General features: G+C 39.8%; 1 pseudogene across 1 annotated transcript; it reads left to right on the forward strand.

Moving 5' to 3' along the window:
* The first annotated feature begins 19,053 nt into the window (after positions 1–19,053).
* LOC148021314 (cysteine-rich receptor-like protein kinase 25) lies at positions 19,054–22,136 on the forward strand (annotated as a pseudogene). The gene is made up of 6 exons (XR_015694708.1): positions 19,054–20,281; positions 20,413–20,546; positions 20,629–20,832; positions 20,909–21,161; positions 21,258–21,408; positions 21,507–22,136. The product of XR_015694708.1 is annotated as a cysteine-rich receptor-like protein kinase 25 (transcript).
* Positions 22,137–72,089: the final 49,953 nt, after the last annotated feature.

Consider the following 72,089-nt stretch of genomic DNA (forward strand, 5'->3'; position numbering starts at 1 on the left):
CATTAATGTGATGGTGTACTGTCGTCACACCTGTGATGTGTTCATATCAGAAATAAAAACTGCAAAGTGTTTTATCACCACTTCCATGTAGGCTGCCGTCTCCTCATCTGATATATCATTAGCCAACATTTTTTCTAACCCCTCCTTTTGGAACCTTTGGAAGTTGCTGTGAAAATTCACTACTAGAAGGCCCTTTCAATGTAATCCCCATCACTTCTAGAGAGCTTTCTTCCTCCTCATTAGAAGACTCGCCCTCCTCTTTCATCGATGACCAATTCTCGCTGCAACTCCATTCATCAGCAGCGGTCTCTAATGCAAGATCCTCCTATTAGCCCTCCTTCATGTTATAGATAGTACTCTTTCATTTTTTCTATAGTCCCTTTTGTGGCCTTAGTTCTAAATCCCTTGTCTCCCAATCTTGTCTAGCTTTCATTCCCATTAGCCATGGTTGCCAAAAAATAAGTGGATAGTCGTACTCCTTCATTGGCATCACATACATGTCAAGCTCCAATTGCACTCTATGCTCCTTTACCTTGACTTTCTTTATAACTCCCAAACAATTTACTACTACATTGTTAGCCATTTTGGCCCCAAATTCAATAGTTTCACTTAGCTCTTATCCCAAACTATGCATCAACTTTTCCGTCATGACACAAATCTTTGTACCTTCAACCACATATGTCTTTGATACTCTCTACCCATTGATTTTGGCTTCCACTGGAGGCACAATATGTTTCGTCTTTCTAGCCTTGATTGCATTCATGTGTCTATTCTTCATGGGTCTAATGCGTACCATCTTTGACCATTGTCGTCGCACTATTGGAGATAGATACAGTAATTTTTGGCCCTTCATTCCTCACATCAACAAGCAAATCATAAGCTCTAGTAAATTTATCCAGGGAAAAATCATCTAGGCCAATGCGTTGGAGTAAGCTAGCCCTCCTCTTTTTACTGCTGCATGCCTTGGCATGGTTGGTAAGACCTGCATTGGCTCAACTCCCCCTTCAATTGGGCTTGGCACTTCAATTTCCTATCTTTCTCCCAAGCGTAAGTGATTGATTCTTCATAGGATGTGAAAAACTTGCCTTTGACCTTCTCCCTTAGTAGAGGATAGAGTCCGACTAGAAAATAATCTTTCTTAAGGAAATCGGGTACTCTCTCTCCCTCGGCTAAGGAGGTTGTCCATTTATCCCATAATTTTATAAACATGCCTTCATATGCTTCGTACTCCCCCGGTGAGGTTTGGCAAAGATCTAGGAGTTGTCTCCAAAGGTCTGTAGTAGGCGCTGTATCTTGGTACTTGTATAAGAATGCGATCTTGAGATGCTCCCATTTACCCCTTGTAGCCTCTAGGAGAGCTTGATACCACACTTGAGCATCACCCTTTAGAACTAAAGAGAAGGCCCGTACATTGGTTGCTTCACGATCCCACCCTCTAACTAGGAAGGCCATTTCTAAGTCATCTAGAAAGTCTAGAGCTTTCTCCCCTTTGTGTCCAGAAAAGCTTGGAAAATCCATGATAGGAAGATGTTGATCTAACTCAATACAAAACAAAGATGAGCACGTCTAGGCCCAAGTCATATCTTATTAAGGATAGAATAAATGGATTTCGTGATGCATTAATCTCAGCAAGACAAAGAGGGCCCAATAATTCCCTTACAATATTTTGGAACCTGAGCTTTGTGCTATCTATTATGTGCATGGTTTGTCTAGCAAGAGGATAGATAGGTCCGTATAAATCCTTATGGTTCATGGGATATACTTAGAGTAGAATGAATATATGCACATTAAATGCGATGTTATAATCCAAAATAGGGAATATTATGGGGTTAGGGGACAATAAGATCTCTCTCAACCTCTCAGCTCCAAAATAGAAGACCAACCTTTGCTAAAAATGTATATTTCTACTAATGAAAATATCCACCCTAATCTTTTGAACTGATTGAAAGTTGTGGAAAATAGGATTATTCATTTCTGCATTAACTACAAATTTCTACTACAAACTTTCATGAAGCGTGTTGCTGAAGCTTTGGCCTCTTACATCCCACCACTTGAGAGATGTAAAGGATTTTCTCACCAGTGATTAGCCTAGCTTTGGTGTGACAATCATCAGCCTTGTAAAGTTCATAGGCTTCGATATCCACCTTCTCAATTACTTTGAGTCTTCTTGCCAGTAGTAGTAGTTAAAGGGCATCACCATATGTAGCCTCTCACAAATACCTCATACCATTGATGTGTAACTCCCCCTCTAAAAAGTTTTTAATCTTGGAATTCGAAAGGACCTTCACTACTTGAAGACGAGGATTATTCTTCTCTTGAGCTTCCTTGAAGACCATAGTGATACTCTTCAGCAATGAATCCCTTGAATAGGGTTTGATGAAGATTCCTCCTTCGTGATCCCTTGACAAACACTCGTTAAGAAAATATGACAACTCCTTAGATATTTCTTCCTTCATAGAAATTGTAGAGTGTAGCTTGAGAAGTTCCTCAACGAGAGCACTAAAATGAGAGCTGAAAAGATGAGTGGGTTGCCTCTTACCCACTCAGCCGCCAATCCTCACTAAGAGAGCTAAAGAAAGGGCACCACCTAGCCAAAGGGATGATGGGCTAGGATATGCCTTTCCTAAGTAAATGGAAAGAATCAAAACACAACTTCACAAGAGAGAATTCGTAGCCCATCTTAAGGAAAATGAAAATGATGGAAGGTTAAGAGAGGTGATGGCTCCTAATCTCTCCCATGAACATATATATATCACATCAAGAAATAAAGATTCCCTACCAATAGAGCATATAGCAAGTATTACTTAATAATTTTAAGTATAAATGTAGATGGAGAATTAGAAGAGACATATGATCTGGACACCATATGATCTAGACATCATATTAGAATATGAGAGAGAGGGAGAGAGATGAGAAGAGAGGAGGACAAGAGGAGAAGAGGTAGAGGAAGCTTGCCATTATATATTCATGGAATGCTATATAGAAAAAAGAGACTCACTCATAGCTTACCTCAATGAGATGACCTAGTATGAGGGTGTTACATAATGTGCTCTTAGTGTCTCCCCTTTGGCTTGGTAATCTAGAGTGCTCTCAAGTGCTTGTGATTGTGTCTTTCTTTATATCTCCATGGGCACCTTATATAGCCTCCATGAAAGATTAGATTAACCTAATCCTCTTGATTAACATAATCCTAGATTATATATGGCATCTTTGATAATATGGAGAATAGTGGATGGGACAAGTCCCCACCTTGGTCATCATGCAAAAAGCCAAGGCTGGTGGTAGACAAGCTAGAGAAAGGAAGCTAGATTACAAGAGATAGGTGCCCAAAGCAAATTATTATAATATATTTACAAAAAGGATAAAATTGGAAGTTGATGTGATAAGGGTGAAAGAGAGAAGAAAATTGCCTAAAGTCCTAGCAGTTTACGCCTTCGTAACTTCAAATCGGTGAAGAATCTGAAAAGTGGTTCTTCTGCAACTTTATAGACCAAGTCGAAACCTGTTGAGCAATGTGAAAATTTTCTTGAAATTGAATTTATCTGGTATTTATTAAAATTATTTAAAAAGACTTCCAAAAGCTACTTTGACTTTACCTCATATATATATAAGCATGTGACAGAGGAGGTCCATGCTTGTAAGCTTTTGTGTAAGATCCAAATGACACCATGATGTGGACATTGACTTATGTACAAGGGTGAGGTATCCTCTAGTGATGGTCATAGATCCCAAATCTTGGTGATGCAGGTGAGATCCAAGTGTAGTTGGAGGCTAATCCTTTGAAAAAATCTATGCACTCACTCAACCCCTAAGGTGTAATCCATTTCCATCTTCACTAAGATAACCCATCCCTTTTACCCTTTACATTGACATCCCTGGACCTCAGAACGTGTTTCCCCACTTGCTAGAATTATCATAACCCAAAAGCAATGTAGCATACCTAGTGCTTGAAAGGAAACCCAAAGTGATAAGATGTAGGGTTTAAGCTATGCATAAGGCTCTTGATAAGGTTTTTGGCCAAATTTTGTGGTAGAAATCCGGTTTGTAAAAAACTCGGATCAATAGCTCTCCCCTTAGGCTAGAGGCATTCATGCCTCTAGCTTACTAATGATACACCAATAGAGGAAGGAGGACTACACCCCCTCATTGGTGGCTCTTTCTTGAATGACTGCTCTAAACTATCTCTAATTCTTTGAAAAAAAATGCTTGAGTCGCTATCCATTTAACCTTGTCTTGTGAACCCTCCCATCCATGTCACCTAGCTTCTTATAGCTGCCATTTGGATATCTCCTTATGACCATGAATGGACCTTCCTAGTTGGACACAATTTTAGCATCCTTTCTGTTATCAAAGTGGTTATCATAGCGTAGCACAAGTGATCCTTCCCTTATGTGCTTGCTAGCTAGCTTTTTATTAAATGTCTTTCTCCTCTCTTTAGCCTGCATAGAATAGTGTTGGACTATTGCTTCTCTGTCTAACTCCAGCCTATCTAGATCTAAGATCCTTTCCTCTAACTTCTTACCTTGATTCTTTGCTTGACTGGCTACTAAAACATGTAAGTTGGCCAGTTCTACTTTGATAGGAAGCAAAGCCTCGTGGCCATAAATGAGGTGAAATGGAGTATAGACAAAGGAGGTTCTGAATGAAGTCGTGTAGGCCCGAAGAGCTGCACTCAATTTTTTAACCCAGTGGTTGGGATGCATGTGTACTTGCTTGGTAATTATCTTACAAATCAACACATTCATCTTTTCGACCAAACCATTACACTATGGATAGTAGGGAGTAGCATGCTTGCACTTGATTTTTAGCTTTTCCATTAGCTCCCCCACTAGATTAGCCCTACAATCAGGACCCCGGTCACAGAGATAGTTACTAAAGTTGTGCCAAACTTGCAACGAATTTTTTTAAACACAAAATTTCCCACTTCTTGGGTTGTGATCCTACTAGTTATTGAAGCCTCAACCCACCTCGTCATGTAGTCCACACCCATTATGATGTATTCCTTGACAAATTGAGTTCATGGGAGTTGCCCTATCGCATCAATCCACCATTTCTCAAATGGTCCATATGTAGTTATAGGATTTTTTAACTCATACACTTGCTTCCTTGGTTCGGCCTTTTGGAAAGCATAACAAGTGTGACACCAATGTTGCACATCTCAATGCAGAGTAGGCCACACAAAATTGGCTTGGAGAATCTTTCTACTGGTTATTTCTTGAGCAAAATGTTTGCCACAAACCCCCTCATGGCAGCTCTTAATCACGTCCATAATATCCTTTTCTATTGTCACCCTTCTGAGCACGGCATCCTTTCCTTTGCCATAAAACACCTCATTTATCAAGCGGTATGTAGTCACCTTAATAGCCAACCACCTTTTCAAACACTTATTCATATGTGTAGGTGGCTCACCATGCTCAAGAAAATAAAGCACATATTGTAGTTGAAAGTTACCATGAAACAAAGGGAGCTTTACTACAATGATTCCCACCATTATCTCTTTCAATTTTTCAACTGCTGCTAGAGCATCTGCATAACCGTTTGTGTGCCTTGGCACAAAATAGATTTGGGCTTTCTGTAGCTTCCTCATGAGAGTTTTATCTTCTCTCACTTTCACAGCTAAGTTATTATTTTTACAAGCCCTAATTCCTTTCATTTTCTTAACAATTACCATAGAATCCTTGAAAATTTTAATTCGAGTGGCACCATGTAAGAGACACCACCTCAAACCTAAAAGCAAGGCTTGATATTTTGCCTCATTGTTAGAATGTACATCCTCCAAGTTGATACCTTCTCCATAAAGTTTGTTACCTTCAAGACTGAACACTGCTATTCTTACTACCGTTCTATCTTTAATATGCTTATAGGCCCCATCATAGTAGAGGGCATGGGCATTCTCCAGTCGTGGGTCCTCAAGAGGATTTGTCTCATCTTTTACCTTTCCCTTCTCTTTTTGATTCTTTTGATGGCATCCACGGGTCAACAAATCAACTAGGAAAGCCCAAGTAGAGTCCTCCACCTTGAAGGTGTAGTCAAACTCTTGGAGTTGTACAACCCACTTAGCAATTTTGGTTGAAACATCCATGTGCTATAAGTAATACGGAAAATACTCTTCTATCGTGATCACTATGAACGGCCTAGGGAGAAGATAAGGATAAAACTGTCTTACAACAAACATTAGAGACCAAACCATCACCTCTACCATATTGTACCCTCGATTTGATGACCTCATTACTATGCTAGAAAAGTAAATTGGCCTTATCAGGCCAGTTCTAGCATCCTTTTGTATTAGTGCTACCCCTAGAGCATCTTCCCCAAAACTCAGGTTGACAAAAAACTTTTGATCCCAACAAGGCTGTAAAATTATGGGAAGGGTGCTGAGAGCCTTCTTCACCGTGTGAAAGCACCTTTCACTTTCGTCACTCCACAAGAGCTCCTCAGAGTGGGTCAACTGTTGCAATGGAAACACTAATTGGGAGAGGAGATGAATGAACCACCCCATATATCACACATTCTAAATGAAAGAGTTTAGTTACTTGTCCTAACAAAGTTACACTACTTTTGCTAATACGACACTTCTCATGGTTTAGCTACCCCCCATTTGTGCAAGGCGGTTGAAACCTTCATCCACCATTCCTAGATGTAGAGCCTTAAAACTATATATACAAAAATCATCAATAAATACTCTGATGGACTTACAAAATATGGCTGAAGACATAATTCATCAACCGTTGGAAGGTAGCTAGGGAATTTGTTAATCCAAATGGCATTACTTTGTAAGTAAAACACCCCCAAGGCGTGATGAAGGTGGTCTTCTGTTGATCCTTCTCAGCTATTCGGATATGGAAATAATCTGAATACCCATCACAAATAGTGTATCTCTCATGCCCATCCACCTCGTTGAGTATTTTATCCTGAAAGGGAAGAGGGAAGTGATCTCTCTTTATTGCAACATTTAGCGGCTTGTAGTCCACACAAATCCATCATTTTCCATTCTTCTTGGGTTTCACCACTATAAGTGAAACCCACTATGAGTCCCCTACTAGATAGATGAAGCCTGCCTTGAAAAGTCATTGCACCTTAGTGAGTACAGTGTTTTGTTGAACTACTCCCAATCGTTGTAGCCGCAGCACCACTGACCTTGCTCCATCGTTTAGATTAATCCGATGTTGTATTGTTGTCACACCTGTGATGTGTTCATAATCAGAAATAAAAACTACACAGTGTTTTATCACCACTTCCATATACGTTGCCTTCTCTTCAACTGATAGATCAATAGCCCACATTTTTTCTAAACTCTCCTTCTCGACCTTTGGAAGCTGCTGTGGAATTTCACTATTAGAAGGCCCTTTCAATGGAATCCCCATCACTTCTAGAAAGATTTCTTCATCCTCATTAGAAGACTCGCCCTCCTCTTTCATGGATGACCAATCCTCGTTGGAACTCCATTCTTCAACGGTAGTCTCTAACGCAAGATCCTCCTATTAGCCCTCCTTCATGTTGTAGATAGTGCTCTTTCATTTTTTCTGTAGCCCCTTCTGTGGCCTTAGCTCTAAATCCCCTGTCTCCCGATCTTTTCTGGCTTTCATTCCCATTAGCCATGGTCACCCAAGAATAAGTGGATAGCTCTCCCCCTTCAATGGGATCACATACATGTAAAGCTCCAATTGCACTCCACGCACCTTTACCTTGACTTTCTTTATAACTCCCAAACAATTTACTACTACATTGTTTGCTATTTTGGCCCCAAATTTAGTAGTTTCACTTACCTCTAATCCCAAACAATGCATCAACTTTTTCGTCATGACAGAAATCTCTACACATCTAACCACATATGTCTTTGATACTCTCTATCCATTGATTTTGGCTTCCACTAGAGGCACAATATCTTTCATCTTTCTCGCCTTGATTGCATTCATTTGTCTATTCTTCATGGGTTTAATGCTTACCATCTTTGACCATTGTCGTCACACTATTGGAGATAGATGCAGTAATTGTGGCCGTGAAATTTTGGCCCTTCATCCCTCACATCAGTAAGCAAATCATAAGCTCTAGTACCTTTATCCAAGGAAAAATAATCTAGGTCAATGCGCCAGGGTGAGCGAGCCCTCCTCTTTTTATTGCCGCGGTCTTTGAAGCCTTATAAGACGCTGTCTCTTCTTCCATATTTTCAACCTCCTCTGGTGGTGTAGGCTTCATCTCTCAATTCTATAGGCTTTCTTCATTGGCATTGCTTCAACCTCCATTACTTTCGCCTTCCCTTTGACATCACTCTCATCCAAACTAATTATCCTAATGTCATGATTCTCTAGTGGCTAGACAAGCAAGGGCAGCACCTCTGCAAGTGGTCGAGGATGCTGGAGAACTTGAACCGGTGGTGGAGGCCCTGGATTTGGTGGAACAAGACTCTCCCTAGGTGGTGTCACTTGTTGTCCCCTCCTTCTTGGTTGGAACCCATTTCCTGGCAAACACCTGGGATGAGAGCAAAAGCACATACCATGGCTAGTCTCCCCACAATTATAGAAAACATACTCTTTTTCTTGTCTCCTTGGTTCCCGATTTCCTTCATTTGCAAGGAGAGGGGACCATACTCCTTGCACTAAATTCAGTGAAAGGCTTTCAAGTTGCTTAGTAATGCATTGTAGGAGCTCTTGTTGTGGCATTTCTGGTTCAAGTTGGACCTTTGCTATTTCTCTTGGCCCTTGCATGGTTGGTAAAACCTGCATTGGCTCAACTCCCCCCTTCAACTGGGTTTGATACTTCAATTTTCTATCTTTCTCCCTAGCATCAGTGTGACTGATTCTTCATAGGATTTGGGAAACTTGCCTTTGACATTCTTCCTTAGTAGAGGATAGAGTCCGGCTAGAAAAAAAACCTTTCTTAAGGCAATCAAATACACTTTCTACCTCAACTAAGGAGGTTGTCCATTTATCCCACAATTTTATAAACATTCTTTCATATGCTTGATACTCCCCTCGTAAGGTTTGGTGAAAATCTAGGAGTTGTCTCGAAAAGTCTTCAGGAGGCTCTGTATCTTGGTACTCGTGCAAGAACGCGGTCTTGAGATCTTTTCAGTTACCCCTTGTAGCTTCCACAAGAGCTTGATACCACACTCAAGCATCATCCTTTAGAACTAAAGAGAAGGCATGTACTTTGGTTGCTTCATGATCCTGGCCTGTGACTAGGAAGGCCATTTTCAAGTCATCTAGAAAGTCTAGAGCTTTCTCCCCTTTCTGCCCAAAAAATCTTGTAAAAGCCATGATAGGAAGATGTTGATCTAGCTCAATACAAAACAAAGATGAACACGTCTAGGCCCAAGTCATATCTTATTAAGGGTAGAATAAATGGATTCCAGATGCATTGATCTGAGTGCAAGACCGCAAGGGCCCAATAACTCCCTTATGATATTTTGGAACCTGAGCTTTGTGCTATCTATTATGTGTATGGTTTATCCAGCAAGAGGACGAATAGGTCTATACAAATCCCTATGGTTCATGGGATGTACTTAGAGTAGAATGAATATGTGCACATTAATTGAGATATTACAATCCAAAATAGGGAATATTATGGGGTCACGGGACAACAATATCTCTCTCAGCCTCTCAACTCCAAAATATAAGACCAACCTTTGCTGAAAATGTATATTTATACTAATGCAAACATCCACCCTAATCTTTTGAACCGATTGAAAGTTGTAGAAAATAAGATTATTCATTTATGCATTAACTACAAATTTCCACTACAAACTTTCATGAAGGGTGTTGTTGAAGCTCTGGCCTCTTACATCCCACCACTCGAGAGATGTGAAGGATTTGCTCACCAGTGAGATTAGCCTAGCTTTAGTGTGACCATCATCAGCCTTGTAAAGTTCATAGACTTTGATAGCTACCTTCTCAATTAATTTGAGTCTTCTTGCTAGTAGTAGTTGAAGGATATCACCATATTTAGCCTCTCGCCAATACTTCACACCATTGATGTGTAACTCCCCCTCCAAAAAGTTGTTAATCTCCGAATTTGAAAGGGCCTTCACCACTTGAAGACGAGGTTCCTTAGGGGGTGTCTTTACACTAGTGTCTTTACATTAAACACAAACCACTTGTCCGTGCCTACCTGACAGTTCCCTAATGGCACGTTTTAGTGGTCCATCGAGGAACTATCCTAGATGGCTTCGCCTGACACTCGCGAGAATGCACAGGGTCTGTCATCTAGGTTTCCCAGAGTCCACCCCATAACAGAAGGTACCGGCCATCCCCACGAGGATCAACCTGCAAGCTCGGGGTCCTAATTTGATAACTGAGGTCTTGATACATCAACTAGGTCCATTGTAGGTGTCCCACAAGGGCTTCTTGTCCAATTGGAGCGATCATAGTTACCCTTGGTTCATGGAGTGCAACGCTTTTTTCAAGGAACTAGTTAGGATTCAGGGAACCTTAACGAAGTTCTGGCATAATCGTTGTACCTTTTCCCTAAGATAATTATTGATCAAGGTTTTAAGACCCGACCCTAGGTAAGTCAATCCTTGGCTCTACCTAATTTCTCCTAATTAACGTTTCATTCAATCTCTTGAAAGAAGCTCCTTGCTTACCGGGACCACCCATCCGTAGGATGGATCCGCGGTCAGGGCCCACCCGCTTCCCACAAATGGTTTTATTTAGTTTTCTAATTCCCTATCACATTAAGTTATGACATATAAAAGCAGCTTCGTTAATTAACCCATTATCATAAGTTCCTTTGCATAATTTTACGACACAACACAAAGATAGAGAAAAACAATCTTTTGTCAAAAAATATTTATTTATTATTTTACAAAATTTATTTACAACGCTTTTTCCCTTTTACCTATGTAGAAGATAAAACCTCTGTTCATCAGAAAATCCCTTCTGTCTATGCAAAAGAAAGCAAACCCTCCAAGATTTCTGTCCCTTCACTAGTATCGGGGACTCCAAGATCCCATCCTAATTAGCATGAGGGTCAAGCAATTCCTAAGAGCGATAGAGAGATTTATGGCCAGAGCCCCCTAGCACTCCTGCCTCCTTCTGCCTAATGGATTCCTCACCGAGCGACCTCTCACCATCGGGGCCGGTCCAAAGCTCCTCATGGCGGTACAAAACAATCCCCCTTGGAGTAAGGTTCTGCGTCTAGCCGTGGGGGAGGCATAGCGCGATCTTTCCTCTTATTATCCTGATTATATATTTACAATCAGATCTAATTGCTACAAGCATAATTAATCATTCTTGTGCAACCATCAATACATGCACAAATTAAAAAAAGAAATGGCAGCAAAAGTGTTTTTAGCATAGGAAGCAGCCCCACCCAATTCTAGGGTTTCTCTTTTAAGATCCAACCTTATTCTTAGGGTTTTCCTTCCTACTTGCAACTCTTTTTTCCGAATCCGCAAGTTATTTCGTGAATCTGAAGTCTATTTTATCCTTATGAAAACTTGGTATTTTCGCCCTAAAAGATAATATAGGCATTTATACCTATGGCAAGAAATTCATGCGCTGCCCTGCCCTAATCCACACTTAGCAAAATTTCAAATGCCTTTCCAAGTCTGTTTAGACGTTAGAAATTGTATCGATAAATTCTTATCAATGTCCAATAAGTCTTATTATAGACTTTCGATATTTATTTAATTTTTTGATACTGATAGTTTTAGGATTGTCGAGTATTTCATATTTATTTTTACTTCAACATCCTCGATATTTTAGGTAAGGTTTTCTCGTTGATTCATATGTGGGTCGACTCATGATATTGACGCTCTCACTAATATAACCATTAATATTAACATCGTGTGTGTTTTCAACAAGAAATTAATTTTTATTTTATTATGCTCGTATTCTATGGTTTAATCGACGATGTCCAACCATTTGTCGAACTTTCAACATTATCTAGGAAGATCAATTTTCATTTAGCTATGTTATAAATTCAATACTAATTGTTTTTCTGAAAACTTTATTCTAAGCAATGCAAAAATCATAAGTGTAATTTTTTTCATCTTTCAGACAACGAATTATATTACTACGCACCTAATTTATGTGCATCTAGTATATATTTTCCTATACAAATTTTTGTTGTTTTAATGCATTGATTATTTCATGATATTATCTAAATGATTTTCTATAAATTATTATAAGACTCATATGCATCTATTTATCATTAGCAAAATGAAATAGAGATAGTCAATTTCAAGAAAAATTTATAACATATTTCCTTGCCTAACAATATCTATATTTTTTAAGTTATTATAATCACACGCATCATTAATAAAATAACAATAAATATCATGAAATAAACCATAATTATGATATTTTCTTCATGATAGACATATAATCATTTTTCAAGTAAAAGAAAATTTTCAGTGAATAGTTTATTATTATATTTCTTAGGTCATTTTTCTAAGCGGCAGTTCATATGCATTTTCTTTAAAATGCGTTTTAATAATTTAAAGCCAAATATAGGGATAAGCTTATAAAATATATATATATATATTTTAACTGACAAGATGTTACCTCTATCAGGTTTGTAGTAACGGGGGTTTCGCCAATTCCTACCGCGTCATTTTCTCCATCGATCGTGTTTATTGCTTCTTTTGCTTCAAATGGGCTTCTTGAATTTTTGCGGCCTTGTGGAGCCATGAATGTCAGGTGAAATTAATGTGGTAGCTCAAGGAGAGTTGGTGGTTGTCTAGAAAAATTTCTTCAGCGTTTTGCTTAGTGATATGGCTGTATGGAAGAAAGATGTAGCAGGGGATAGAGAAAATGGAAATGAGGTAGAAGAGGGGTATTTTCCTTCTTCAAGACTCAAGCTAGAATGGAAAAGAGATGTAGAAATTTTTTTCCATCGTCAGGAGGTCTTCCTTCTTGCTTTCCTTGTGAAGGAGAGGGGTTGTATTTATAGCCATGAGGGGGAAGCATGCAGTCACTCATTCTTTTGGCTACTTGTCAAGAGCTAAGTAAGCTTGATAAAAAATACTTTTTGATTGTCTACCTGTTGGATGGTGGCATGGGGATGATTTTAAAATGCTTTATCTCCCTCCAGGCGTAAATAACATCATGATTTTTTGTTTATTTTTTCAAAAACGTCTTTTTTTCTTCAAAACGACTTCATCTGGTAGTTTTTGGCCAAGTTACCTCATGACTTATCTAGTTTATAAAGTCATGTCATACTCGTTGATACTTAACTTACTCAATATCATGCTCCTTCTTGCGCGTTCTTTGTCTACCAATTAAGGCTTTTGCGATTTGTCTTGCCGTTGCAAAATCAATGCGATCTTTGATGCATTAAATGAAATTGGAAATGCTAAATCAAATATAATGTTTGTTGGCTGGGTTCATTGAGGCGTCTTCTTGTGTTGGATTGCATAATTGATTTTGTTGATAGAGAGAGAGAGTACGAGAGAGATACACAAGACATGCTCCCAAAGAATGATTCATATTGATGTAGAGCTAGTATATATAGGTGAGACCCAAGTCAAGTAAGAGATGATATATATAGTTGTAACATCCCCACTCAAACAAAGGTCTCTGGCTGCGAGTGGAAAAACCCTTGGGAAGAACAAGGGAAAAACTTGAGCCCCTACATATACCTACGATACAAAAATGATTTACTATAAAGTTTTCTTGAATACAATAATACATGCCTCAATCAATGAGACAAGAACTTGGAATAATACCAAGTGCATGTCTTAATGAACTAAAGCGAGCTTCACTAAGAGCTTTTGTGAAGATGTTTGCAACCATTTGATCACTGGGACAATGCTCCACCATAATGGAACCTTTCTTGACTTCATGTCGAATATAATGATAATGAATAGCAATATGCTTTGATTTACTATGTTGTATATAGTCTTTGGTAAGACTAATAGCACTTTGGTTGTCGCATCGAAGAGGTGTACTAGATGATGAACGATGTCCCAAATCTGCAAGTAGTTGTCGAAGCCAAACTAGCTCCGAGCTGCTAATGATGCAACGACATATTCGGCCTCAGTTGTAGAAACTGCAACACATCGTTGTTTCTTGCTGGACCAAGAAACCAAACATCCATTTACAAAGAAAGAATTCCCACTTGTAGATCACATGGATAAGTGTGAACTTGCCCAATCAGCATTTGTATATCCAATAAGGTCAAGAGAAGTTGAAGAAGATAAAGAAGAATCCTCTCGACGACAATAAATAAGACCAAACTCCTTAGTACCCTTGAGGTACTTAAGAATACATTTTGCAGCACTCCAATGAATAGTGGAAGGGGAAGAAAGATATTGTCCCAAAATGTTAGCTGCAAATAAAATATCTGGTCTTGTGTTTAAACCAATAAATTGAAGACAACCAACAAGATTAGCAAAAGGTTGATGAATGGCTGATTCTTCATTGTGTGTTGTAGATGTACCCTTGGTAAAGCTCGAAAGAATGGGAGTGTTGGCAGAGTGCGCATTTGTCAACCCAAACTTCTTAACAATATCATTAATAAACTTTGTCTGGCGAAGAAGAAGAATGCCTTGTTGCCGGTGTCGTTGAACTTGAATACCCAAACAAGAATGTATCTCACCAAGATCCACCATTTCAAATGCAGTCGATAAAAGCTTCTTCATAGCATCCAAGAAAGCAATATTATTTGACATAAGAATAGTATCATCAACATATAGAGCAAGAATAATAAAACATTTGTCCTCCCTTTTGATGTAAAGGTTTGGGTCAGCAAAACATGCAATAAAACCTTTAGATGTGAGGAACTGATCAATCTTAATATACCAAGCACGAGAGGCTTTCTTCAATCCATATAATGCACAATGAAGCTGGCATACAAGATGCTCCTTTCCTGTAACATAAAACCTTCAGGTTGCTCCATACAGATTTCTTCTTCAAGATCTCCATTGAGAAAAGCTATTTTAACATCCATTTGGTGAATTTCCAGATCAAATAGTGTTGCAAAAGTCAAAAGCATACGAACAGTTGTGGAGCGCACAACGGGAGAAAATGTTTCTTGATAATCTACTCCTGCAATCTACGAGTAACCTTTTGCAATAAGTCGTGCTTTGAACTTATCAAACGAGCCATTAGCTTTGGTCTTGGTTTTATAAACCCACTTACATTTGATAGGAACACGATTTGGGGGGAGTTCAGTAAGAATCCATGTACCTTTGGATATTAAAGAAGGATCCTCTTGGACATACATAGCATCATCAAAGACATCATATTCAATAGAATAGAATCCGTGCTCTATCTCAATAGGAAGATCGGCATATATCTCCAAATTTTCATCAATCTTCTTTGGAGGTGAAGGAGATTTATGATCATCAGAATTAGTAGACTCACAAAGCAAGTAAGGAAATGCACTAAGCAAAGACTGTGTATCATCTGAAACATCTGACGACCATGTGCTACCCATAGTCTTCTCATCAAATATAGCATCACGACTAATGATAACCTTTTGAGTAGAAGGATCATAAAATTTGTAACCTTTGGAATGATCTGAATAACCAAGAAAAATAACCTTCAAACCTGGAGGATCCAACTTATGTCGAGTGTCCTTGGGCACATGAATATAAGCAATGCAGCCAAATGTGTGAAAGTGAGAGACTGAAGGTGTCTTCCCTGTCCATATTGTTATAAACGACTTTTAGAAGTGCTTCAGTCCAAAACTTTCGAGACAAACTAGAGTGTATAAGCATGCAACGTATAGCATTAAGAATTGTGCGATTTTTGAGCTCAGCAACACCATTTTGCTGAGAAGAATAAGGAACTGTAAACTCATGATGAATACCTTGATTCTTACAGAAGTCATCAAATAGATTGGATACATATTCACCACCATTGTCACTGCGAAGAGTCTTTATAGAGAATCCAGTTTGAAGCTCCACACTTATCTTGTATTGTTTAAATAAAGATAAAGCCTCAGAGTTGGGGAAGGAGAGAGTGAAGTGCTCAATTTGCACTTCATTGAACATGCCAACTACCATTCAAAAGCAAGCATTGGCTATCCATAATGCCTCCGAGTTGCATAAGTTAGCAATTCAGTGCAAAAGCTTTATGTCTGGTTAAAATGTAAAGCATATTGAAAAGCATGTGGAACTTATGGTAGACAATGAGAAGTGTAGAATTATTAGTGTTATACAAATCATGTATAGGGTTGCCATAAAGGACATGTCTTTAGAAGCATTTGAAGATGAATGTAAATTTCTTATGTATATGAAAACTCCTAGCATGTCTCTTTCTTGAGAGTATTCAGCTTATATGAAAAGATTTTCTCTTAGCCATGTATATAGTATATTAAGGAAAACTTAAGGAGGAGATTGGGCACAATCTGTTTTTTTCTATCATTGTAGATGAAAGCACAGATAGAAGGTTTGAGAAGCATCTCATCCTTCAATATCACATACTTAAAGGATAGTGTTGTAGGCTCTCCTAAAACCTCATTTTTGAAACAAATTGGTATTGATGATGGAAAGGCTCAATCCATGTATGAAGGCATTATGAAAGTGCTACATCAATTAGATCTTCCACTTTCTAAGATGGTTGCTATGGGCTCGAATGGTGTTGCATCTATGGTTGGAAGAAGATCTAGATTATTTGCAAAGCTTTCAAGGATGTACCACATTTGCTTGGGGTACACTGTATTGCCCATAAGGAAGCACTTGTAGTTAAAGATACATGTGAATGCTTTGCAGAGATTAGCTACGTGGATAGCTTTGCCAACAAAGTTTGAGAATGGATAGGAAATTCGTCTCTTCGAAGAGCCGAAGTGAGCAAGCTCATGCTTGCTTTTTTACCAAGAAATTACGAGATAATGAGAATTCATGGTGTGAGATGGTTGTCGCGTGCAAATGTCATGGAAAGGTATACATTTGTTTAGTTATTAGCTTTAGATTAGGTTAATTCTAATTTTATTCTTGTTTTTTTAAGACCTAGTTGTTTTGTTATTGTAGTGCTGCCTATATTGTTGGAATGTTGGAAGACAAAGTATCGAGCAATGTATAAAAAAGCAACAAATTTTCAGTTGCTATTTATTATTCATTTCATGGCAGATGTACTTAAAGAAACTAATATATTGAGCCAAAAATTTCAGAAAAATGATTGTGACATTACAATGATTGGAAGAGAGATAGATGTGCTTATCAATCTCTTGAAGGGTTGGTATTTGACTGATACATTTGAAAATGGATCCAAGTACTTAACTAGCTTCATTAAAGTAGCAAACAATGGAGTGTTCTCAGTGAAGGAAAAAGAAGGTGTTATACATCTACATGTGTTGCAGTTCACTTCATTAGTGGGCAAAGCACAAGAGATGACTTTTGATGAATGTACATGGTTAGCAAAGGCTTTTATTCAGAGGTTGATTAATCAACTTTGATGAAAGGTTTCAAGATCATTACTTGTTCAATGCAGCAAAGCTATTTTTTCCTAAAAACTATCCCAAAGATCCACAAATTTGAGGCCAATCAGTTCGACAATATCTCTCTCAGCTTTGCGAGAAATTTGGTAAAGGAAAGAGGTTTTTGATTTAGCTCGAGCAATGTGAAGGTGAGTTGCAAAGATTTGTTCTATATCTCTTTGAAGCCTATCCCTCAAAGGGGCTTCTTGAAGCTTTGAGACAATGTGGTGGGGAAGTAGAATGGATGCAAATGTTTCATGCTGTGTACAAGTTATGGCAGATTGTGGTAGTCCTACCTGCAAGTTCAGCTGCTTGTGAAAGAGGGTTTTCAAAACAAAATCGTGTTAAAAGTGAGGAGAGATCATGTTTATCTCTCACCACTTTAGATATCTTCTCCAGAAAACTTGGAAAAAGTAGATTGGGATTTGATTTTTGAGGTATGGAAAAATATGAAGGTGAGACACACTCAAGCTTTAGGGGCATCATAAGAAGTAACAACAATGACTTTTGGATATTACTATGCCATGGGCATTGTACAAGAACTTTTTGTAATCACTTTAACATTTTGTTGGCAACTTGCCTGAATTTATATGATATGCAATGTACATGCCCTCTTATGAGTACTAAGACAATAGGAATTTTTTGTAATGACCTTTAATATTTTTTTTGGATGCTTGCCTAAATTTATATGATATCAAATATACATGTTCTCTCTTTTTCATGTATTTAAGTCTATTTGTAAGTGCTTTAAAAAGTTTTTAATATAAATAGTAGCTGTTTTTTTGTAAGTTAAGATAGCTTTGTCCTTGTAAGTACTTTAAAGAGATTTGAATATAAATAGTAGCTGTTTTTTTTTATAAGTTAATCTAGCTTTATCATCTATGTTATATGTAATCCATAGCTTTCTTTGATACATAGGTAAACTTTTAAGTTCATAATGTATAATGCTTTTAGGTAACATTAGTTTTTAATTGTATGACACTTGAGTAGTTTAAAATAATTTTAACTTCAATATAATCCTTGATTTTAAAGTGCATATGTCATGTTTAATTGCATGCACGATTTGCATCTAAATCTAGTTTGCGTTATACATAGATTGGTTATTTCCTTTGACTTTTTTAATACATGTTGTCAAAAATATGACTTTCTACTTTACTTACATATTCAAATGCTATAATGTAGTGCTTATCAACATGCTTCAATTTTTAAATACATAGTATGTAGTACTTTTAGAAGCATTATTTCTTATTTGTACGATATCTAAGCAATTTAAAATAGTTTAAGCTTCAAATCAATTTTTAAAATTGATTTCATTATGGAAAGTCTCAATTGAATATATAATCTAATCCAACTTTACTTGTGTTATATGTGGATTCGACTATTCTACTCTTATACTACAATATATGAGAGTTGAAGTAAACTATTAAAAAACATCCTTCAACTTAGAAATGCTCATAAAAAATGTACTTATCTAATGAAGGTTATTCCATATCTTTAGCATCATTTTTGAAGTGCAAACTCAGTTTTGCCCTTCAAAAAGAAAAGACATGGTACCCTTCAAATTTGAGGGCTGATGGGCTATGCCCGAAGTGCAAAAAGGAACTAGAATCAATTCCACATTTATTCATGAAATGCAGTCGTAATGCTAATATTCTTGATCTTTTGTAGGTTGTACTGTTGGTTTTAAAAATGAAATTTTGCGTCCTATGCTTTGAAGTTTGCTTTGAAGACTCTGGAGACTCGAGAGTAGACGCTTGATCCAGTAGGATGTTTGATGTCCATCGAATATGCAAGGAATTCAGGCACCCTGGCCACAGAGGCCATTCTTGTCAAGTCAACAAACAAGTCGTAGGAAACCCATTCCACTCCATGAAAGTTCCGTGATCGTCTATGGCAGGAGCACTGCAGCATGGCTGGCCGGGATCGGTGCTCCTCCTGTTTGTTCTTGTTCTGTGCTGTTGTTCCAGGCAATTCACGCTACAAGCTCAGTCAGCTCTTACGGATTGGGTCTACGGGCTCTGCAACACGGCCAGTTTCGCGAGCAACAGCACGTTCGCGGTTAACCTCAACGAAGTGATGGGCGCGCTGCGGCAGGACTCGTCGACGTCTCTCTATGGGAACCACTCAGTGACATCCGCTTCGTCAAACGTGTCGGATGTGTATGGGATGTACCAGTGCAGGGGCGACGTCTCTCCGGCGCAGTGCCGCTACTGCGTGTCGACGATCTTGGCTTCGGCCTCCTGCGGGCCGACCATAGGCATGCGCATCCTTCTGCAGGGCTGCTACCTGCGCTACGAGCACTCCAACTTCCTGGTCGGCCCCGACATCGGGCTCGTGACAAATAACTGCTCCCCCACGTCCTACAACAGCAGCTCCCGCTCCGGTCAGCTCTACAGCGCTAATCTTCGCGCCGCCCTCAACCTCACCTCCCGGGAGGCCCCCTCCCATTCCGGCCGCTTCTGGGCCGCCACACGTGGCAGCGGCCAGACCACCGCCTACGCACTCGCGCAGTGCGTGGGCTACATCTCCCCCTCCCAGTGCGCCTCCTGCCTCTCTCAGTTCTCCGGTTTCTGCAACAACTCCCTCGACGGCGAGGTCTACTTCGTCACCTGCTACTACCTCTTCTCCAACAGCCCCATAGTCCTCTTCAACGCCTCGTCTACTGCCGTAGCGCCTAATGCATCCGTATCCCCTGCGCCTTCCCCAGCTAATACCACAGCCCTCTCTCCGGCACCTTCTCCCCCGCCAGCAGCTTTATTGTTCAATCAGCCAAAGAAGAAAACGTCTTCCACCTCCGTTCCTGTCGTGGTGGGAAGTACTGTAGCGGGCGTGCTCGTCCTCGCTGCTGCTGTGGCTGCGGCCGTCCTCCTTTTCCGGAAACGCCGAGTCCGAAACCAGGTCACAGTTGTAACTCGAGGTAAGGCGCTGCAGCTCCTGCAGACGTCTTTCCGACAACAAGCTATAGATACTTTCTCGAGTGTGTACATATGAAATTTGTATTCCTAATTTATATTCTATTGAGCTATAGATACTTTGTCGAGTGTGCAGACAAGTCTTCGAGCCTGCCTTACCGCTTCCAGCAGGGAGCAACAAAATTCACTCTTGATGAGCTCCGACAGGCAACAGGCGACTTCGATCCGAAGAACAAGCTAGGGGAGGGAGGATTCGGCCCTGTTTACAAGGTGCTTCTCTCTCTCTCTCATGTTCTGGCCGATATATAAATTATAATAGCCTCTCACGCTATGCTGTTAATGTTGTGCCCAGGGACGCCTCACTTCCGGGCAGGAGGTTGCCATCAAGACGCTCTCTGCCGAGAGCCATCAGGGCAGTTCCTCTCTGAGGTCAACCTCATCACCACTGTCCAGCATCGGAACCTCATCCAACTGCTGGGATGCTGTGTGGAAGGCTCACAACGCCTGCTCGTCTACGAGTATCTCCCGAACTGCAGCTTAGACTTGTTCATATTCGGTAAATCCTCTCAATCCTTGTCCCGCTTTTAGTTCTTTGGATACATACAATTGAAAATTTTTTACATGCGGAGTAGGCACACTTGCCCATGCAGGCTCAGATCCACCACGGAAGTTAGAATGGAGAACTCGGTTCGACATCATCGCGGGCATAGCCCGGGACCTGTCTTATCTCCATGAAGATTCCCACGTCAAGATCGTGCACAGAGACATCAAAGCCAGCAACATCCTTCTAGACAGCAATTTCAGCCCCAAAATTGCTGATTTCGGCCTGGCAAGATTCTTCTCGGACGATGTCACTCACGTCATTACAACTGTCGCCGGAACCCGGTGAGCTATTACCCTCTTCCCTCTTCTTTTCAATTCTACCTCGTTGTTGTTTGTGCAGAGAAGGCTTACTTATTTATATGTTTCCCATTGAGAAAGGGGCTATGTGGCACCTGAGTACGCCATTGGCGGACAGCTCACGGAGAAGGCAGATGTTTACAGCTTCGGTGTACTTGTACTGGAGATCGTGACTGGAAGAAGGATCATAGATCAGACCTTGCTGCCGGAGAAGCAGCATTTGCTCGAATGGGTAATGGGAATCCTTGCCTGTTAAATCGGATGGATTTCTGGTATTTAATTTGTATGGCATCGTCATGGATCTTTGATGATGACGATGATGAGTTGCAGGCATGGGCGGTGTTTGAAAGGAGACAACATCACGAGTTATTGGATCGGAAGATGGGCAAGTCCGGCATCGAGAATGCAGATCAGGTAGTTCGCGTGGTGCATGTGGCTCTTCTGTGCATACAAACTGTGCCAAACGTCCGTCCCAGCATGTCTGAGGTAGGCTCTATGTTGCTCGGCCAGTCTGAGTTGCTGTCCTTGCCTTCGAAGCCCACCATCCCCGGCTTTGAAGCCTACCCGACAACATCCAGTTCATCATAAGCAGCAAAATATTGTGCCACCATGGCGTTCCCACCTTAGCATATGCGATCTGCCTTTTATTTTGAAGGCCTCAAAGCCAACTTTTATTTTGAAGGTCTTACAAGATCTCCCTTTTCTATGTAAAGATATATGACTCTCTTTGATTTGAAATGTTGGCCAACTTTTATTTGGAAAATCTTACAATATCTCCCTTTTCTATTTAAAGAGATATAACCCCCTTTCATTTGAAGGGTTACATATCTCTAACCTTCCTAAAAAGATGTAACCTCCTTTGAAGTAAGACACAAACTATGCTTAACTTGCTCTAGTGGCAGAATTAACGCGTAAATTCCACAAGCCACACCATTATTGCACATAGTAGTCCTTGCATGGTGCCTCACATACACATACTTATGAACTACACAAATGTTTCTACACATGTACATGACAATCATAGACATACACACATGTATGCACACCTACATAAAGGTACATAGATACACATGCATGTTATACACAAATATGCACGCAAGCAATGTCCTAAGGTATACACACCTATGAAACACACAAATGTGCAAACACACACACACAAACACTTGCATGCATACATGCACACTTATACATGTGCACACACACACACAAATGATACCAAAATTACACAAATGCATACACTTTTTAATGCACATATATATAAGCACATGTATACAATCTCATATACAAACATACTTATGCACGAGAGAGAGAGAGAGAGAGAGAGAGTCAAGTTTGAGATAGAATTTTCAAATTGAAACTTGAGAGTCTTTCTCTCCCTTTTTCTATTTATTCAATAGTTACTCTTTCCCTATTCCTTTTGTGATGAGAACATATGAGATGGTTCTATCAAAAGTTGAATATGTACATGTGTTGTTATGTCTCTTTCTCACTTCTTATATTTTGTTCACTTAAGAGTTATCTTTTTCTCACTTATTTATTTGAACGAGCATACAAGATGATTCTTTAATGGTGTGGTGTATATGTGTGCACACATGAACACACATTATTTTTTTTAAAAGAACATATGAGATAATTTTTAAATGATGTGTTGTGTATGTGTGCACACATGAATACACACACATAGACACGCACAAAACACAAATATGTAGACCCATGCATATATACATGCCATACAAGGACACATGCATACATTTACATATACACATGTATATATACATACACAAGCATACATACTCAAAACACACATAGACTTATATGAAATGTACAAATATGTACAGATATCCATGTCTATGCACAAATACATACATATACATACATATGTGTAGATGTGAATACAGAGACATCCACAAACACAAGCATTTTGATTATTTCTATAAAATGGAAATATTTAGGCATATCACCATGGTTGTGATCATAAAAATAGAGGAAACTCATGAAATAAATTTAGAGACTTATAATTAGTTATAGGTAATGAAATTTGCAAATCGATTTTTCTAATGCTAAATGGCCTATTATGGAGTAGCATGTCACGGCGAACAATAGTGGATAGAGAAAATCCCCTATTGAGCCAATCAACTTCATAGCTTTTTAACACTAGTAAGGATATGTGGTGCCTTAACTAGACCCGAGCTATCAAAAAATGGCCCTTGCTAGTGGCCAATATGTTTCATGTCATTATGGGCCCCTATTCTACTATTGACCCACGTAACCTAAACATTTCCAGATGCAAACATGTACGCATGCACATATATATATATATATATGAGATAATTTTTTTTAAAAGAACATATGAGATAATTTTTAAATGATGTGTTGTGTATGTGTGCACACATGAATACACACACATAGACACGCACAAAACACAAATATGTAGACACATGCATATATACATGCCATACAAGGACACATGCATACATTTACATATACACATGTATATATACGTACACAAGCATACATACTCAAAACACACATAGACTTATATGAAATGTACAAATATGTGAAGATATCCATGTCTATGCACAAATACATACATATACATTTATATGTGTAGATGTGAATACAGAGACATCCACAAACACAAGCATTTTGATTATTTCTATGAAACGGAAATATTTAGGCATATCACCATGGTTGTGATCATAAAAATAGAGGAAACTCATGAAATAAATTTAGAGACTTATAATTAGTAATAGGTAATGAAATTTGCAAATCGATTTTTCTAATGCTAAATGGCCTATTATGGAGTAGCATGTCGCGGCGAACAGTAGTGGATAGAGAAAATCCCCTATTGAGCCAATCAACTTCATAGCTTTTTAACACTAGTAAGGATATGTGGTGCCTTAACTAGACCCGAGCTATCAAAAAATGGCCCTTGCTAGTGGCCAATATGTTTCATGTCATTATGGGCCCCTATTCTACTATTGACCCACGTAACCTACACATTTCCAGATGCAAACATGTACGCATGCACATATATATATATATATATATATAGAGAGAGAGAGAGAGAGAGAGAGAGATCTTGGAAAAGATTCAATTTGGATATTGAAATTTGAAAATTGGAGAAAGTGAATGATTTTATCAAATTGTTTAATAACTTTACTATAATGTGATTCTTATCTTTTCTTCTAAAACTTTCACCTAGTTCCTAATATCATGCAATGATTACTTGAATCATTTGAAAATTATTGGGTGAATGCATAGTATAAAGCTCAAGGAAGTTACTACATATATATATCCTCTATATCATGTGCATTCAAGGTCTATTTATAAATATCCTTACTTGTGAATTTTTGCTAAATAAAACATAACCCTCTTCTATTCAATCTGTAAATAACCCCTTTATATTATCCTTTTGTATGTAAAAAATGGTATTTTAAAAATACCTTATTTTGAATCCATGTGATACACACATATATTCATGAGTAACTTACTCAAGGTATAAAGCCATGCAAATCATCGATGCTAAGCATGAGGTAGTGCTATAAGTTTGGTGATTTTCACACTAGTTAGGATAAAATAACACATGAAAGTGGCTAATCCCATACAAATTGTATGTACATTTGATTACCACAAACTATATCGACTCATAGATTGATATTCTTGCTAATACAATGCCACCATGTGAATTTACATATAAGTACATATCCTTGCTTTCATCCTCTATATTTGGATACAATCCTAATAACCATTTATGTATATATATTTGTTCTATAGGGAGTAATTGTCATTGTGGTGGCTTGGAAGGCAAGTGGAAGGTGGAATCATGAGTGAAAGCAAGAAGAGTGCAAGAGTTATGGAGGTTTAAGCAAGAAGAAGAGATATCCATATACAGAAACTCAAACAATCATAATATGTGATCTACCTTTACTTATTTTATTTGTTACTATAAAAGAATTAAGAATAAAGGAGCAATGATGGGTGCCCACCACCTTCAATGCACATGTGTGTGGATCTATAAATAGTAAATGTAGGTAGTTAGGCATATGTGGCTTTTAACTGCTAACAATCTCACACTTAAAAGGAAATGTACCTTACTGAGAAGTAAAATAAAAATGAGAAAAGTACAACATGTAAATAGAGTACAACAAGATGAGAAAAGACATCATCTCATCCTATGTCCATCAACCTCCTAAGAAAGGCATATTGTTTCATGGAAGATGTTTAGTGAGCAGATTAGTAGGATTTATATCTGTAGACATCCTAATAAGCTTAACGGACTTATCTTCTACCACTTTTTTGATGAAGTGATAGCATACCTCACTGTGCTTTATCTTTGCATGGAAGACCAGATTATGAGTAAAATGAATGGTACTCATTGAGTCTGAATGTAGTGTAGGAGTCATAGTTATACCAAGATTTGCAACCATACAACCTGACCATAGGACCTCCTTGCAAGCCTTAGGGATTGTAATGTACTCAACCTTGGTAGTAGACAAGGCTGTGCATTTCTACACCTTGGATGTCCAAGAGATAGCACCTCCAACCTTGGGAGTAGACAAGGCCATGCATTTCTCCACCATGGACATCCAAGAGATAGCCCCTCCAACACAGGTAAATATATACCCAAATGTAAAATTTCTACTATTTGCATGTCTTAAAAAATCAAAGTCAATAGAACCCATGACTCTTATATCCTGGCTACCATAGCAAATGCACATATCTCACTGTCTTTAAGGTATCTCATGATACCCTTTATGGCATCCCAATATCTCTTAACAAGTGTAGCTATATAATGTGCCACAACTCGTGCTATAAATCATATGTTAGGACAAGTGGAGATCGTGGCATACATCAAAATACTTACTACAAATGCATAGGGAACATTGGCCATCATGGCCCTCGCATCATATGACAATGAAAGCATCAAACATATGAGGTGCCTACTTAAGCCCATAAAGATTCTTCTTTAATTTTCACATTGGGTGTTTTTTGCCTCTTTCCATAAAGCCTTTAGGCTACTACATATAAATGTCCTCATGCAAGTCTCCATGCAGAAAAGCCATCTTGACATCCATTTGATAGAAATCCAAATCCAATTGAGCAATTAAGGCCACAAGCCTAAAGTCTAGGATTGTCATTTTGATAATAGAACATAAGATCTCATCAAAATCAACTCCATTTTCCTACTTAAAGCCCTTAGCAATAAATATGGCCTTATATGCTGAGTTAGGGTGAGAGGTCTTCAACTTGTACATCCATTGCATAGCAATGTGTACCTTTTGTCATGTAAAGTAACTAAGTTCCATGCATTATTATCTTGCAACATAAAATCAAACTCAAACTATATAGCTCTCTCGTAGAGTGGGAATCACCTTTGCACATAGTCTTTCCATAGTAGGTAAGTGGCTCAATAGAGTCTATCATCCCATGACATAATCCATAGAGGACTCATAGCGATCATGAGGACATGAAGTTCTACCAAAGCATCTCAAAACATAATCCATAAAGAGATCATAGCGATCATAAGGACATGAAGGTCTACCAAAGCATCTCAAAACAGATTGTGGGGCCTGTACCACCTATCCTATTTTGTTTAACATCATGATCTTGGATAGCTTACCTTGAATACTACATTATCAACTACAACATGTTGTTTCACTAGGGCTGGCTATACCATAATAGGAGACTCCTCCTAAAAGATCACCCTATGTATCTCAATTATTTGCTTTGGTTTTATATGTACCTTATCCTCATGGAAAATAACATCACTATTCTATGAGTAACCTTATGAGCCTACAAATCCTAAAGATAATAGCCCATCTTACCTACATCCCCATATCCAAGAAAGATGTATTTGATAGACTTTGGATTGAACTTATTTCACTTGTTTTTGGAAATATGGAAGAAAGCCTCACATCCAAAGTCTCATAAGTGTGCATACAAGGGAGGTTTTTCAAACCATACCTCTATTGGGACAAAAAATGGGCCCGACACTAGCTCTGTGACTCTAGTCACCAGGAGGATATAGACACTATGATTTGATCACCTGAAACCAAGAAAAACATCATTTTTCCTCTCAAACCATGCATTTTGGGTTTCTAAAAAGTAATAATTCACAAGAACATACACAATATTTTATGGTTTCAATTCTCAAATATATCACAACCAAGATTTAAATAAAATTTCATCACATATGAACATGATTTGTACCATGAAATGTCAAAAAGAATCCAAATTTCCTTTAAAAAAGAGACTTACTACCATTTTTCATATTTTGGTCTCAAAAATTGATTTTATGGATGGTGACTGGATCCACCATTGGTCTCCAAACAACATTGGCCATCACTACTCAGCCTTGACATGGTCCCATATCAATCCGATTCAAGTTGGATAGTCGATCTCCATCCCGATCTTCTCACAAGATTTCCAACATGAATAGCCAATAAGAGAAGAGAGAGAGAGGAGGGAGAAAGACTAATTTTGAATCTCCCTGATTAGTTGATCATTTACAAAGGTGGAGGCGGCAATTGGAAGTAAAATATTGTAGTAATCAGTGTGTGTAATCTCTTGTTGCTAGAGGTGTATTGAGCCTCTAATGGCAACCCCCCCCCCCCCATTATGTCAATTTTTGGGGGTGGGAGGCACCAAAGGTCACCCCCCCTCCCTCTAAAGTCTCTATTACACTCTTTCTTGCTCCTTTATGGTCGAGCAGTTGCAACTTCAGTTTTTGGTGTCCAAATCAAAGTCCAAATTTTTTTGCATGATTGTCTGGGAGTCTCGCACTGCTTGGACTTTGTTCTACTTCATTCCGACACTTGGAAATTTTACTAAAAATCAATGGCTATTGCAAGGTTTATCTTCAAAAGTGCTCTTCAATCCCACCTTCCACATCTGCTTAAATTTTTCAGGTCTACATCCATTGCTTCCAATGAGCTTTTGTTTTCACCTTAAAGTAACCAAAATTTGGTACATTTTTGGGTTTTTTTAATGCTTAAAATCCTACTTTCATTGGTAACCACGGAATAGGAAAACTCAACTCGTCAAATCCATGAATTGATTTGCATGTTCATAGACCATAAAGAGCATCACGTTGCTACAAAGAAAAATACAAAGTGAAACATAAACACAACTCTCACTCGACCTCTTGACAAAATCTAGGCATGAAGATCCACAAGGGATTGGCTGAGCATAATGTAACAGAGATCTGGAGCTAGTCGCTAAACCAACTTATCCAACATAGCCTCATTAAAAAGAACTATCCGAGACAACATTCTAAGTGGTGGTTCGATTTGTTGACTTGACCTAGGATGACTAGACCACGAACTCCTACTAGGACGAGGACTCTGATAGCTTGGTCTCCTATTTTTAGATACTTTTCACTTATCATTTTTTAATACTTCAAGACTTGATACTTGAGTGTATAAAAAGAAGGGAGCTAAGCATATTGTGACCCAAGGAGAACAGGGCATCAATCTTAGGTCCTGTCTCAGTACCCAATAACCTATCTAGCTCATGCAAGGCAACACTATATCATTTTCTTCTTTCACTCTTTTATTTTTTATCCAACCATCCTTATTTATTTTTTTGGCTGAATGTCACCTCTTGGAATACAAGCATCGGCCCTTAGGGTCTATCACTTGTCCCCAAAAACCTACCAGGACTTTGCAAAGTAATGATCATGTGGTCTTGGAATTTTTCTTTGCTTTCTTTTCTTTTTCTAGGGGTCAGAACCCCTTTTTACAAACCTTCATATACTATATTTTCCAAATATATTTATCACTTTTTTGTCTTTATTTTCAACAGGCTTCCCTAGCTACCTCACAACTAACATAAGCTCCTAGAAATAACTGCCTAGTAGGCTAGTAGAACATGGTCACTAGTGTTACTCACAAAAGTAGCTCTTGGAGTGCTCGACAATGTTTTTAGAGGGGGTGGACAATTGCTTAGACCTCCCCCAAATATATTGAACTAAACCTTGGGACTTCATGCCTTGACTTGTCGGGCCCCAAAAGAAGAAAACTTCCCACAAACACATATACATTCAGATTAAGGGGTAAAAAACTCAAAAAGGAAGAATAACACCTGGACTCGGCCACAAAAAGCTTATGCACAAGAAGAGGCTCCCTCTAGGCACTTCTTCACATTTGTTTGGTGCAATACTAAAATAAAAAACCATCAAATGCATGAGCACCAAACAGACATATAGCCCTCTTGACCTAACGAAATAAATCATTTTCCTTTGAAATAAATTTCCCTCTTGGCCTTATGAAATATAACCATATAACACACCATCCAACAACCCACTACTAAAAGCAAACCCTTGGTCCCCATATAAAATTTATTGAAGTATAGAACTAAACCCAAGGAGTGAGCTGCTCATGCCTTACACACTAAATGCATCAAATTCATTCCCCTGCATAAATGACAAGGGATGTTGGATGAATATTTCATTGAATAATTCTATGCATTCATAAAAGAGTAGGAAGATTGTCAATCACTACTATGTGCCTCATGACTCATACTTACCATTCGTGGCTATAACAAGATATGTTAGCAACAAGTAGTCCCCACAGTAGTCTTAGTCTAATAAGATTGGACAATTCTAATAATCTCTTAGGACCAAAGTTGAGAAATACATCCTTAACTGCAAAGCGATTCCACTAATAAGGAACCAGCTTTGATAAGTCACAATCTCAAAAATTTCAAGTATATCAAAGCATGCATGATGATAAATCCGCAAAATGCAATCCCTCACACTATGAGTCCCATTCAATTGGTTGATCACTAACTATGAGTCGTCGTCCACCAATAAATGGCGCATACCACCATATCGGGCTATATTCAGCCCCATGATTAAGGCCTTATATAGACCATGTTATTAGTAAAAGTGGTGCCCAAATAGACTCCCATTTTCAAAATGACTCTATCTTGAGGGTCTTTAATAACCATATCGATACTCACATGCATAGTGGGTCCTCGTGAAGCTCCTCAAAATAAAAAGTATAGACCCATTCTTCGCTGACAAGTCATGCCATACAAATTAGTCTAGTTGTACTCATGGTAGTCAAAGTTGAGCCAAGAGAGAGGATGTATGATGGGTACAATTCCTCCTTCCTCACTAAACTCAATAGGAATGCTAATAAGAACTCTATGGTAATGGTGGTAGTAGATCTTAATATCCCATGTGAAATATCCGTCTTTCCACTCAGTAATATGATAACCCTTACTCCACTAGATCACATGACCTTGGTGGTAACATTGCTCTAAATCTAGATGTTCAAGATAAGGAATGATTCTACACATTGGAGTGCCTTGGAATTTGCTGCAAGTTTAAGTTGGATCCTAGAAGACTTGCAAAGGTATCAGGTTCAACATCAGCCCCTACACATAGTAGGGCTTCAACTTATTAAAGTTTACTTTGTTTTTAAACTCTATCCCCTTACAAATATACTAAAAGGGCTATAGAATCATTCTTTCATATATAAACAATCTCATTAGGACCATTCCATTTGGGTTCTAACTTGTCAGGAAATAATTCATGACATGCATCATACATAATGCTCAAACCGTAAATTTGATGGTTCCATTGGCTTTGAAAGGGGGGGAAAACCACAAAACACTTGCTTAGAATTCTTCCAGATCACTACTTATTGACCCTTCACAAATTTATATCTTTTAGCATGAATGTCATGAAGCACTTTCATCCTCTTTTTCCCTATCTCTTGATCTAACAAAGTCTACAATCGGATCTCATCAAGATATGCTAGAGAGGTCAACCTTTGTTGCAATGCTTCCTCTTTACCCAAAGAATGGTTCAACGAAAAATGCATAGTAGATAACTCAACTTCCAAGGGCAAGACACACTCTTCCCTATATACAAATTTAAATGGGTTATGCTTGTTACTCACTTGAACATAGTATTATAAGCCTAGGCAGCCCAGTGAAGTTTCTTGTCCCAGTCGCCCTTACCCTTAGATACACCCTTGGATAAAATCCCTGGAAGATTGCTTGTTGGTACTCTCTCCTTGTCCATTCTCTTGGGGATTATATGGAGTGATTTTATTATGTTTAATTTTTAGAGCTTCAGTCAAGGCTTCTATGAGCTTATACAAAACATGTGTCCCACGGCCATACAGTAGTTCTTTAAGTGGACCGAAATGGTAGACAATTTGTTCCATAATAAAACTAGTTATTTCCTTAGCATTGTCCTTCATTGTAGCTTGAGCTTCAAACCATTTTGTAAAATAGTCTGTCACCACAATGATATAACGCTTCCGTGTAGTAGATGAAGGATGCGTAGGTCCAACAAAATCGATACCTCACTTCTCAAAGGGAAAAGTCATAAGAATAGGAGTAAGTGGTCGCTTACAATTTCCCCTAGCATCATGCCTCTGACAAACCAAGATGCTTAACATATGCAAAAGTATATTGGAAAATCATTGGCCATCAATAACCATTACATAAAGCTTTATGCGTAGTGAGCCATGCAGGAAAATAGTCTCCACATGCTAAAGCATGACATTTCCCTCTCTATAAAAAGCGAAGTGTGCTGCTTAATCTTCCTCTTCTTGAATTTAGAAAGAGTTTCCCTAAGGTTCCCTGTTGATAGATAATGCATGGTAGATGCATACCATGATGGAATAGAGGTTGCATCAAATTTGCATAAATCGTCACAGTCATTAATATCAATGTGGCTCACCACCAAAATCTACTAGAAACTATGATACCATGCAGCTTTGGTGGCTTGCTCCTAATCTCATAGTCAAACTCTTGCAAAGAGATCAACCAGTTGGCTAGGCAATTAGGGAATTGAAGCTTGTTCAGTAATAAGCACAATCCCTCTACCTTGGTAAAGAACACCACCTTCTCATAAAGAATAGTGTCTAAACTTCTTGGTGGTGAACACCATAGCTAAGCAAACCTTCTTCAAGTAGCTGTAACTAAGCTCTAAAATTTCCAACTTTCAGCTTGGGAATACAATAGGATTATAAGTTGTGCCTCCAAAATTTGGGATAGGAAACAACTAATACTACGCCTTGTCATAGCCATAAATATATAGAAAATCTCACCCCTTTTTGGAGCTTTCAAAATCAGTGCTTTGGATAATTTTGTTTTGACATCTTCAAATGCCACTTTGCATGATTTTGTCCATTCAAAAACATAACTGTGAGATAAAAGATTCATCAACCAGGATAACAAACATTCACTCAATGCATTGATGAAACAATGATAGCACCCCACACAAGAAACAAAACACTTGAGCTTGCCTCAAGGATCGTGGAGCTATAAGAGTGCAAAAAAGAGGAGGGTACTTGATCAAGCATCAAGCTAAGCTCACTATACCCCATAGGTAGGGAGAGTGCGTCGGCTATGTGAGAGGTAGCCATGGCAGCTCAACTTGAAATGCTTGACCAATAAGCGGTCCGTAGGTCTCAAGGGTTGAGCGAGAGAGGTCTCTTCATTTTGGTTCCATTGCTGGGACCGACGGATTTGAGTCTTGAGTGCCGCGCTCTTCGAATCGAGCATGGAAGTATAGTTTCATCCCCGAACCGGTGCTTGAGGTAGATAGGAGATTTAGGAGTGTTAATCATAAAAAAAAAGTAGGTATTTTTGGGTTTTGATGTGTAGATGGATAGGCTAAAGAAGCATGGACATTATCTTGTGATTTTTGCTTGCATTAGGTAGGATAGAATCAAAACAGTGTGAGCACACAGTAGGGTTTTTACTGCTATATAATAGACTGAAACAAGGAAAAGAAGGGAAAAAAATAAAATATTGGATTAAATGTTGGTAAGAGAAGCAAGATTAAGGTGAATCCAAACTTGTGTAGGGCAATAAGAAGCCAAGGGTTGCAAGAGAGACCTCATTTTGCATTTGAGAGATTGAGAGCTTGAGAGAGAGAGGGAGACCTGCTAACCAAAGGAGATCATGGCATTCAATTCCAGATATTTTCCTTTGATCCATGTATGCAAAACCCCTCCTTGCTTGGCATAGATGTGATCTAGAAAGCCCTGTAGGAGACCGTGAGACATGCTTGAAGAAATTGATCAAAATCATCGTGTTGTGCCATGTCGAGTCGGTGGACCACTGTATCCAGGGCCAACTCCCAGAATCGGGCAATCAGACCATCCAACTGGGAGAGTTGGACCATTTGACTAGGAGAGTCAGACCATACACCTTGGTCAGATCAAACTGCCTCTCTAGTCGGACACCCAATCACCAGTCGGACCAACCCCAAGGATCGGGACCGGTGTACAACTTGGACCAGTTGTCCAGTAGCACTACAAGGATTTAAACCTATAGCGACGGCGGGTAGCGGCATCGCTATTTGCGTCGCAAATAGCGATGCCCCACAGGGAAAAAAAACAGGCCGAAATCGAGCGCGGGTTTATTTCGCATATTTTCGTCTACTGTTTTGAGAGCGAGAGCGAGAGAGAGAGAGTGACCGTCATGAGAGAGGGAGAGGAAGAAGGCTTGTCGCCGCCGTCGCCGCCTTCGTTCGCGAAGGAGAGAAGGAGCCTTCATCATGAAGAGGAGCCGCCAAACGCTCACCATATCTCATCGGTGAGTCTATTCTCTCCTTCTTTTGCTTGTTTAGGGTTTAATTATCTTTCTCTTTTGCTTGTTTAGGAGAGGAAATGAGAGAGAAAGAGAGGGAGAGGGAGAGGGAGGGAGAGAAAGAGAAAGAGAGAGAAAGAGAAAGAGAAAGAGAAAGAGAAAGAGGGAGAGGGAGGGGGAGGAAATGAGAGAGGGAGAGAAAGAGAAAGAGAGGGAGAGGGAGAGGGAGGGAGAGTGCATTCTCTCTCTCCCTCTCCCTTTTGCTTTTATAATTTGTGTATATATATTGAGAGAGGGAGAGGAAATGAGAGAGAAAGTGAGGGAGAGGGAGAGGGAGAGGGAGAGGGAGAGGGAGAGAAAGAGAAAGAGAAAGAGAAAGAGAGGGAGAGGGAGGGGGGAGGAAACAAGAGAGGGAGAGAAAGAGAAAGTGAAAGAGAGGGAGAGGGAGAGGGAGAGGGATGGGGAGGAAATGAGAGAGGGAGAGTACATTCTCTCTCTCCCTCTCGCTTTTGCTTTTATAATTTGTGTATATATATTGAGAGAGGGAGAGGAAATGAGAGAGAAAGAGAGGGAGAGGGAGGAAATGGGGGAGGGAGGGAGAGGGGGAGGAAGGGAGAGTGACAGGGAGGAAATGGAAGAGGGAGGAGGATGAAATGAGAGAACGAGAGAGAAGGAGAGTGTATTCTCTCTCTTATTTATTTAATTTTTTTGTAATTTGTATATAATGTGAGAGGGAGAAGAAATGAGGGAGAGGGAGAGGGAGAAAGAGAGTGAAATTAAAGAGAGGGAGAGGGAGGAAATGGGAGAGGGAGGGGGAGGAAATGAGAGAGAAAGAGAGGAAGAGAGAGAATGAGAGTGTATTCTCTCTCTTATTTATTTATTTTTTGTATAATTTGTATGTAATGAGAGAAGGAGAAGAAATGAGGGAGAGGGAGAGGGAGAAAGAGAGGGAGAGGGAGGGGGAGAGAAAATGAGAGAGGGAGGGGGAGGAAGAGAGAGAAAATGAGAGAGGGAGAGGGAGAGGGAATGAGAGAGGGAGAGGGAGAGCGGGGAGAGACGAAAACATAATAGGGAAATGAGAGAGAGAGAGGGAGGGGGAGAGGAAATGAGAGAAGGAGAGGAAGAGAGCCAAAGGAAATGAGAGAGGGAGAGGAGAGAGAGAAAAAAGAGAGAATGAGAGGAGAGAGAAAAAGAGATAAGATGTTAAACATCTTAGGCAAATAGAGCAAGAGAGGGTATGGGTGAGGGTGAGGGCGAGGGAGGGAGAGGAAATGAGAGAGGGAGAGGAGAAAGAAAAAGAAAATGAGAGAGGGAGAGGAGAGAGAAAAAGGAATGAGAGAGGGCAAGGGAGGGAGAGGAATGAGAGAGAGAGGAGAGAGAAAAAGAGAGAGGGAAGGAGAGGAATGAGAGGGAGAGGAGAGAGAAAAGGAAATGAGAGAGGGAGATGAGAGAGAAAAAGGAATGAGAGAGACAGAGGAGAGAGAAAAAGGAATGAGAGAGAGAGAGAGAAAGAAAAGAATGATAACAAAAACAAATTGTTTGTTGTAACGTAAACAAGATGGAAAACGAAGAAGGTCCTGTTGTTCAAGATTGCGAGGCGTATCTTAATCAACGTGTCCCATATCCAGCTTGCTCTCAATGCAAGTTGGCAATTAGACAAAAACGCTGATTGTCTATAGAACACGCACGACGATTTGGCGAGTTTCAATCTGAGATCATTGATCAGGCGATTGCGGATTTTCAGCAAATGGTAATTTGAAGTTAATATCAATCATGCATTGTACTCGCAAGCTAATTGAATACCATATACAATTAGATTGGGTCTTGCTGGCAAATTTTCTATCCAGGGAGGTGATGTCTCGTCCCAAGGGAGAGTGCACCCTTTGCGGCCAATTAGAAGAGTACGTGGGCGTGCGATGGATGGAGTGCACGAGCCAATCTACCACTCGCAAGGCCAATCTATACCGTCAATGCCAAAGGAGACATGCAACCTTCCAGACCTACCTACAATCTTGGAGCCTGAGATGGAGGCAATGATCGATGCATTGATTCCCATGGATGTTGAGACTTCTGATCCGCTTAGAGAGGAAGCATCCATACCATTATATGATGGGTGCCGAGTATCTCGGCTGAAGACACTGCTTGTACTCTTAAGTGTGCAAGAAAAATATGGGTTGAGCGATACGAGTGTGACCGAGTTGTTCAGGTACCTTGTACATACGCTTCATTGATTTTTTTTTTCGGCACTATTATTACAAACATTTGTGCTTTTTCAAGGTGTTTTATGATTTTTTTCAGGTTATTGAAATATCATATATTACCACTTGCAAATACCATGCCTGAGTCTCGTGATGATGCACGACATGTTTTACGGAAGCTTGGCATGGACTATAATAACATCAATGAATGTATCAATGATAGTTGTCTGTTTCGAGGAGAATACAAGACTATGGAGACATGTCCAAAGTGTGGTTGTCACAGGTATCGACAGGACTTGCAAGGGCAAACCATCCCTCAAAAAGTTCTCAGACACTTTCCGCTTATCCCCTGCATAAACCACATGTTTCGTACGTCCGGCATGGCGAGCTTGACAACGTGGCATGCGCAGAATAGGTCCACGGATGGAGTTCAACGAATATCAGCAGATTCGTGCGCATGGAGCCACATTGACTCTACCTTCCCACGCTTTGCCCGAGAGCCAAGGAATCTTCGGCTCCGTCTCGCAATGGATGGCGTGAACCCATTCGATCTGCGCTCAACTTCTTACAGTGTGTGGCCTATAGTCCTTGTCAACTACAATATCCCTCCATGGCTTTCTACGAAGAAAGGACATCTCATCCTTAGCTTGCTTGTCCCAGGCCGCTACAAAGTAAAAAATATGGACGTGTATCTTCGTCCATTAGTCGATGAGCTTAAGATTTTGTGGGAGGAGGGGGTCACTGTGCAAGATATGAGCCGGCGCGATGGTCGGCGGTCAGCCAATATTCGAGCCATTCTCATGTGGACGATGCATGACTTTTCGGGATTGGGAGAGTGCTCAGGTGAGTAGGCCTCTGTTCTCGCTGGTAATATCTATAGTTTATCTCGTTCAATCAAGTATTCACTAGATCGTGGTGTTGGAATATCTAATTTGAGTGTTTCAATATACAGTACAAAATATATAGTGCAGCGTGATCGCGCGGACGACATTTTTGCGTAGAGCGTATTGACAAAATGCGCTCCATAATGGACTGTGGTATCATGGCAAGGTTCGAGCAAGAGACCCGGTGACGAGCAACAGATCCAAACACGGTTGTGGATGAGATGGAGTATTTTGGGAACTTGCAAAGTATTGTTATGGTGGATTACCGTAGCTTCTCCATGATACTATTCGATGTGCAGTGGTTCAAAGTGGTACTTGGAGGAACTGGAGCAACAGTTCGACGAGGTCCATCTGGATTTCTCGAAATAGATTCCGAAAAAAAATGGACGGATTTGCGTGACATCTTTGTGTTGCCGGCCCATTGTGAACAGGTGCATAGACTCATTTGCTTATTAATTGTATTACGACATGATTTATGTCACAATGGTTTGAACTCTCTTGTACGTGTTTGTGAACAGGTAATCTTCTATCCAAACCCCCGACAACCTCGATGGTGGTATGTTATACGTTCAACTCCCCGAAGTGCGAGAGTATATGATCAAAGCGATGTTCGGAGCATAGATGAAGATAATATACAAATAGAGGGGTCGATATTGCAAGGGGTGAAGGCCATCGAAAGCTTGGAGCCAGCATCGGCTAACAATGATGGAAATACAGGAGTCCAAGAATTCTTTGAGAATGAGACAGACTCATTCTTTTGTGGTGACATGTCTATCGACCTTCTAGTGTATGCAGAGTTGTGTCAGGAGATTAACATGGGACCATAGGATACTTCATACTTGGAGCATCCACTTACTCAATTTGTTGACCAATCGCTTATAAGGGTACATAAGATATGCATTTTAAGTGAGATTTTTTTAATGATTTATATTACTGTGCTTTGTATGATTTAAATTGATTATTATAACATCATTTTTTATCTGTGTAGGTAACATTTTCACGATGAGTCGAGGAATGAGTGATAAAGAGTTACAGGATATCTTCGCACACATGTCTTCAAACCAGATCGCCAGATTCAGAGAGATGGTAGACCAGGAGCTGTCTTGGTCTTCGTCAGGGTGCTCTGCTAGATCTGCTTCAGTGCAATCCAATGCTTTGGCTTCAAGCAGACGATCTCGACGCTTACGACTTAGGCCAGAGGGAGGGAGTGCATCGGGATTAGGGGGATGCTGTAGAGATATAGAGGCAGTGAGCCCACGGTCGACACGGGATAGAGGTGGGACTCCTCGCTCTCGTGGCTTAGGTGGATGCTGTGGAGACATGGACGCGGTGTCTCCATCTCGTCGTTCAGCTGGAGCTACATCACCTCCAGGATTTGTCACACCTGTGGGGACATCTACTCCAGTTACTCCGGCTTTTGCGTAGCCATCAAGTGACACCCTTATGGGTGTCACTTCGAGATATATTACCCCCGTTGGTACACCGAATGCACATGGGTCTCCTAGATATACCCAGGAGTGTGGACGCAGATGGGAGAGGACCCATCTTAGGCAGACTCCTGGGGGTTATGGATATCTAGTCGATAGTAGGTCAGGAGCCATCATCATGAATGATGAGGGGAGGAGGGTAATGGCTTGCATGAGAGAGTTGTGCCAACAAGTTTTTCAACACAACGTCTTGGATCATTGGAAGAACATACCAGAGGGGTGCAAGGAGTACACAGTAGCATCCTTGCACGAGGAGTTTCCGGTGCCAGCCGCAGTAGATAGATTCTTTATGGGCTGGATGATGGATTGCATGTGTGGATACATGTCACATAGACGATCCGACGCACGCAAGGCAATAAAGAGTGGGGTTGCAAAGCCCAAGTGGTTAGATGTAGACGACTGGCGCCAACTGAGGGAGGAGGCTACAGATGCTCTAGGACGTTGGAGTCAGCATCGCGAAGCGGCGAGGGCACGACTTGAGGCCAGAGTGGTCCATCATCTTGGGAGTGGCGGCCACATGACATATTTGGAGGACTTTATAAGTTTTTCTTTTGTTTTGCTTGTTTATTTTTTTGAAATATTCTTTGTACTGACAATCATGTTTCTAACAGTTAGCATTTTGTTTTCTTTGCAGCACTCCATTACAAATCGCGATCCGACTAGCCTTGAGACTCGATATGCAGAGAGGCACAGTCTCAGGGCATTGATCGACCGATTGTATAGACGCGGTGGCCTTGTAAGTCACTCATCTTTCTTATCGGTAGTTACCATGAGATATTTGAATGCATTATTGTATGGTGAACTGATGTGTTATTTCTTTTTCTGCAGAGTCCGTTCAATGCTCCTTTGCGGCGGGATGAGCTTTCGGAGGACGAGGATGCGTAGCTTGCCCTTGGATCCCTGGAGCTCACACACCTTTATTTTTGAGTCGTATCTATGTAGACATTTTCTATGTATTAGTAATATCTTGTCATGATTGTACCAATCACTTTTTATGCGATCATGTATTTATTTCATGTATCATTTTTATGATTTCAGTATACATTGTTTTTGTTTGCAAGCGCATTGTACACAGTAGTGTAGAAACTATTTTGTATGGCTCTCATAAAGCACACAGTGGTTTATGTGGCAGGGAAGCTTGCTGCCCTGCCACAAATTTTTTTTCCATGTTACCATCGCTATTAGCGTCGCAAATTTTACTGCTCGTGTTGCTATTAGCATCGTTATGCACGTCGCAAACCGTCGCTATCAGCGTCAGTATTGGTGTCGCTATCAGCATCCCGTTGTCGCAAAAAGCGTCGTAATTGGCGACGCCATAGAACAATCGGTATTGGCATCGCTATCAGTGTTGGTATTGGCATTGCTATCAGGGTCGACGCAAAAAGCGTCGTTATTGGTGACGCCATAAAACAGCTGGTATTGGTGATGCCAATACCGACGCTGATAGCGATGCCAATACCGATTGTTCTATGGCATCGCCAATAACGACGCTTTTTGCAACGATGGGGCAAATTTTGTTGTTTGCATTTTCGTCGCTTTAAACGTCGGTATAAGGCCTATATCTTGTAGTGTAGAACACGCATTCTAGTTGGATATGCACAATTGGACTAGCAATCAAACCATCTTAGGAATCAAACCACCATTTGGAATCAGACCAAGCTGTCCGATCGGACCACTTTTTGGAGTCGGACCAGCTCAGTTAGACTATCCAACTCTGAGAGTCAGACCACAAGAATCAGACAGACCGATTCTGGGAATCAAACCAAGAAATCAAAATACAAAAACACAAAGACAAAACCACATCCATAGCCGAGAACGAGTTTGGATAGAATCCAAAACATCCTTGGAGACATGCCCCAGCCTGTAGAGGCCAAAAACCAAGGAGAACAAAGCTGAACGGTCTAGAGGTAAACTCTAGGAGCCTGGTCACATAACCTACTAGACTTGTAGCCCAAAGTTAGCCTCTAGACTATAACCCAACCTTGATAGAGCATTGAGGGAGCAACATAGATCCAAAAAAATCCTAAGGAGCGACCAGAGACCGCACTTAGAGCCATACTAGGTCATAGATAAGCTAAGGGGGTAGCCATATTTGTATGATTGTTTTTTTTTGTTTGCACACCCCACAGTGATTTATTTTACATAAGTGCACCAAAAGAACAGAAATTCTAATTTTGCACCGTGCACACAAAGCACCAGCACTAAGTGTACATAAGTTGAGGACTGTTTTTAATAACAAGAAACATACTCAAATGTAATAACTCGAAGGAACCCACCAGTAGGAGGAGACCGCAAAACGTGATCGGGTGCTTTGAAGCTCCATTGATAGGACCTTCCGAGATGATGACAAGACCGAAAAGATAGCAAGATTGAGGACAAGGTGCTACCAAAGCTACTCAGACTGATCAATAACCCGAGGGGGCTCACTATAGATGTTGTATGGTATCACATGAGTGTAAGGGAGGGGGTTTTTGGAAGGGGATACTTAAGCGTATACATTAGAGGTAGACCCCTCTTAAGTTCAACGTCACTCTAGCTAATGGAACAAAAGTAAGGCCATTTGGAGTCTTTAAAACTTGGCCACTGAAGATTTTGGGTATCCAGTTCTTTGTGAACTTCATCGTCATGAAGGGAGTGGACTATGACATTCTACTAGGCTGACCGTAGATGAGAAACACTCGAGTCATTGAAGACTGGGGCAAGGGTCTAATCTTCCTAGGAAATCGAACGAAAGCAATAAAGGTTGATATGGGCACTTGGAAGATGATCCCCGTCAACCTAGATGCCATCTCTACCATGCTCAAGGGTGATGTGCCACTAAAGAGATCGTACGGGCCATTAACCAAGTACATCCCTTGCCTTGAGGATAAGCGAGATTGGATGCATGTCCTAGCGACCATCGATATCCCATTCTCAGATGAAGAGGATACATACAAATAGGTTGCAAAAACTACGAGTGTGTCAAAGAAGTAGCCCACATTGCCACTCTGCATGATGGTCACAAGCTCAAGCAGCAATTGAGGCCTATCTCTTTCCATGTTCCTAGAAACAAGCTAGAACTTCAAAGATCCTTGAGTATCTGACAAGCAAATTAACTGGCAACCTCACTGCTAATCTCAAGCCTCTCAGAGACCTCTTGGTGAAACCTAAGTGGAAATGGACTAGGGTGCATGACCTGAACTTAATGTATAATTGGGCCTTAGTCACCAATGAGTGAGAAGGTAGAGATGAGAGTCTAGGAGATGATGAGAAATTAGAAGGTGATAGTTAAGAGCATACTCCAAGCCTCAGAAAGGGAGTGCTTACAAGATCGAGAGAAGTCATGTAGATGGAGTGTGATCGCTCCTAGTTGGAGCACATAGGAACAATATATTATAAACAAGCAGGGATAGTTCAACCACTCACAACACTCTTGCTTAGAATGGATGCACCCACCGAGATACGACCCCCGAGAGAGACTCTCTCCTCTAGTAAGGATTGCAAGTTTAATTCAGAATCGGAGGTCAGTACACAGAGAGTGACCCAGAGATACCTCAACCTCAAGGGGGACCTGCCAGTCCACATGAGGTGCAGATGATTGAGGGAAGAAAGGAGAAGAAAAATGAAGAAGTCAAAGCAAGAACAACAAAAGAAATTGTAGCACCTACCAAAACACTTTACCAAGTTTAAGAAAGGTGACAAGATAGTGATTCTGTCGGGGGCAACAAAAAAAAGGACAAACAAGTGAGCCAATTGAAGGACCTGCCAAGGTCAAGGAAGTTAACTTGATAGGGCAAGGTGAGAAGCCTCGACATGTGTTTATAATTGACAACATGACCGAGGGGAAAGAGGCCAGTCTCATTGCGCTCTTGCAAGAGTACGTGGACGTATTCGCCTGGTCCTTAGATAAGCTCAAAGGAGTGGATCCTATAGTGGTAATGCATAACATACCAATGGCCCCTGATGGGGTGCTTGTAAAACAATGACCGTACCGTATGAATCCAAAACAAGCCCAAGCCGTGAAGGAGGAAATCGATAAGCTAATGAGGGCAGGTTTCATCTACGAAATATAGCACAGGGACTAGCTATCATCAATCATGATAGTCATGAAAAAGAATGGGAAGATCCGAGTGTGCGTGAACTATAAGAATGTTAGTACTTTGACAAAAAGGGATAATTACTTAGTACCATACACGGAGCACATGCTCAAAAGGGTAGTAGGTAAAGAGGCCTACAGCTTTCTAGACGGCTTCTCAAGAAACAACCAAGTGTAAGTACATCCTGATGATAGGCATAAGACCATGTTTGCCACACTGAGTGGGGTGTCTTCACTTATATCGTAATGCCCTTTGGGTTGATGAATGCGCATGCAACCTTTCAACGTCTAACTCGCACCATCTTCAAAGATATGCTTAGACGAGAGTTAGAAGTGTTTGTAGATGACCTATGTGTGCACTCTAGCTAGGCAAAATACTTGGAGAAGCTATTGATATGGGTTTTTTACAAATCAAATTTCTACCACAAAATTTGGCCAAAACCCCTATCAAGAGCCTTACCCATAGCTTAAACCCTACATCTTATCACTTTGGGTTTACTCTTCAAGTATGATGGAAACATGAAAATTGAAAAGGACAAGGAAAAGGCAAATATGGTTGAGGGATACCAAAGGAACTTTCCATTGAAGGTATTAAAGCAAGAAGATTTTTATCTATTACCACCCTTAGATACTCCTTGTCAAGAAACAAAGTTCACTTAGAGAATTCAATTCAATAAGTGGAAGTGCATCCATAATGCGGTTGTTGACTATGCTGACGGTGACAAAGCACGATCACACAAGGTGATTATTTGAAAGTCTTTAAATATAATCTTTAACTTTTGTGACATGAAAATATTAAGCCCACATGATTATCATGCCTTTGAAATAGCATTGGAGAAGTTTAAAATGTCAACGGTTAGTATATGAACAAATCAACACATTATCCACTACATGGTACATTTTCTTCATAATATTTGATAAAGTCTAATCTCTTAATTGAAAGTGCAACACTGATATGGTATCCTTTATTATTCTTTGGTATTATATTATCTATAATAACACCCCTTGGTTTGCCAAGGAATATGGTAGCCTATCAATGTGGTCAACTTCTCCATACCCATTAATAAAGCTTGTATTGGCTATTTCAACCATACGAGATATATTGGAGGAGTAGAGAAAGCTAACAATTTGAAAGAATTACACTAATGAACCTATAGAAAAATTATCCATTAAGTGATTTGAAAAGAAGCACTAAGAACATATGAAATGAACAAAGCAATGCAATATTTGGAGAGACAAAGAATAACAGAATCATGGGAACATTACAATGTAGCAATGAAACATACTATGTGGTGGCAATAAACTAGACAAAGATAAGGAAAGGATTGAATACCCATCAATAATAATTTCTCATAAGCTCATAAACAATGTAATGAATACTTGAGGCATTGTGGAGAAATATTGACACAAGAAACACTTATCAATTTTTGTAATGATCTTGTACACAAGGTACATCTCATTTTTTGAAAAACACTATTTATTGGTAGTAAAGTGATAACAAAATGCTCAATTTCACTCCTCTACTTGCACTTCTTTAAAGATGGCCTAGCTTCATCATGTAATATTTTTCTAGTTATTTTAAAGCTTGTTAATCAATTTTTGGAATTGATCTACTTTTAAGTAGGTGCCTTTTGCCATATTCTACAAGCATATTTAGATCCTTGATACCATTCATCAGACTAAATGTTGCACATACTAAGTCGTATTTACCATGTCATATGTGGCAACTACCTTGGCCAAAAATTTGTAGAGATTTTTGTTTCTGCAAAAACATTATCTTCTCTACATTCCATTTAATAGGGTACCCTCTAAGATATCTTGATAGGGTTTTTAATGTAAGAAGAGGGAACTATGCATTGTCCCTTGAACACTTGTGATAGAAAACAACAAAATTTGGAAAGGTGAGGTCTTTCATGACCAAAACATCTATTCTAGCATACAAAATTTTGAAAATAGCAAACATATCTATTGAATTATAGTGAAATTCCTATGAAAATCATTATAGTATCCAAACGAACATGGCTTGTGAAACAAATCTTTTGATTTTCATGTCAAACTACAACTTTTCACTCCATATCTAGATGATTGATTGGTCAATCTACATGAAAATTTGATGATGACCTCCTATTTTTTCCATCCACCACCATATTTGTCCCTTCTACCTTCAAATATCTCCAAATTAGTGTTCTTCCAACTGTAGATGTCTTGCAAGTCACTACGAGTCACTGTCCATGTCTTGTACCTGTAGTACTTATCTGAAATTGGTTTTTATGATGAAAATTAGGACTAAATATGAAGAAAAAGATGAGAAAAATGGATCAAAGACCAATGCTTTGATACCACTTGTCAAGGAGAGGACTAGAAAGAGAAAAAGAGGAGAGAGAAAATTGTAGAAGCAAGAGGAGTGCAAAAGAGAGAGAAAGAGAGTAAGGACGAGAGAGAAAGAGAGTGAGGATGAGAGAGAAAGACTAGAAAAGGAGAGAAAAAGATAGGGAAGAAGGAGAGAGATGGCTGGAAGCCATGAAAGGATAGGAGGAGCTAGAGAGAGAAGGAGGACAAAGTTGTATTCTTGTGTAAAGAAATTTCTATAGTCATTGAATGTAAAGAGTGGAATTAGGGGAATATAAAAGTGCAAGGGCACATGTACAACACTGGAAATTTTTTTACACAAGAATACAACTTTATCCTTCTTCTCTCTCTAGATCCTCCTATCCTTTCATGGCTTCCAACCATCTCTTTTCTTCTTCATTATCTTTCTCTCTCCTCTTCACTCTCTTCCTCTGTTTTGCACTCCTCTCTCTTCTACCGTCTTCTCTCTCTTCTTTTTCTCTCTCCAATCTCTCCTTGACAAATAGTGCCTTTTTACTTTTTCATACAGATGGCTTGGACAAAGGAGAGTGCTAGAGAATCATCGAGAAACCCTTAATTTTCATGGCAAGGATTGGCCTTTGGGGATACTGTGCAGTAGTGATCTATGAGTGGTTCTAGAAAAAGCATGCCAAAACTAAAAGAAAAAGCTTGATGAAAGAGATACCAGAAGCACAGATCCATCCTCTCAAGGAATTAAATAGGATCATGGACCACCATGAGCCTACCATCCCGAAGCTCTCATTTACGAGGATTATTGAAGATATATGCGAAAGAAGAAATCTCAATTATCACTCGCATACCTCGCACTAGATTGCCTACATGAAGTTGTGAAAAACTATGATTGAGTTCTTCTAGGATGCATACATTATTGCAACTCATGTGCATAGCGTTCTAAATTGCCTGCATGAAGTTGTGAAAGACGTCCATGATTGAGTGCATACATTCTTGCAACTCATGCACATAGAGTTCTAGTTATGCCAAGGGACTTCCCATCCCTTAGGCTTTTAAGGTTTAGATATGAAATTTTTTTGAGCTTCAATGACATTTTGGATAGAAAAAATGAATGGAATTTTGGAAATCCCTCCCCTCAAAAGGAGTAGAAAGGTAAAGGTGAATGATGTCACACAAGAACCCTCACATTCCCACCAAATAAGGCTAAATGATCAAAGGGTAACAATCCAAGAAGAAAGGGAGATAGTAAGATAGAGGTGAGAAAGGCTCATGATATTAATGAGATCAATGAGATTCATGAAAGGCACATTAGTGTGCATGAGGATAATTGTCATGCAATATCTTTATTCCATCACTTGATCTTGTATTGGCTCTACAAAGGCTGCACTAGCAACGAGAACTAAGTGGCATTCACTTTTGCGATGATGAGGAGAACATTCTAATACTTGCAAACCGCCATAAGGAGGTCATTGATCATGTGATGAATGTTCTCCTAAGGTGTATTTGTTTAGTCATAATACTTAAAAATTTTAGCATGCTTTTCTTCGTATCACATGGCTTGAAACTTACTATTTATTTACTTTTGTAGATTAATTCTTGTAAATCATTTCTTCGATCAACAAGACAAGGTTTTCATCCTAGACTCATTTCTATCTATAGTCTTGATCTAGGAGAGGATATCCCTTGTGGACGTGTGCCCATTGTACATAGATTGAAATTTAGATCTCATAGAGTACCTTGTGATCGCATACCATGATGAAAGGTAAGGAAATATTTGTTTTTTCTTTTTGCTAACATATCTCAAATCTATTTTTTTGTAATTCTTTTGTCGTGCTTGCCTTATACATCTCATTGGAGCCTAATATTGCTCAATATTGCCACAAAAAGGTGCTTTCTAAGTTACATTTTTTCCCTTTATCAAAACATATTTATTGAAAAACTTATCAAAGTCTTTGAGGTCATCACCCAAGACAATAAAGTATAAGAGAATATACACATAGTTAGTTGTTGTAGAGTGTTAGAGTAAGGTGACGGCCATAGCTATAGATAGAGTGTTTGCTACAATGCCAAACTCCTCCTAGAGCATCTTCTTAGGACCTAGAATAGTGATGTAAGTCTAATTTTTATTAAATTAACTTAGTCTAGTATTAATGACTTTACAAAGTTAGCCTCACATTTATAATAGTATATTAGGGAATTTGGGAATTCTCATATAGTTTGGGAATTCCCAATATAGTTAATATTTGGCCACATGATCCAATCTTATTGGCTTACTTGAAAGTGAAGTCTACCCTAATTACTATATAAGTTGTCTTTCCAAGTCCCACTTTGAAGCATGGGTTAAGATTTAGCCACATGGCCAATCTTTACCCCATTATTTGAAAGTGAAACTTGGGAGATTCTCGAGTTCTCTAATATGGTGTTTTATAATTTTATGCAAGGTGATCATTTAGCAAAATACACAAATTTCAGTATCACATGCCTATGTACTTTCCACCTAGCCCACTCTCTCGAAGTAGTCGAAAGGGTAGAATCCCATTGAAATACCATAGATTTGGATTATGTGGAGCTTAGTAATGAGGTAGAGGATAGCATTGATGGTTTTGAGAGTTTAGATTTGAAGAGAATGCAAAGATTATAAAGATGGTACAATTTTTTATACAAATTAAAAATTTCCCTTCTATATATAAAATACAACCTTATAATCATTAGTAATAGAATTCAAATTACTTTTGTATTACATTCTATCTTTGCTACAACTAGTGCATGTGTATTTCTATCAGATAGGTTGTGGCAAGAGGATATTTTATTTTGTGATAATGTCTCAGTAACATTGTCAAACAATATTGTACTTTTGGTATGTTCTCTTATTTTTTAGGTAACTTTTTAGATTCCATAGAGATCTCAACTATCATTCTTTTTTTTTTAAAAGGATGCTTCCAAATTTGCATACCACAAAAATTTCAAACAAACAAGTTTCTTGACAAAATCATTTGGGAATATTGAATATGCAATCAATTAAATGTCATAGATGGTGATAGTTAATGTGAGTAGTAAATGAAAAATAACAAAAATTACGCCATGAACATAAATGGTCAATTCAATCATTAAACTTTGATAGTTTTTTCTTATTGAGAAGATTAGGTAGATGGATCATGGATTGGATATCTTTTCTTTTTTCTTCCAAGTCCTTGAATAGAAATGGTCAATTCAATCACTATACCTTGATTGCTTTTGAAGTGTTCAATGTGCACCGTTATTTTTTTGTTTTTTTCAAGTTCTCAATAGAAATGGTCAATTGAATTCAGACTATATCTAGATTTTTCTTGAGTTGTTCAACAAACATCTTATCTAGAAACAAGCATGGCATGATGTGCACAAGAAACATTCATTTTAAGTATTTTTCCTATTGGCTAATGCCATGATCCCCCCCCCCCCCCCCCCCCCCCCGCGGCCCCGCCCTTGAAAAAGAAAATCAATCACATTTCAAACTCTTCCTTTTTTCCATTGGATGGGAAAAAAGTCATTTGCAAGCATTGGCATAGCATATGGGAAGCTTCCCTTCAAGCTCTATTAGTGCATGCCACCACGTCTACGTTTAAAAAGTGTCTCCTTAGAAAAAACAGAAAAATGTACACTTCTAGCACCATTATTTGTGAGAGTCCTCCTTAAATACACTTTTTGTAAGACTTGACTTTATTCCAATTACACTTCTTCACTCATAAAGCTTTCTCTAGGCTCTAAGAGTAAAAAACTTGGGCTCCATTTAACTTGTATACTTTTTATTTTTTCTTTTAAAAAAGTCAACAAAATTTCCTTTGTTTGTTTTTTTGGGAGGTGGGGGGTTGTCGCACCTCCAAACATGTAATTATAGCACATGAGTTCACTAGTAGGAAGGCTTCTAAAAGATATATTAATAAGAGTGGTGTTTTAAGGTAATGTTAGAATATAGCTTTATGAAGTGAAAGGGTAAATATTTATTTCCTAAGAATATTTAAATCTAAGGAGTTTTGGGAACACTTATTAAATGCAAGCAAATGATATCTAAAAGATGTGCTATAGCATGCAATGATAGTGTGATATATTGGTTACCATTGTGAGCACAAATCCAATGTATTTTTTTGAGCGGGAAATTACACTTGAATTTGTTGCATTAGTAAGCTATCAAAATCTCAAAAAATACCAATGCTAAGAGTTTTTCAAGGAAGACAGAATTCTTAATGCTAAGTGTTTTTTTAAGAACATGGATGTTTTAAAACATAATCAAAATTACATAACACCAAGATTATTGATGTTAAATCAATGTTAGAAAATTTAGTGCATGTGTAGTTGGAGAACTTTAAGGGTATACTAAGGATTCTAACATTTGCAATATTATTTTGTAACATTATACTCACAGGTGCCCAGCTCTAATGTTCTAGCATTGTTGGAGTGTTTGGGATCGAAAGTCTACCCCGAGGGTAAGAGATATAGGGTGAAGGAAGATTCAAGGAAAGGAGTAGACGGAAGGGAAGGGGTTGAAAGAAATAGAAGATGTAGAATAATACTCACAGAGGTGAAGCCTGTCAATTTATTTTTGCACTATGAGAAGATAAATATCTTGTAGACAAAAATGTGCATAAAATAATGCCTTCCTCTATGTTGCTCAAACTGCCAACCCGATGCTTCCATTGGCTCCAAAAGGGGGGTAAAATTCTAGGAGACCTAACCATAATTCTGCCAAATCAGTGCTTCATCATCTCCCAATTCGAAATCCCTGAGTACCCTATTCATAGCATTTGTCATGTGTGCCACTGAGTTTGTTGCACCCTATGGGAGAGTACACATCCATACTAACCCCAAAGGAGTCTTCATGATTGTGATATCCCTGCTTTCAATTGCAAGATGAAACTGATCATAACATGAGTAAAGATAACCCAAAGAATAGATTGCTATGCTTGCAAAAGCCTCTGCAAATTCATCAACCATAGGACCTGCACCCACATTTCTTATGGTCACTTTATTGATCGATTGCATGTCTTGAATAAATCTCAAAGCCCCATTCTTTTTGGGCACAATAAACCAATGATTTGAGTGCGAGGCTGAAGAAGACTCCAAGATCTTCATGCAAATCTTTTCATTTAGCAAATCCATCAACTTTGGCAAGTAAGCTTTATGCACTGGAATAGGCCTCAAGTTCCATGATACATGCGGCACAGTAAATATAACCATAGGAGAGACAACATTTGGATCCACACAACCTATTTCACTTGGCTGAAATGCAAATGCCTTCCCATGTCTAGCCAACATCCGCATAAAACAGTTTCTCTCAGCAGGCAAAAGAAACCCTTCTGCTCCAACTTTCAATTCATGTAATGTTTCAGATGTAAACTGATGACCTATATCTTTAGGATCCCGTAAGCTTGGCTACCTAGACACTTTTTCATACATACCCTCACTCTCTGGTGGAAGTGGCAAAGAAATGGGTTTCACCTTTTTGTCAACTGTATTGTACTTTGTCTCCACAAGTGCTTCAACCCATTGTAATCCTTCCTCTTGAGCAAACAATGCTATAACATCATACATGTCCAAAGAACATACTGACAACACTCTGTTTTCAGCCTCCTTTTTTGCATGTATAGTTGGTGAAATTTCAGCCATAGTGTCATTAATATTTAGCCCATAAAACATGCCTGAAATGCCTTCATTTTTAACTAACAATCCCAATACTCTAAGTTCCTTAATAGCCCATTTCATAGATATGCATTCAGCCCTGCACATACTGTTTACTATAAACTGAGAATTACCAATAGTAAATACATGCTTCATTTCATCAAGAGGCAAGTACACCCTCTGAACAACACTATTGTAGCCCCGCATTACAGCCGTGCTTAATGAAAATCCAGGTCTTTAAATTTCCTTGCATTTGGAACCAAAGGAGACTCTCGAAGCGTATCCCGATTTCTAGGATGATTAACACAAACAGTAGGAAATTGGACTGCTTCTCTCCCATCCTTGTTTCTGACTCTTGCAGAAGCAGAACCATCATCAAGCACCTTTGTTTTCATACGCACACCTGTAATATAGGGATGTCCCAAAATCACTATATATGAGGAATTATCTTGCACAAAGAAGTGTTGCTCTTCTTGTACATCACCAATCGTCACTTTTACATTAGGACATGCAGCATAGAGCTCCCCTGAAGAATTATTTATAGCCCTCATTCGCCGACCATGATCAGTGTCTATAAGTCATGCACCATTTTCATACAATCCACGCTCAATGACATTTACCTCAGACCCATGGTCAAGTAAAGGAACACAAAGAGTTTCACGCTCCCCTATGCTCTTTGTTCCTCTTGAAGTTGCATCATAATTAGATTCAATTTTTGCTCCATCGTTGGTTCCAGTAAATCACCTTTGGCCATAAAATCTTCCATATTTTGATGGGTCATCCTGCAAAATTTCAAACAACCTCACACACTCAAAATCTTGTTAACGGGATGAGCGTAGCTCAATGTTAGGTTTACAAGGCTTGTTCCCTTTTTTTATTAATGACTTTTAACAATCTTTCTTCTTTGTGGATTCCGAAGTTACTGGAATCCTTCGTCCATGAATTCTTTGCCCGTGAAGATTGCGTATAGTAATGTACTCACTGGAAATTATATCTGACATAGCATGGATGTGAACAGAGACTTGTAGGGAGGTTGAAATGGGTTCGGAATTGGTTGTGTGTGAATTGCCACCATGGGAAGAGTGAATATTGAAATTTTAGCCTTAGTGAAGCTTAAAGGCTTGAAGCTTTAGATTTAAAAGCTTTAAATCAATCGTGATCAAATGAAAACATTCAGAATGGCGGCATTCGTTTGTTAACGTCGACAGCAACGAACACGTCCTCCCACAGTGTTTCGTCAAATTGTGAAGAGCTTAAGCTTTTAAATAAAGCTTATTAAGCTTTGTAACCTCCAACTTAATGAATCTTTCTTATCTGTTTCTCCAAAGAAAAAAATATATTGATAAAGAAGCTTCCCAGGTGGTCCTCCATCAGCATAGATTGGTCCTTCATGTTCCAACATTGTAGCAGAGGATTCTTCACCGCCAGGAACATGCTGGTATTGACAGATAGACTGACTATAGAGCCCGTTTGTTCCAAGAGCTTCGCCATCGCACGAGATTCTTAGAAGATTTTCTTGAGGCTCTGTCTAGTAATTAATGAACAAATACGATGCTCAAACCCGGCTAGAATACCGCGGTAGACCTGCAAACACCTACACTACTCAACTTACTTTTCCAAATCCAAAAATCTAAAAAATTTACTTTCTCAGAAGATCGAATACCTCTTCAAACTCCCTCGCTTCCTACCTATCTACCTCAAGCACCAATTCGGAGAAAACCCTACTTCAATGCTTGATTCGGAGCGTGCAAGCACTCAAGGCTTGAATCCATTGGTTCCGGCAATGGATCCAAAATGTACAGGTGAGCTCAAGCTCAACCACAAATATCCATTGATCACTTATTCTTTCAAGTGTTTCAAGTCGAGCACTAATGTCTACCTCTCACATAGCCGATGTGCTATCTCTCTCTACGAGTGTAGTGAGCTTACCCCCATGCCCGATTGAGTTGCCTCCTCTCCCGAGCACTCTGCTAGCTCCACAACCCAAGTGCAAGCTTCAAGCGAGCTTGATCCTTAAGCTCCACGCTCCAAGCTCCATTGCCATGAGTAAGAGAAGACAAGAGAAGAGAAGAGAAGAGAAGAGAAGAGAAGAGAAGAAGAGAGGAGAAGATGGAGAGCTTCTCCACCACAGTCCCTCACCCTCACACACTCACTCGCTCACAATCTCACGCTCCCTCTCTCAAGAACAAGCTCAAACCCTTCTCCTCCTCTTTTCCTATTGGCATGGCACCAACCCGTACCTCTATAATTTGCATGGGTGAGAGCCTGATGCTATTTTACAAAATAAATCATGGTGCACATTGCACTCTTTTACAAAAGTATTGACTTGCACTTTTTCTTATGCGCCTCTCTCCTCGATTTACAACATGAGGAAAGAGCTCAGGGCCTAGGAGTAGAAGCTCGTAACCCTAGCTCAAAAGCAGAGGGAGAGCATGGAAGGAATGAGCAAAAGGGCCGAGGAATGGGCTATGCAGAACGAGGCACGGGTGAAGGCATTGGAGCGACGCCTCGCCTTGGTGGAGAAGGAAAAAATCTTAGCAGAAAGTAAAGCGGACGCTGCCCAAACAGCCTTCACTGCCCAACAATAGGCCTTCCTCAATACACTGTTGGAAACAACTCAACCAGAGGGAATGGAGCCATTGGAGGTGGTGAAGAAGAAATTAAGCATCGCATGCAGAGCCCTGGATGCGGGGCTGCAGATGCCACCCCAACCTGCGGAGGTAAGGCTGGGCCTAAAGGAGCAGCGAAAGTATCTACTACTGGCCGGCCTAACCCCCTAGGAGGCAGATGCCCTTGGCTTTGAAGAAAGAGCACTACAAGAAAACCAGCAGGGGAAGGAAGTCAAACTCGAAATCGACATGAACATATTCAGAGAAGATGTAATCCCGCAGCCCCCCTCGCCGCACGAACAAGATCCAGCAACAACCTGACCCGCCCCTGGACAGACAGGCCATCCTGAAGGAGCAACGCAAAAAGCTTGTGGAAGAGGCTAGAAAAAGGCTGCAGGCCAAGCCAGTCATGCAGCCATCCGCACCCCTCCCACCATGCCTCGAAGACCTCCCAATGCAATTCCACGCAGAACTAGCGGTCTAGGAATGGCAAGAAATGGAAAATGACCCTTTCTCTTTCAGTTTCCTTATGCCTGATAGCCTCAGAAGGGTCCTGCCGATCAAAGTGCTGGAGGAGGTGATCGCGGATGGTAGCCGACTAGGCCAAAGATGGCTGGAGGACAGGGCAAGGACCCCCACTTTGTGGGGCATAGAGGAGGCTGAATTTTGGCAAGACAAAATATACGAAGTGCCACACATGGTGAGGGGCTAGAATACCAACCCGTCTGGAGGAGGCAAATATATAATACCAACATGTTCGCCTGGATGGCATTTTGTAACACCCTACCCTACGAGCGGAACGACCTCACGTTTATGGTGTATCCCCGTAGTGTAGATGTGGATTTTATCGCCACCCTCCATGGGAGGCATGACTTCCCCGTCATCTATAATGCCAATGCCACTTTCTTTGACAACACTCTACTTTTTGATCTAGGAAGCCTACCCGCCTCCATGACGTGCTTCCTCGCTGAGTTCTCCTCCTGCCCAGATCTCGCATTCATAACCACCTATAATTACCTTAGGCTCCTTAAACTCCTGCTTAAGCAAGATCCGGCACCGCAAGAAAATGGCTTGCCTCCCCTCTTTTTTGATCCTAATGCTATTGATAGTTGCGCTATGACCCACTTAATGATGAGGGCTAGCCTACTACCTTCATTTTGCCTAGCTCTCCTAGAGGATATGAGCGACAGTCAATTCACTAGGTGCAATCACCCCTTCCTATCCACCACTTCTCTCCACATCCGCATGAACCTGAAAGGGTACATGCAGAGCCATCAATTTTAACGCAAATCCATCTGCCCGCCCTCCCCCCCTCATTCCAACGACGAGCATTAGACTTGGTTGTCCTACTCCTCAGGTAATCCTATCCCAAGATGTATCCAAAAAAAAAAAAGCATGATCACTGCACCTAGGGGCCACCTTAAGTTATGCGTGTCCAGTGACCTTGGTCGGCTGGCTCCGCTCCTAATCCCCTAGCCTTTTTTGATCCCCCACGTCATGCTTAGGGCATATCAACGGGAGGACACACCTAGGGAGGTAACACTCACCTATGGTTCGAGCTGTCACCCTAAGCCACTGGCACCACACCCCCTTGGCACAAATGGGGTCCTCAAGTGTGGAACATCACTCGAGTTCTCTTGCGGCTAGATGCACTTTCCCATTTCACTAGCACGAGCACATTGCACCAACACGCTGAGGACAGCACCCCCCCAGGTAGCGCACCACATCTTCTTCTTCAGGTATACCACAAATGCCCAACCACCGATTTCGGAGGCCCTCGTCCACCCATGCAATCCACTGAGCTGCTCGGACGAACCTACTTCTTGAGCTTCCACAAGCACCTGAGTCTACATGTGGCCCTCATCCTTACACCCATGCCAAAGTGCCATGGGACTGGCACCCGTCTAGGAGGGGGGTAATGTTAACCCTAAGTCAAGATGGTGAAAAATGGAGGAAAAGGAAAAGGAAGATGGAAAAAGAGAAAAAACATGCAGGAGGCCTCTAAAGATGAACCGGGGCAAGAAACACAACGTTAAAAGAAAAGGTGCCTCAAAAAACTCGGTAAATTCTTGTAAAAGAGCGCCAGGCTCCCTCCTGTGCCAATTGTAAAATATTAGATGGGTGTAGGCTAGAGGCATGAGGCTAAAAGAGGAAAATGGAAAAAGGACCTTGCCACAATGGCCGGTCATGTAAAAAAGGGATGGGTGCCCATGGGATTTTAGGGTTTGTATATATAAAGTTCAAAAAGTGAATAAGTGATCATTCTTTGGTGTGTGGAAAAAGAAGTCTTCTTCTTCTTCTCTCCTTCTCACCTTCTTGCTTGTGTGTGCTCTTGAGAGAGGGAGTGTGAGAGTGTGAGGGAGTGAGTGTGTGTGAGAGTGAGGGATCAAGAGGGTGAATCTCTCACCATCTTCTCTTCTTCTTCTTCTCTTCCCTTCTCTCTTCTTGCGCGCGCAGCTATGGAGGATGGAGCTTGGAGGTGGAGGAGTCTTGAGGATGCTTGAGCTAGCATCTAGGATCGTGGAGCTACCAGTGTGTGGAAGAGAGGAGGCAACTCATATCAGCACTAAGGTGAGCTCACTACACTCGTAGGATTGACAGTGCATCGGCTAGGTGAGAGATAGCCATTAGAGCTCTCTTGGAACGCTTGAAGCAATAAGCAGTCCGTGGGTCTTGGCGGTTGAGCGAAAGCTCCCACAAAGGCATATCTAATTGGGACAATGGCCTATTCACCATGCCAATGGTCAACATATCTAGCCATGAGTGCCTTCCAAGAGAATGTGTTTGAAAACTGACAGCTTATCAAATACTTGTTCTTGTTTTGCAAGAGATTTGCATCTATCATACATACCAACCATCGCACTACTTGTAGATAGCTCCTTGTCAAACCCACTATAAAAACCTTCACCATGCACACGCCATCCTTTATCTAGGCATGTGTACTCCATGACTTCAAGCAAAGGACAAAAGTTACATAATCCACAAACATATCTTGCTCTTGCATCTCCTCAAAACATTGCAAAGCCCTGTCATCCTCATGATTCTCACAATATGCCTTCATTAAATCAATCTGTGTGATACAACATCTCCTATCAGCATGTTGTTGAAAACATGTGACCTTTCGCAACAGAACCATACCTCCCATACATGTCTACCAATGCATTTCCTGTTGTAGGATCATTTCCTAAGTGCGAGTTCTTGATCTCAGTATGTATTTCCTAGCATGCTGTCTTAATGCCTCAAAGGTCCCATAAGATTTCAAATACATGACAAATGTAATAGCATCTGCATGTATGCTTTGTAGCTATAATTTTGTAACATCTCAATGCTTCTTCATAAGGCCATGTTCTACATACCTAGCAAGCATGGCATTCCATCTGACCACATTTGGAACTGGAAAATTGTCAAATACCAGCAATGCTTCTCCAAGGGAGTGGCATTTGTAGTACATGTCCACAAATTTACTGGCCACATATAAATCCCCTTCCAAGTCCCTCAAAATAATAATCTCATAGGAGTAGAAGCCTTTTCATGATTAAACAGTGATGGCATATAGTCTGGGTGTGCTACTGTGGTAGCCAATTTTTAGAGTGAGTTGCTATTTATATTGCAATAGAAAAGCTAATCAATGAAGGCATATAGTCCAATTTAGTTGAAATCTTACCTTGCTTGGTTTAATCAATGAAGTTGTTCAATGTTGGATGTGGGGGTACACTACTCAATGCAGGACGTGGGGGCACACTGGGTGACTGGGGCATGGTGGAGGTTGACGAGGTAGGTCATCCACATACACTTTATCCTAAGAATTGGGTAAGGAAGACCACACATAGGACTACATAATAGGAAGGGTAGCAGAAAATGATCCAAAGATGATATATTTCCAACCTTGAGAAAGCGACATGGTGAATACCAAGTCAGTGTGAAGACCACCAGCACATCAAAAGTAATGCATGACTAGGAAGGGAGAGAGAGAGAGAGAGAGAGAGAGAGAGAGAGAGAGAGAGAGAGAGAGAGAGAGATTGGTTTTGAGAAAAGGAGGGAAGACATTACAAAAAAAGAAAAAAAAAAGGAAGAAGAGAGGGTGTGTGTGTACTTGTATATGTTTGTGAGAGTGAGAAAGAGAGAGAGAGAGGGCTTTTAATTCGTGTTTTTTAATTTTGAGAGAGGAAGTGTATGGGTTGATTATCATGAGAGAGGGGGTATTTGTTATGAATCATGATGAAGAAAGATGATATTATGGCACCCATGTAGTGGATTGTGGATAAATATGCGCATGGATCCTGACTCCCTGTATGTGTGTCGGTCATGCTAGTTATGGGCCTATGTTGGCTTTTAGATGGAGAAAGGTAATTCCACATCTTATCAAAGAATTTTAGAGCTTCCTAACCCATGACCATTTTGTACATTTCCTGCAACAATCAGTGCAGTCCAAGAGAATCCATCATGAACAATATATTTGTCAGGAACTTGTTGTGCTTTTACAAGAGCACCACATTTAGCATACATAGTTATTAAAGTGCTTGCAACATAGGGGTTTCTTTCAAGAAACATCCATTTGGAAATGTCCTGATGTAGCCTTGTGCCCATGAATAGATCCTTTTTCTTTGCACAAGCCTTCATCAATCCCACAACATGAGTAGTCTCATTTGGAAAGACAGCTCCTTTTCCTCATGAGGCTCCCCTTCACTCAATTTAAGTGTAGACATTGATTCAAATTTTTTGACCTCTTCAAAAACCTAGGTTGGATTTTACTGGCAATCCAACCACAAGGCGTCTACTATCACTGTGTGCTTGAAAACTGGAGACCTTGCATTGGCCAATGGTTAAAGAGGGGCAAAAAAAAAAGCCATATCCCTATGAGAGCTTACAAGATTTCATGTTTTGTAGATGTGGAGTACATCATGACTTATAATAAAATGTAATGGGGAAAAATAACATTGCTATTGCGATTGTCCCATCGTTGCAAGGGATCTTTGAACTCGATGTTATTAGCTTTGGGAAGGTGTTGTTGGAGTTTTTCATTGGGTAGCAGTTGATCGATGAATCTTTGTCAAGATTCTTCCAAAGATTGGAGAAGTGCAGAGGAGCACCTAATTTTCATGTTGCACATTATCTTGGTTTTTCATGCTCAATAGCCTCAGGGCCGTCATTGCAACTTGCAAGAATGGGTAGCTCACTTCTCCATGTGTGCGTGTGCACACACACACACAGAGGAAAGTTCAATAAACACACTTTTCTATATCTATCTCTCTTCCTCTATCTTCCCTTGCATTTCCCATGCTACCTAAACATTAATTTAGACAATGTGTGTTTATATTTGTTCATTCAAAGACTTATCTCTCATATCTATCTATCTATCTATCTATCTCCCTCCCCTTCCATTTCCCGCTTTTGAGCACTAATTTAGACAATGTGTGTTTATGTTCATTGACTCATAGACCTAGACACGTGTAAGTGTGTAAACCTACACAATAACATTTAAATTTTAGAGAGAGACCTTCATCTTGGATGTGCCTAGAGCATTTCAAAGCTTTATCATGATGTCCATGTCCAGATATCGAGCAATTAGGACAATCCAGGAGACTACATGTGGTGTTATAAGCTTTTTTTGAACACTTCTTGCACTTTTACAAATGTAGCACACTTAGCATACATGCTCCCTAATGTAGTGCCTAGCACAAAATCACCATTTTTCTAGTAGCCCCAACCTATGAACCTTATATTGTAACACGCTTATCTCATATCCACATCAAACCTTATCAACTCACACTTAAATAAAAGTATGGTGGCAACACTACATGGGAATATTCATTATCTCAAGAGAAATGCATCAAAAATTGTGCTAGCATAATCCATAAATAGCAATCTAGCTCATAAAATACTTAATTGTCTCTTGTGAAGCTTTGAACTCACCTACATTCTCTTGCCTATCATCGTTCCATTTGTATAGTCAAAATATACCTAAACATTCTCTTTCCTATCATCATTTCCATTTGTATAATCAAAATCTACATAAACATTACTCTTTGAAAAATAAGGTGAAATGTTGTTTTGGAGTAACTACATAACATTTCAAATGACAAATTTGCTATTGTTGTCATTCCTTATATCCAACAAGAGGCACTTGAGAGAGTACACCACGTTTCAATATGATCAGCAAATGGCATCAACATGATCATTTCTTTTGACTTGTATAAGTATTACTCACTTAGAATGAGCTCCTACACTCCAAGGCCAATAGGAAGCATATGTAGAAGATATTTTTGCCTTTGATCACAAAGAATCCATGGAGTTACTCCGAGCTTGCCACTCTTTAACGATCTACTACCGATCAAGATGGACCACAACATGAAGATGTTATACGACGCATGATCGAAGTGACACTTGAAGCACAATCTATCCAGAAAGAAGCCAAGACAAGTAAAAGAAATTTCAAATTCTGTAATTTCAATGGGTTACGCGATGGAAAGACTATTCTCGTTTTTATTAGTCAATTTGATGATTATTTCTATGAAGAACAGTATGTCGAAAAAGAAAAAATTAAGTGTGTCATTAATCATTAAGTGCATAGAGCATCGCTATGGTGGATTGTTATCCGCAAAAGCATTGATTGTCCTACTACTTGGGAGATTTTCCAAAAGAAATTTTTGCAGAACTTTCTTCCACCTCAATTCCATGAAAAAGCAATCAAATAGTGGGATCTTCTACAACAAAGGATCGTGAGCCTATTTTACAATATACCGAGCATTTTTGAATGCTTTATTGCAACCTGGAATGCTCTAAGGTGTACCTAATGTGACACATAAGCACAAGTTTATGTCTAGTTTGCTTGGTCACTTCTATGCGGAAGTGAACATGTTCAAGCCAATGACTCTCGAGGATGCGATTTCTTTGGCCCATGATGTTGAAGACAAAATTCGAGGACGAGAGAAGTGACCACAACAATTCTCAAATAACATTAACGTTGGTACAAAGCAATTCAATTCTAACTTTTAAAGATTCAATCAAAACCGATTTGTTCCATCTTCATTTCGTAAATCTTGAACACAACCCCCTGTTTTACGATCAAATACAAATCGAAATCCTAAGCCATCTCTTTAGCCAAATCCCAACATTCCAAAACTTCCCGTTATTACCAATAATGTTTCTAAAGCCAAATGCGTAGTCTGCTATAAGTGCCGTCAACCTTGACATCTAGCGGTAAACTATCAATCCAAAAAGCCAAGTGTTCACATCAACTACTTGGGAGCGACTGAAGATGAAGACCATGAAGAAATGCCAGATTTCACGGAAGACGATGAGGATATCGGCACTACTTCAGATACTTTACCAGGTATGCCAAATCGCCATTCTTTATTAACGATGACATGTTTTGTGCATGGTAAAGAAAAGACTGTTTTACATTATAACAGGAGCACACATGATTTTATTTCTGCAAAATTGGTCAAAGAATTGAATTTACATACTGTTTTCACTCATTATCGCACCAAGGCTACATTCTTAAGCACTAGATACAATGGAACACAAGAAGTGTATGACTTAGAAATTAAAATTGGTGATTATGCTGAATGTAGAAATTTCTTAGTTGTGCCTTTTTAATCTAGTGACATTATCTTAGGAATTCCTTGGCGTGATCAATATAATCCCGATATAGATTATTCCACACATTCAATGAAGATTTATTCTAATGGAAAACAAATCACATTGCATGGCATGCACACTTTTGATAATTTTCCATTGCTTAGTCATACAGAGGCTAAACGTGTATTAAGAAAAGGTAGCAAATCCTACTTAATATGGGTGAATGAAATTGAAGTTAAGGAAAATCAGATACATCCTAGGCACATATAATTTCTTTCACAATTTAAAAATTATTTTGCTGTTGACTTACCACCTGGTTTACCACCTATACGTCCTGAAGATCATAAAATAGACTTAATTCCAAATTCACAACCACCATATAAAGCACCTTATCGATATAATCAAGTTGAACAGAAAGAAATCCAAACCCAAGTTGAAGAATTGTTAACCCGAGGACTCATTAGATCTAGTAGTTTTCCATTTGGTGCACATGTCCTATTAATTAAAAAGAAAATTAACACCTATAGGATGTGCATTGATTAGCATGCCCTAAATAAGATCACTGTCAAGAATAGATATCCGATTCCCGGGGTAGACGACCTCATGGATAAACTACAAGGGGCTGCAAGATTTAGTAAAATAGATCTTAAATCTGGATACCATCAAGTATGAGTAGACACATCTGATATTTTCAAAACTGCATTTAGGACTCAATTTGGACATTATGAATTCCTTGTTATGCCTTTCAGTTTAACTAATGTACCATCCACCTTTAGTCATATGATGAATCACATATTTTTGAAGAATTAGCATTGTGTCATTGTTTTCTTTGATGACATCTTGAAAAGAGTGAAAATTTTCAAGCCCAAATTGAATATTTAGGACATATTGTTTCATCTGAAGATATTAAAGTTGATCCTAAAAACATAGAAGCAATTTTGAATTGGCCGATACCTAAAAATATACATGAATTATGTTCTTTCTTAGGTCTTGCTAGCTGTTAGAGAAAATTTGTGAGAAATTTTTCATTACTTGCATTACCTGTGAAAAAATTATTAAAGAAAGGTATTGTGTATCATTGGTCTAAAAATTAGTAAAAGTCTTTTGATTTACTGAAACATGCCTTAACACATGCTCCCGTATTGCAACTCCCTGACTTTAATAGACCATTCTTTCTAGTAGTAACTAACGCTAGTGGATTTTGAATAGGAGCTGTCCTGATGCAAGATTTCCATCCCATAGCCTACTTTAGGTGCAAACTTAAACCCTCTGAGCTTAAGTATTCTACTATGATAAGGAATTGCTAGCTATAGTACAAGCTTTACGAACAATGAAACATTATTTAATGGGATTTGAATTCATGATCAAAACTAACCAATAAAGTATCAAACATCTCCTTAGTCAGCCACAAATCTCTGACCATCATATTAAATGGGTTGCTTTTATTCAAATTTTTCATTCACTTATCCAATATCAACCCAAAAAAGAAAATGTTGTTGCCGATGCCTTATGTAGAAGACCAACTATTCATAATATTTACGTGATATCTTTTGATTCCCTTATTCCTATGAAAGATACCTATCATCAAGACCCTAGTTTTCAAGCTCATTGGAATAAATTAATTACAAATAATTGGATTCCAATTGATTCATTGTCTTATGCTGATGGATTTATGTTTTTATGAGAAAAGATTATGTGTAACTATTCCATTTAGATCATTTGTGTTGCATGAACCTCATTGTTCCCCACATCAAGGCCATAGAGGTATTATTTCCACTTTATGTACATTGGTTGAAGATTTTTATTGGCCACAGATGGAATCTGAAGTTTCTAACTTTGTAACAGAATATTTAATTTGTCAAAGAGTTAAGCGATACCATGGTAAGCAATATGGTTTGTTAATACCCTTACCAATTCCAGAACGACCATGGAATGCTATTTATGGAGTTATTTAGAAGAAATTATCATTTTTCATAGGTGTGCATCTTAGGCGTGATGCTAATATTTATTTTTGGATTGCTTGACATATATTTATTATTTTGTATGTGCATGGATGCATGGTTTAAATATTTTTAAATACTCATTATTGGACATTGTATTTGGACACTGCCCGACTCTTGGACCGCCCAACCGCTTTATTCTTTATTTAGACAAAAGCAAACACAAAAGCTAAAGCATGCTAATTGTAAAATTGGGATATTTCTAAGGTTGGAGATGAATAAATTATTAAATACATGCTTTGTGAAGTGCTCACACAAGGCATGGGGGGAGATTGTACCCAATTGGTCCTTTTGCTTCATGTCGTACAAATCTATCTTCTTGCTTTTTGTGTTAAAGTAGAGTTATTTTATTCTTCGGGACCTTTCGGCGCTCACTATGTATACATCCAACATCCGATCTGCACACCAGTAAGACTTGCCATATGCTCTATTGGTGGGGAATCCTTATTTTCTAATGTTATATATATGTTCATTGGAGAAATTAGGAGCCATCAACTCTCTTAACCTTCCATTATCTTCATTTCCCTTAAGATGGGCTACAAATTCTCTCTTGTAAAGTTATGTTTTGGTTCTTTCCATTCACTTAGGAAAGGGATGTCCTAGCCCACCATCATCCCTTTGTCTGGGTGGTGCCATTCTTTAGCTCTCTTAGTGAGGATTAGAGGCTGGGTGGGTAAGAGGCAACCCGCTCATATTTTCAGCTCTCATTTTGGTGCCCTTGCTGAGGAACTTCTCAAGCCACACTCTACAATTTCTATGAAGGAAGAAACATCTAAGGAGTTGTCATATTCTTCAACGAGTGTTTGTCAAGAAATCATGGAGGAGGAATATTTATCAAATCCTATTCAAGGGATTCATTGCTCAAGAGTACCACTATGGTCTTCAAAAGAAGCTCAAGAGAAGAAGAATCTTTATCGGCAAAAGGCACATATGCAGGTAAAGCAAGTTAATTACACACACCCTTCTTACTTCAAGAGAAATCTTGCTCTCATCAAGTCTAGAAGAAGAATCTTTATCGGCAAAAGGCACATATGTGGGTAAAGCAAGTTAATTACACACACCATTCTTTACCTCAAGAGAAATCTTACTCTCATCAAGTCTAGAAGAAGAATCTTTATCGGCAAAAGGCACATATGCGGGTAAAGCAAGTTAATTACACACACCCTTCTTTACTTCAAGAGAAATCTTGCTCTTATCAAGTCTCTAGGTCAAGGCATTGTGTTGCGTCCATGCTCCTAGGCATATCCAGGAGACCCCTATGCATCCGGTGTACCAACTGGGGTAATATCTATCGGAGTGGCACCCATAGGGGTGCCACCTACAGACGGTTGAGCAAAATCCGGCATAACTGGAGTAAACGTCCCCACATGTGTGACAAATCCTGAAAGTGACGCAATTCCAGCTAAACGACGAGATGGAGACATCGCGTTCGTGCCTCCACAGCATCCACCTAAGCCTAAGCAACTCTCCCCGGAACCACCACGAGAGCGAGGAGTCGCACCTGTATCCCGTGCCAACCTCGGGCTCACTGCCTCCGTATCTCTGCAGCATTCCCCTGACCCTAAAGCACTCCCTCCCTCTGGTCCAAGTCTGGAGCATTGACCTCATCTGCTTGAAGCTGAAGCATCCGATCACGCTGAAGTAGATCTAGCAGAGCAGCCTGATGAAGACCGAGACAGCTCCTGGTCTGCCATGTCTCTGAATCTCGTGATCTGGTCTGGCGACATGCATGTGAAGATATCCTGTAACTCCTCATTGCTCATACCTCGACTCATCCTGAAAATGTCACATGCATAGATAAAAAATGATGTTAGAATAATCAATTTAAATCATACAAAGAATAGTAATATAAATCATAAAAAAAAGATCTCACTTAAAATGCATATCTTATGTACCCTTATAAGTGATTGATCAATGAATTGAGTAAGTGGATGCTTCAAGTATGAAGCATCTTATGGTCCCATGTCAATCTCTTGACAAAACTCTGCATTCACTGGAAGGTTGATAGATATGTCACCACAAAAGGATGAGTCCACCTCATTTTCAAAGAATTCTTGGACTCCTGTATTTCCATCATTGTTAGCCGATGCTGGCTCTAAGCTTTTGGTGGCCTCCATCCCTTGCAGTTTCGACTCCTCTATTTCCATATTGTCTTTATCTATGCTCGGAACATTACTTTGATCATATACTCTCGCACTTCGGAGAGTTGAAGGTATAACATACCACCATCGAGGTTGTCAGGGGTTTGGATAGAAGATTACCTATTCACAAACACAAACAAGAGAGTTTAAACTATTGTGACATGTATCATGTCGTACGTCCATTTTTTTTCGAAATCTATTTCGAGAAATCCAGAAGGACCTCGTCGAACTATTGCTCTAGCTCCTCCAAGTACCACTTTGAACCACTGCACATCGAATAGTATCATGGAAAAGATATGGTAATCCACCGTAACAATACTTTGCAAGTTTCCAAAATACTCCATCTCATCTATAACCGTGTTTGGATCCATTGCTCATCGCCGACTCTCTTGATCGAACCTTGCCATGATACCACAGTCCATTGTGAAGCGCATTTTGTCAATACGCTCTCCTCGAAAATACCGTCTGTACGACCAGCTGCACTATATATTTTGTACTATACATTGAAACACTCAAATTAGATGTCGCATATAAAATATAGATATGACAAATCCTAAACACCTCATCACCTTTGGACTATATCCCCTATAGAATTCCCACTCCTCCGTTGAGACCTCTGTCCCTTCACGAGACGCTTCGGTCAAAGCTCCATGCAACCATCGCGTTGACATGAATCGCGGCATCTCCTCCATGCCCTCGGGATATTGAATTGGTCGATGACGTGTACTACGTGGGAATTCAAATCACGCTTCCTCTCAATCTTGCCTAGTGATCTAGTACTTAGCGAGCCACGTCTCCATAAAGGCATGGTGCAACATACAAAAGCGATTCACCTTCTCCTCTATTGTAGCATCCATTCTTTTTTCTACCCCATTTCCAACCATCACATCTCCAGTCAGTCTATTATCGTCCTTCAGCGACCATAGCATTTTGTTATCTGGATCCACCGTTGGTAGCCATTGTGAAATATGCACTAGCGCCTCAGACACCAACCAACCTTCAGCCATGCTACCTTCTGACCGAGCTCGTTGTCGCACAAAGCCTTTCAGGTTTTCATGAAGCGCTCCAAGAAGAACATCCATTGCGTATGGACAGGTCCAGCAATCTCCACTTCATCTACAAGATGCATAAGAAGGTGGATTTGTATTGTGAGCATGCTCATGGGTAGGTATTTATCAAAGAGACAGACCGTCTCCACTGCTCCCCGCCTTGCGGATTCAATAGAGGACGTCTTAATCTCCTTCTGTGAGATCCATTGCACCAAAGTTGACAACCTGTAAATGGCCCCACGTATTTCTGGAGTAAGACATCCTGCGATCGCAATCAATAGTACAAACTGCCACAAATGAGAAAGCATTATGAATAATGGCTACACTCCAAATAGCAAAATGTGCACGCTGTCGTCGCGTTAAGAGTTGAAGGTCTACCATCGGGGCTTTTAGTGCAGAAGAAGAGTTTGGGATTCAAGATTCAGAAAGGAAATATGGATTGGGTTTTAATAAGATTCAAAGTTTAGAAATAATTTAGGTACGGAAGGGGAATACAAGCCTTCTCACTTTGTCCTTAGCATACTTGAACAGAAGGATTAAGACTAACTTGAATATATCAAATACTTCAGGATACATACATCATTTCATAAAGGATATTTTCAGATTTCCAATTCATTTATGAATGTCAAATGCAAGCTCTAATGGCATTTATTTCATGTACAAAGATGGATTTCAATCATTTGGGTCAAGTATATTGATGCTAGAATCAAATGCATCCAAGATTTAGGCCAAAGATGCATGAAATGGATTGAAAAAGAATAATTTTAGCTTCAGCCCTGTTTTAAAATAGAAAATTCCTGATGCCAGGAGGCATATTCCACGGTGGATTCCGTGCCACGGTGGATTCCGTGAGGTTTTACGGTGGATTCTGTAAACTTAGATGACCGGGGCTCATACACAAAGAGGATTCTTTGTGCGAGAAGTTGATGGGGATGCCTGTCCTTTTCGGGCGTTTCATTAATTTAGTGTGTACATGGGTGATTCCAAAGCGGGTGATTCCGCAAAATGCATATTAAATTAATAAACATTTATGAGTTTAGAGTGCGCACTCGTAATAAATTAAGGTTAGGATTTATTTCTAACCAGTTGATTTATTTATGTAGCTGAAGACTACTAGGTATTCACTTTTGTTGGTTTAATTGTATTATTTAACTAACGATTGTGAATGCTTCAGTTGATGTGTAGAGATAGCAGCAGTGGCAGAGGAAAGCATTGGAGTCTAGCGAGTATTCGACCTTTGGACTATATTTTGATAGGCGCCACGCCTATATTTTGTTATGTCTATTGAGACATTGATTATTGATTATTATTTTGTATGCGCCTATGCGCACGGATATGTTATTTCTATTTGGACATTGAGATTGGGCGTGCCAGACTCTATGGGCACCGTCCATTAGCTTTATTTCCTATTTTTGTAGAAAGCAAACTCAAAAAGCTAAAAGCTTGTCATATTTTTGTAAATTGGGCTATTATTGAGCATGAAGATGGAAATATACATAAAATACATGCTTTGTGAAGCGCTCACACAAGGCATGGGGGGAGATTGAACCCAATTGGTCTCTTGCCTCTTGTCGTGCATGTTTTTACATGGTTTTTTGTGCAAAAAGGTAGAGTTCATTGTTCTTGGGGACCTTCCGGGATTCACTACGTGAGCATTCTGCGTCCGATCTGTGCACCAATTCCAGCCCATAATCAAGCTCAAATTGAGTGCATAAACTCAAAAGGAAGCACTCTTGATCATCTATGAACAATTTCTTGAAGAAAAGAGGTCATTTTCCTCTATTACAACCATAAAAAACCCATGTTTGCTCATAAAAATAGATCAAAATAGTGAGCTGCCCTGTTGACTAGTTATTTCAGCCCATAACAGTCCATAAGTCTTCAATATCCTCACCCTTTGCTTGCCCCAAAGTCACTCAAGTACTTGGGCACAAGTCAGGCTTCATTGGACCAAGAATAAGGTAGAGATGATGAGAGAAGTTGTGCATAAGAGCAGGTTGAATACTCTTCTCTCAGATTTTCCCTCTTTTATAGACAGTTTTAGCATGCATTTTGGTCAGACCAAAGAGGCAGAGAAGTGGAGCTCTCACCAAGTTTACATCTTCAGTAGTTGGACCAGTTAATCTTCAGTTTGCATGCTCCATTCCATGCATGTTAGCTCCAGCTTTCTTCCAGTCTTCCTCAGGTAGTGTAGCCCACATTTTGTGTCGAAAAACGCGGGCTGCTCTCTACTCTAACCCTGGTCACTTTTTGACCAGCCTAAGTCACTTGCTGGTCACCTAAGTCAGTTACTTTTGGTCCCATGTGGACCTAGTGGACTTTTTGACAGTTTTTGGCAACATTTTTGGATTTTGTCCATATTTTTGTACCTGAATTAATGTGATTTATCCAGTAGACTGTCAATTACTTCTAGATGTCCAAGTTACAGGTTCCCATAGACTTATTTTTCATAAATGTACATGGTATATCTAAAAATTATATGCTAAATACAAAAGAACTTGTATAACTAAGGTAGATATTGGATAATAATGCCTGAATTTTGTATGCAAATATCTCATACAACTTCTAGTGAAACTCTTCTGTGTTTATAAGAATCCCATGATTTATATCATGGACAGTAAATTCTTTGACAATGCCAATTACAATCCATTCGTAGTACAAACTTGACATATCTTATGCCAATCATGGGATTTTAGCCCTAATAATTGGTTGTCTTTAAAAAATGCAAACCTGAGAGAACGCATCATACCCGTCGGAGTGCGGATAGACTTGACTACTTGCTTCACAATGCGCTCTTCTTTAGTGGACAAAACCCAAGGAGTGCGAGGTAGCTGCACGCGACCATCAGCACTCGACTACGGCCAAAGTGCCTCCATCTTACCTATCTCCTTCAAATCCATTTGTGCCCCTATAGTGTCTCTGTTTACTGTGATGTGCTCCCATAGCAAGCTGTCCACATTCTTGAAAATATGCATGGGATCCAACAAGTGGTTGACCTGTAAGTGGGTCCAATATGGCAACTCATAGAAAACTGAGAACCGTCGCATTCCATTTGGATGTGACTCCGCGTGGATCATTTTCAACTTGTACCAGCTTGCGACGTTCATACGTATTGGAGGTCATCCAAGGAAACCTTCCCTGAGTTCATGATCCTCTGGCAAGACAGTGGCGTGTCCTTGATAAACCATCTTCTTCATGGTTCGTAACCTTCGGGAGTCTAATTATGGCCCATACAATGGACATGCATGATAATCTGAGGTAACCAAACCTGTTCCAACACCACAACCCAGTGAATACAAGCTTGAATGAGATAAAATATAGATATTACCAACGAGAACGAAGGCCTATTCACCTGAGCACTCTTCGAATCCCGGAAAGTCATGCATCATCCACATGAGAATGGCTCGAATATTGGAAGACTGCCGACCATCGTTCTTGCTCATATCTTGCATGGTGACCCCCTCCTCCCACAAAATCTTAAGCTCATCAACTAATGGACAAAGATACACATCCATATTTTTGACTTTGTAGCGGCCGGGGACGAGTAAGCTAAGGATGAGATGTCATTTCTTCATAGAGAGCCATGGAGGGATATTGTAGTTGACAAGGACTATAGGCCACACACTGTAAGAAGTTGAGTGCAGACCGAATGGATTCACGCCATCCATTGCAAGACCGAGCCGAAGATTCCTTGGCTCTCGGGCAAAGCCTGGGAAGGTAGAGTCAATGTGGGTCCATGCTTGTGAATCCGCTAAGATTCGTTGAACTCCATCCATGGACCTATTTTGCGCATGCCACGTTTTCAAGCTTGCCATGCAGAATGTATGAAACATGTGGTTTATGCGGGGGATAAGCAGAAAGTGTCTGAGAACTTTTTGAGAGATGGTTTGCCCTTGCAAGTCCTGTCGATACCTGTGAGCACCACACTTTGGACATGTTTCCATAGTCTCGTATTCTCCTCGAAACAGTACGCAATTGTTGATACATGCATGGATGTTGTTGTAGTCCATGCCAAGCTTTCGTAAAATATGTCGTGCATCATCACGACACTCAGGCATGGTATTTGCACGTGGTAATATATGATATTTTAATAACCTTAAAAAAATCATAAACACCTTGAAAAAGCATAAATATTTTTAATAATAGTGTCAACAAAAAAATCAATGAAACGTATGTACAAGGTACTTGAACAACTCCGTCACACTCGCATCGCTCCACCCGTATTTTGCTTGCACACTTAAGAGTGCAAGCAGTGTCTTCAGGGGAGATACTCGGCACCCATCATATAATGGTATTGATGCTTCCTCTCTAAGTGGATCAGAAGTCTCGACATCCATGGGAATCAATGCATTGATCATTGCCTCCATCTTAGGCTCCAAGATTATACGTAGGTCTGGAAGGCTACCTGTCTCCTTTGGCATTGAAGGTATAGATTGGCCTTGCAAGTGGTGGATTGGCTCATGCACTCCATCCATCGCATGCCCACAAACTCTTCTAATTGGCCGCAAAGGGTGCACTCCTACTTGGGACGAGACATCACCTCCTTGGATAGAAAATTTACCAGCCAAACCCAATCTTATTGTATATGGTATTCAATTAGCTTGCGAGTACAATGCGTGATTGATATTAACTTTTCTTACCGTTTGCTGAAAATTTGCAATCGCCTGATCAATGATCTCAGATTGAAACTCACCAAATCATCGTACGTGTTCTATAGTCAATCGGCATTTTCGTCTAATTGCTAGCTTGCATTGAGAGCAAGGACATGGGACACGCTGATTAAGATACGCCTCGCGATCTTGAACAACAGGACCTTTATCGTTTTCCATTTTGTCTACGTTACAACAAACAATTTGTTTTTGTTGTCATTCTTTCTTTTTCTTAAATTGTTATCATCTCCTTCCATCTTTCTCTTTTTTTTTCTTTCTTAAATTGTTATCCTCTCCTTCCATCTCTCTCTCTTTTTCTATGTTACGACTACGACCACGACCATGACCACGACCACGACCACGACTATAACTACAACTATGACCATGATCACGACCACGATGATTACGACCACAACCACGACCACGGCTACGACAACCATGACCATGACCAGGACCACCACGACCACGACCACGACCATGACTACGACTATGACTACGACGATGACGACGACTACTACGACCACGACTAGGACTACGACCACGACCATGACTATGACTATGACCACGACCACGACTACGACTACGATGACCACAACCACGACCCACGACCATGACCACGACTACGACGACCATGACCACGACCACGACTATGACCATGACCATGACCATGACCACGACCACGACCACGACCACCACGACCATGACTACGACTACGAATATGAATACGACCATGACCACGACCATGACCATGACTATGACTATGACTATGACTACGATGACCATGACCACGACTACGACCACGACCACAACCACGACCACGACCATGACCACGACAACCATGACTATGGGTAGGTTGCACTCACTAAGAATAGGATTGGTGATTCACCTCATCTTCTCTCCATCATCAATCGAATTCTCCTTTACCATTTACAACTCACCCATCTTCTCTCCACACTATTGCACACTACAATCTCTATGAGGGCATGAGATTGGGATCTCCACAGATACCAAAGCATGATCTCTAGCTTGATGGTTGCATATATACTACTACTACTCATGGAATAAACCTTAAAATAGTTATTATGCTCAAATATATGCTTGTTAGAGCAGAAATTTGTTCCTAAGACTATTCTAAGAAAGAAAAAGGGTTAATGATAAAAGAGTATCATTCCTTGCAAGTGATTTTATATTATATTTATTAATTAAAATTGATAGTTGAAGATGAGTTTCCTAAGAGATCTTGTGGTGATGTTGTTTTAGTTTTGCGAAGCATATGAATGATGTTGTTTTAGTTTTTTGTATTTGTATTTTTAAGAAGAGATTGATTTTTATGGAATATCCAAAGTTATTTTTGGATCTACGTTATGAAAAATGAATGTTTTTCATACTGATAGGCTGATTACCTTCGTTGTATATTTGCATGGTGGAGGCTAGGACAAATCCCATGTATGAGAGGTCTCTTTGCAAGAAGAACATTATGCTAGGAGACACAAGTATGCTAGGGCTCTCTAGCCATATATCCCTTAGGTTTGTTGAGGATCGGCCTAACCCCTATGAGCCTAGGATGAGCTTTTTGTAAGGTCCTATTTACTTTTCTCTCTTTCTCTCCCTCTCTCATTTCTTCTCCCTCCCTCACCGTAACCCTCTCTTTCTCTCTTTCCCTATTAAGTTTAATGATTTTTCTCTTATTTTCTCTCTCCTCTCC

This window comes from Lygodium microphyllum, chromosome 18 (genome assembly GCF_053477565.2).
Source record: "Lygodium microphyllum isolate KBCC chromosome 18, Lygodium_microphyllum_v1.1.10, whole genome shotgun sequence".
NCBI classification, from domain to species: Eukaryota; Viridiplantae; Streptophyta; class Polypodiopsida; order Schizaeales; family Lygodiaceae; genus Lygodium; species Lygodium microphyllum.